The following is a 72,089-nucleotide window of genomic DNA, read 5'->3' on the forward strand; positions in this document are numbered from 1 at the left end:
AAGCTGCACAGCAAAGGTATCGCCACACGTAGAGCGATTCGTTGTAATTTTTAATCTCTGGAAGCCGCGAGAGGGAATGTTCTTCAATAAGTGGAATCGAACTACTGGCAATATTTATAAATCATTTATCTGCGCAACGTTCTAGAATATACTGAGGATATAAATGCGCGTTAATTAGAAACATTCCTAAATAGAAATTCTTTGACCGAACCTTGGATCCAAGAGAAAAATGGCGTTGTCTCTGACATAATTTCCTTTTAAGCGTTCAATTCAAGGACTTGTTCATGATTCATTTGATCGTGTTAAAGGTGCATTACTTCAGTCTGTAATACGAAATTATAAAACTTTCTGGTGAGTTGTTTTTAAAAATGTGTCCGAGATAAAGAGTGGCGTGCCGACGATTTTCGGCAAGGAGAGGGGTTACGCATACTATTTCTGGTGGTCAGTCCTCATTTTGCCATATTTTCCTGTTTTTGACGTTCTTTTTTTTTTTAAGGACTGTGTCAAATGGGGTAATGACCCCACCAACCCTCCCTTGGGCACGTCACTGGAGATACCTAAATGAGTAAGCATTTGATCATATTGGGAGAAGAAACATTAGATGTGTTGGGAACGGAAGGGTTTTCACTGTGCAATAATTGTTTCGTGATCCAGCTGTATTCTATAGAAGACTTCCTTCCACGGGGGAGAGGGGAAGGCTGCTGGAGCGTGGTACGGATTACATCACCTCCTAAATGGCCGAGATCTAGAATGTGTGGGTCCCTACACCTAAAACCTCTAAAATGTGCCTTCATGGTACGGTACTATATGCACGGGGAACTTAGAAATAAATTTGAGGCACGAAGGAGCATATAACACAGACTGCATTAATAACCCTATATATACACATATGTATAGTACGTATAATACATATACGTAAATATACACACACACCTAAGACTGCATATATACGTGAGTCGCTTCGGTGACTGAGGGCGCCGGGTTCTTGACTCGCGATATTGCCACGGAAGTTACCGGGTTCGAATCCTGAACTGGGTAAGAGTATTTGTGTTGGGCAATCAGCCCAAGTAGGCAGAAAAGCAACGTAAAATGTGATACGTGAAAGCACACAATACATGCACATATATATTATATGTATGTGTGTGTGTGTATGTATATATATATATATATATATATATATATATATATATATATATATATATATAAAGAGAGAGATATATATAAAAAATTGTTTATTTTGTTCTTCCGCCTGCAAGCCAATACCCATTCGTAACAAAATTCTTCTTTTTTAACAGGAAACCCAAAATACTTGATATTCGTCCTTTCGTCTTTTTGTAATGATTGCTACAGCCGTAAATAGCACAGTTAGGCATATTTTCTTTCGCAATGCACTTAGATTCTTCTCACTAGATGTGAAACGAAGACCACAAAAAAAGAAACCCAGTCCAATGGTCTACAGAAAAGAACAAACCCGGAAACTCCACTTGTCACCCTCTGAAAAGCACCCCCTCTCCTGGCTGTGGCCACTATGTTGACGTCAGAGCTGTGACGTATGGCTGAGAGCCATGCGCGTGCATCCACCTGTTTGTCATTCCACCATGCCACCGGCCCTATACGTAGGCCGAATAAATTCCGACCAGAGCCGGATTCGAACCTACGCCGTCCCGCAGCGAACGATCTCAAGACGAGTTTATTAATAATAGGAATAACCTATACGAAATGTATATGTGTGTACGTCGTTGAAATTAACAAATGTTAATATTTTATACATATTTTGAAAGCTCCTTTAATTATCTTTTTGATCGCATAGTTACATTGTAAAAATGTTTCTTGTGTCAAAGGAACGATACCTGTTTTTGTTGAGAATCGTAGTCCAGAGGCGAGTTCCCGCCTTGGACCACCTTGGGAACAGGTTACACTCGCCTCTGGAAATTAAAATACGTTTTATTATTAAATATTACCTAATAATGTTAAATTTGCACAGACTCGTGAATTACTCAATATTACTAATATGTTGGGTTTATATGTTAAATACTTGATATTTTTTTTTCGGAAGTGTCTCTTTTATTTATTTCGAAGACAATAATTAGTTACTGTGCATAATGTATGTCACCAATCAAAAGTGTGAGACAAACAATTTCTCTAATAAAATATAAAAAAATGAATTAACATGAATAAATATGTTTTCTGGAGCACAAGCAACATTTTCTACGAAACTATAATCAGTTGGCCTTCTTGGGAACAGTTGTAACGGTTTTGTCATTTTATTTTTTTGAAAAAAGTTATACGCAATTTTACAAAATATTTATATGGTACGTAGATGTTGTTAATTGCCCTCAATTCTTGAAGTTCTTGACAGGACCTTTGACTGTCGCCAACGAACCATTTCCGAAATTTCTCTCCTTTCAAAAAATCGCTATGATATTCCAAATTCTGAAAAAAATGCATGTGTGTAGAATTACTTCTAGAGCATTCACGTGAATTTTCGTGTGGCTTGCTTTCGCTGTTGTCTAGATATTTGCAATGGTTTAATAGGTCTAAGTAGCCGAAACTATTGCGAATATGTAGACAACACCGAAAGCAAACTACACCAAGATTCACGTGAATGCTCTAGAAGGAATTCTAAGCAAATGTCATTTTTCGAATTTGGAAGATCTCTTGTGACGTCCATTCCTATGGTTCCATATTTGTCATAAAGAGACCCCGGATTTTTATGTACGTAATATCAAAGTGCAAAATATGTACATAAATATCAGATATCGAAAATATAGGAAAAAAGATCAAGATAGTAAAAAGTTACCGAAATATGTTTTTTTTAAGTAAATTAGCAAATATGTAAAAATATATAACATAAAACTCATGCAAAGTCATGCCATCAGTGACATAATTCGTTGACATTTTCCTGTTCAAGGTATGTCTAGAAAGGACTAGAATATGTAATTACATACAAATCCGGGCTCTAATCATAAACTAGACGGTTTATCCTACTCACTACCTGTCGTCACCTTCTCTCGAGAGCATTCAAAATCATTCAGCTTTGTCCTTCAGTTTTGTTGAAGAATTTCCAAAATATTAATCAAATAACTATGAACTAAATAAGGTAAACCTGCATAATATCGGATACCCGCCCAATATCGGACACCCTCGTTTCTCGGATCGTGGGTGCTGCCATCTGCAGCAACTTACTGAACTACGTCCTTCGATTGCCGCCATTGCTACAATGTGAGTGGGAAGGCTGTTGAGCACACTGCGCCTGCACGAACGACGAAAACCGAAATTTTCAGTTTCTGAGTTTTTGGAAGCATTTCATCATCAAAAGTTTTCACATTGAAGGGAAGGAGAAACTACAGCTTACATATATTTCATAGAAAGATGGAATATTAGAGTATGTTGATATGCTAGTCCTGTTCCGGTAAATGTATTTGTTTGATATTAAGGTTATATTTCCCACGAGGTCGCGTTCGGCCTAATATCGGATAGGGTGTTTTGTACTAATAATACTTTTGTTATTCTTGTTATTTTTGAACATTTGCAAACCTCCAGCAAAATAAATAATAGGTTGCTTCTATCATGAGATGTAATTTCATTTCAAATATAATGTTAATATATATATTATATAATGTTAAATTCCTATCCGATATTAGGCATACCCACTATCCGATATTAGGACGGCTTATTTCGATTCCTCAAATTTGCATTGTTTTAAATTTTGTACCGTACAACAAAGAATTGAACAATAAGGGAGATAAACACATCAAAGGCAAAAGGTAAGGTACCAATAGTTTATATTACTAAAAATTACGCACTTCTGTTTATATTCGTTGGTTAATTATGGTGATTTCAAAAAGTATCCGATATTATGCAGCTTTACCTTACTACTTTCTCCCTTAAGTAATCCCTTATCCTGTTCCTTTCCGAGAGACTGTGCATACTGTGATCACAATTTTCGTTCCTCTGTCCCATGTCACATGAACCCATGTGCATTTGCACACTAACAGTTTTTAGCGTATCAACTTGATTGATTGATTTAGTTTATTTTACTTCGCGTTTTGTTCCTCTTTGCTAATTTGCGAAGATGGGGATGAGTGATGAAATGATGAAATTGATGAATGGACATTCACAAACAACCAAGCCCGAGCGGGATTCGAACCCGGGACTAACCACTCGGCAACAGGGCCCGGCCGTATCGACTTGAACCCTGTCATTTAGTCATCAATTTGAATATAAAGAGACAAAAAATACCAGTTTCTAAATATTTTTCATTTATTTTTCATACTAATGTATTTTGTACATAATTGAAATAAGACATACACACACAAACATATTAGATTTTGCATTTATGAATATTACTTGCCAAATTAAGCATTAGTTCTTTGGTTCTATAAAATTTACACTTAGAAATATCTCACAATATTTCATTATAAAGATTGACATATACAATAAAGCAGTACTTTTAAATCCCTAGTTCTTGAAATCAAGTAGCTGTATGAATGAGTTATATTTATCATATCGCTTTAAAAAAATCATAACAAGTTGCTAACACAGAACATTATATCTAGAAATAGAAACGGAAAATATACCCTTGCATATAAGACATATTGGCATCCTTTCATACTACCTTATGTTTGTACAAAAGTAGGGGCGAGGCTACCATTTGTGGTAAAAATTTCATCAAAAATGCTTATTTCAAAAAAGTGTTCTCCAAAATTACATTTTACACCAAATATACTGACTACAAAATTGTCTACCACTAAAAATTATTCTTTCCTCGTGTACTTCAGAAAACAGGATATGTTGAACCAAAAAAGGCACCAGTTTGGTCTCAAATTTGATTTGATTTTTTTTCTTCAAAAAACACACTAAATTCTAGTCTTATAAACAACGTATACTATATGCTTGAAATAACCTTTCTTTGATATTGATGTAATCTGAGCATGATGCACACTATTATTTACATCTATTTTTTTACAAGAACATTATATTTCTAGTAGATTCTTTTATACTTTCCACTTTAATTCATGCTTTACACTAAAACATTAGCTGACAAACCATGTGGGAATGAAAACTAAGAATATGTGAGATAATGTGGGAAGTGCACAAGTAGACAAGAGAAGTTTATTTTGTACAGAAGCAAATCGACAATGCAGAAAGCCAACAAAGAAAACTGTATATCACCAACAATACATTTTAATATGAAACTCTAATGGATGTGTAATGGTATCACTACATAATAGCATAGATCCTCTAATAACAGGACAACAATGCTTGATAACATCTCTTTATTGGAAGAAACAAGAATTTGGCATATGCAGGGTAGGTTAGGTACTTACATCCAGCCATTCCTCGCCTAAAAAACATTAAATTTACAATATACATAACACTGACATTCATGTAAATGTGATACAAATATGTGTAAAACAGTACAAACAGTGTCTACGTGTTGTTTTGCAAATAGTTATTAGCTCGCTTCATCACGTGTTTGTATTTGAGCTTCTTGGAAGACACTAGTTGAGGTTTTTATCAGTCATTTCCTGATGTTAATCTATTTTCTAGTGAGCTAATATTAGATTTAGAATGTTTATTCAAATAGCCAGGTGGCATAAAACTTGTGCCCGTTTTCATCATTATTACAGCTATGCTTGTAAGGACGTAAAAAACAGTCTTTTAAAATTGGTGTGCAGTTACAAAATTCACATTTATTTCATGAAGAAAGTACAGACTAGCTGACTTGCAACAATTACAAATGTCAACATTACTACATGTTCCCATAAAGTAAAGTATTGTATCAAAATTTAAGTAAACGTTTCTTCTAAAAAATCTTGGAAAAGACCAAGAGAGGAGCATTTATTGCCTCCAAGGTTAGATTATTATTCGCTTTATTCAGTACATAAATTGAACATGTATAAAAAGGCACCAGTTTTGCTTGGCCTCTTACATAAATAGTTATAATATTACAGCACACTATTCAGTCTTTTCGAAAAATCCTTGAATTGACCATAAATTTTGTTGAGAAAACGACAGCAGCTTTTGCAACTCTTGTTCACCTTTTATACTGGATCGCTATTGAATTATCTAACTAGTGTACGTGCATTTTTACATTTTCCACATTCTGAAGGCAACTAAGAATAAAACATTTTAGTTTTGTTGTTTCTACGTTCGCAATGTGACAAGAAATATTACTTGCAGACCTATTTCTTAGAAGCAATGTTCGTAGTTTGTAGTAGTTTGTTCAATGGTTTATATTGAAACTGATGACAGGAACCTCACGGAAAGTCTTTCAACTGGATAACTCTGCAGGTAGTGTTTGAAAACATGATTTTATGCCTAGTCTGGAGCCTCACTCCTACCTAACTACTCATGTTTTTATTTTCCTTGTGAAAAAGAACGTCCCGCTATTACAGCTGAGGAGGTTAGGTAGTTCAGGTTTTGTTTACTTATGCCTTGACTTTGTCACGTGCTGTATCTCTAGGCGGTGCTTGAGATCCATGCTTACATCTTTTCGGCCCCGGAGGGTGCATAAAATTAAATTTTCAAACATCGGTTTCAGAACTGTCCAGTGGATAACTTTACCCGGCAGACTTGTATTTATTATTACTACTACATTCAGCAAACGAACAGGGGTGTATTCCCTCTTATTTTTTAAGACTGGCAAACTGTAACCATAACGTTACTATAGGCTATTTTAAAACACAAATATAAGATATTACTGACAACAAACTGTACAAATATTGCAATACCCTGCAATCAGCATTGGGGAAATGTCAGAATCTATCTAATAAAAAGTGAAGAAAATTGGAAAAATTGTGACAAAATTAAAACATTCAAATTCGCAAGATGAATATGTATAACTTACCCCAAAAAACAATGGAATGCTTATTTCGAATATTTTTTTAAAACTAAATATTCACGCTCTGTGATTCAGATATTCTCACACATGCATATGCACACACTCCCATACACACATACGTTCACACACACGCACATGTTCTTCCTGGAATCTGATTGACAACCTCCTTCCTCAATGTGATGTATGGTGTTACGACTAGGCACTCAAATGAGGAGTTCTTCTTGACTTAAAAATACAGGAAACGACGCTCATGTAAATCTTCATATCGCTCGGCTGAGATCTGTGGAATAGAAGAAATCATGAAATTAGCATTTTCTGTTTTTGAACTGTGATCGAAGTTCAGTATTTATTATTCAACAGGTTTAAATTAAGTCCACTCAGAATTTATTAAAAGTTCTTATTGTTCCTGGCCAGAACTTGTGTTGGGAAGTGCACATGAAAGTTTTGTAGGGGCAAGTGCCCTCCTGCCCCCACCCCCTTTGACGATGTTCCTGCACATTGCAGAAAATTTACGATTTGCAAGGTGTTTTCAAATTAACTTGATCGAAATATGTTGAAATTCGATGGAAAAACTTTAAAAATGACGTAAAATTAAAAAATTTGCATTCTTTCAGATTCATTATCGAATTTAAAATCTATAAAGAGCAGCTTTTTTTGATAAGATAGAAGAAACCACATTTCAACATGGAGATAAATACTATATTTACTTAAGTTTCAATTTCACTGCATCTTTCACCTCACGATCCATATTTGAAGGCCCACTACCAGAGGCAAATTACGTACTTCGAGCACTTTTGCCTGTTCGAGCGGTATTTGCTCGAACGAAGCAGCTCTCGATTCCGTACGCTATCTGACGTCTTCCGTGCGAACTATTTGGCCCTCGAGCGAAATCTTCTCTCACCCTACGCTCTAGTCCCTACAATACCGCAGTTTCCCATTCCCATACTTTTTTTCTTTCCACAGCGGAATTCTTCCATCCACCATATCTGACTCGCATTTGAGCCTGCGGTGTGACCTGTTCTCATTGCAATACGTGATAACGCGCTAATATCTTAAGAACTGGTTTCTGAACCCCGTATCGAACTCCTTCATAGACTTTCAAATGTCGGGCATACGACAACCAAACGGATAATATTTGTTTTTCACGTTCTCAGAGATTTCCAAGTTTTCCCCTGTGCCATGAAAGCAATTTAGGGAAATCGGAGGTGGGCCATAATGGAGGTGATGTGATCAGCATCATTCTTCGGCCAGCTCTACCCCCTGGTACCAATTCATGAGAGGCTTAGTGAGCCACAGGGCCGCTGTTATAACTTACCGTAAAATTTACGGCATTCTACCGTTAAAATTTAACAGCCTGCCTGGTGATTTATAAAAATAGGATTCGACCGTTTTTTAATTTCATTTCAAATATTTTATCATGCGTCAAGATAGAGAGATTATAAATTACAGTTTCGTGCATGATAATAATATTAATAGCACAACTAATTTATAACATTACATGTGACGTTTCTAAATAACAGCATTTCATCATTTTTTTTCGCTCATGGATTTGGAATCCCTACCTTGGACACGCTTGGTGTGGGTAGTGATTGACATTCTTGTTAATTCGCAATTTATTGTAGAGCGATCGCCTGGCCAGACGAAAAGAGAAAACTATCTTTCATTTACTCTTATCATAGTAATCTCGACTTATTGTTAGTTTATAGATATATTTTATCTTCAATAAATAAAGTTACCCTAATATTTATTAAAAACTCGAAATGCATGTAGCCTACAAGTGATTACAGGCCCGTTACCAGAATTTAATTTCGGGGGGGGGGGCTCATCCCTTATCAGCACGGGCGTCGCCAGAAATATTTGTAGAGGGGGCTTAGACCTTAGATAAAACTTGATTAGTACCAATAATAATAACAATAACAATTATTGTTATTTTACAATAATAACTATTATAAGTTATTATAAATATACCAATTTCAATTCAAATTTATTGTTATTATTACATAAATTGAGAGAGTTTGCTACTCAATTCACCGTATTAGTGAAAATCCAACACAAATTGTGTCCATTATTTTTCTTATATTTTGTACAGTTAGTGTACTGAAAATCATAATTATTGTATTTTGTTATTAACTTTTACACAATCGTTCAAATAAAGGCTTTAACAGTTAGTGGTAAATTCATAAAGTTTATATTCTGTGACCTCTCACAAAGAAAACTATATGTTTTGGGAGCTGTGGATCCATTTATTCTTGAAATTAAATGGTAGAATATAAAAATATAACCTCGTTCTTCTTTTATACACTAAACGTTTTTCGATGTAATGCAGTTTTTACTGTGGTTATAACTTTATTTCTGTTATTAATAATAAAAATAATATTTAATATTTCTGGGGGGGCTTCAGTCCCCTTAGCTCTCCTCCTGGCTACGTGCTTGAGTGATTATATATACATTAGAGATGAGCCGATACCGATACCAGTAATGTCGGAATCGGAAAGCATAGGTTAGAATTTATTTACCGATACCGGCCTATACTTTCTTATATTTTGGTCTTTCACAAGCTGCGCAAAAATGCCTCGCGATAATTTCGTGGTACCTAATTATCCTGGAAATTATACAAAATTCGAAGTGTGTCTTCATTTTGCACGAGTTTTGTGGGGAAAAAACTGAATTTTGTGATAATCGACATCGGCTCAGCCCTAATATATAAATATTCATGTACATTTCGTATTTGCAAAGAATCTTAATGTTATTAATAAATATCAAGCTATGAAATACTCACTCAGTAGGTTATATCAAAAAGTATGGAAGCAGAGAGGTAAGAGAAATCGTCATGTTTATCGGAGCGTGTCCTCGCCTCTGTTTTCTGAGAGCCATGCATTTGCCGACAATTAAAAACCAATAATTTAATTTATAGATTGAGGGGAGTTTATTTGACCCATATTACTGGCTTAATTCGAGGTTTAATCGTGCCTTAAACAAAGCATTAAATTGATAAACCTCAATTTCAGAAAGAAATTAACACAATTAGTTTACCGTGCTTTAAATCAAATTGACCGAGCTACATTCCAAACATGTCGGTACATGAATAACAATAGGCTTAATTGAACATTAAGTTATGGAATTTCATATGTTGCCCGTGTTTTAGTAAGCTTGTATTCATTTATTAATGGAACGCTGATAATATTATATCGGTACGAAGCGTGCACACAAAGTCTCGTTAAACCAAGCTGAACGAAGTTGATACAATTATTTAAATATTGTTTAAAGTGACAGTTATTTCTCTCATTTATGATGTTTAATTTTGCGAATGTGGTGCGCGAATTTCTCTATTACCGCAAGGATGATGGAGGATTTAGCGGGAGGGGTCTCCCCAAAAGGAAAGAAAATTGTTATTGAAAGTAACCTAATGATATCCTTATATCCCATGTTCGTACATTTGATAGAATCGTTCAATAATTTCATTCGGTTATTTACTCGTATATCCTTTTCCAGTCAACCAAAGAGTAAAACTAAGTTTATCGCAAATAAACGAATTGAAACTCTATTTGCTGGATACTGAAATGTGCACTACTGGAAATAGAATCTATGATGTCTTGATTACGTACAGGTCAGGGGCGTCGGGAGGGGTCGAACGGGTCGGTGGACCCCCCCTCCTGGAAATTGAAATCGTTCATTTAAAGATACAAGAAAGCCGAAAGTTTCTTACTCTTATTGTTAAGAACAGAAATAAAGTTCATTTAGTTAACATTCGAACAGAAAAATCAAAGTAAAAATGCACTGTATCGAAAACATACAGGAACTAGGTTATATTCTACCATTTCATCCAAAGAAGAAATGGTTCCACAGTTTTCAAAATTCTAATAATTACTGTTGTAGGTGAAAGGTCATACAACAGACTTTATGAAAAAAATCCCCTTAACATTTAAAGCCTCTACTTGAACGACACGTGCAAATGGTAATATCAAAATGCATTTCAGATACTAACTGCATAAAATGCAAAAGAAATAATGGAAAATAGTTATACTGGTATTCACTCGTTTGGTGGATCGAGTCTCCCCATTTATATAATTATTATTATTATTATTATTATTTCGAATAAAATTTATATTGGCTAGTTTATAATACGTATGTATTATTGTATAATAACATTTATAACCGTGGTAATAGTACTTATTTTTTTCTACTATTCAACTTTTATCATTTGCCCGATTCCTCCTGGAAAATTTTCTGGCGATGCACATGGTATATAGGTCACGTTAATACTACACTACTCTGGAAAATATATTGACACGAATGGAGATAAAGCTGAAGTATGTAAATCTCTATCTCCCCCCTTTCTCTTTCACACACTTTTTCATTAGTAAGTCGCCTTGTAATCAAGACGTCCCAGCTTCGATTCCCAGTGAAGGTGCATGGCACAGTGGATTGAATCCCACTGTAAACTGTAGGGCAGTGATTTATCCGCACAGTTCCAACACACTCCCTAAATTTCCACGAAACCTCTCTAAAAAATTTCACAAAGGCATAATTTATGGTAATTTTTGCTCTAAATTTTGTACTTGAACCCTCCTAAATACGAACTTACACCTCCCTGATGGAAATTTCTGTATAAAATCCTGCTGTAGGTCCAGTCTCGATTAGTTTACCTGAACGCAATATGAACCTGAAACAAACTTAGCGAAACTTTCTTTCACAAGAACTTGTGGTATAGCATAGTAAAAAAGTTGCATCTAACATGTAGAAAATGCGACACCTTGTACTTCCAAATTTACATCCTACGACATGCTTGCTCTGGGTTTCTGCATATTCTGTGTGTCCCTCCAAAAAAAATATTTCTGAATCTGCCAATGGCTGTGGAGGACAAATTACATGGTCTGCACGGTGTCCAGACCTTGTACCATGTGATTTTTTTTTTATGTGGGGCATTTGTGAGAGACGCCGTCTAAGTTCCTCCCCTACAACGGACAACAGAATAAATTAAAATCCAGAATTTCAGATGCAATCATGCAGGTCAACAGGGGCACCCTGGAGTCGTTCTCCGTGGCAGAGTGGTTAGCACAGGGGTCCAGTCTTCGAATCGAGGCCAGAGCCTTGAGAACGTTCCTTGCACTCGTCGTCATCGTCGCGATAAGCCAAAAGTGGCAGAAAAGCGGCGTAAAATAACCTAATTCAACCAATCCATCAAGGGTCATGTGGACCAATCGATTTGCAGGGTTGGCAAGATAATTTACTCGTTACGTTTCTTTACATAAATTACGCATAATTTGCTAGTAATTTACTTCGCGTAGAAAACCAGTCTTTTACGCAGATGTAAAAAAAATAAATTCTTTCGTAAATTAATAATATAAAAACCACTTTAATTACATAACATTTTAAACTTTAATTTTCTTACATATTTCGGCACAAAATCATTATATTCTGAAGATTGTTTATACAGTAACCTCACGCTCCCACCCATACTAACAGATTTTTGAAAATAGAGCTGTTCTTTCACGTATTTTTAAAAATTGAGAAACCTGTTGATATTTGCATAGGCAAATTATGATGTGAATGTGAACATGGCAGTTTGTAGGTATAATTCCAATACATGAGCACATACAAATTCGGAAGAATTTTTTTTTAAAGCCTTTCTTTGTTTCCTACCACTGCCAACTGACAATAATCATCGCAAAAACCATGTTTTCTTTTAATTTTTAAGTTTGATTCTAGTTTATTACGTAGTTTACGTTTTATACGTATTATACGCGTTCATTACTTGTAATTTACGTGTCATGTAGAAAACCTTTATTTTATTCGTAATTACACAACCCTGCAGGTAGAATGTTTACCGTGTTGACACATAGAAGACCTGCGACTTTTCCATGAAAGTTGGACAGATACTGAAATAGTTGTTACAAGCTACATATCCGTGTACATGGAGGGGGAAGGGGCACGGCCAATTCCCCTTGTAAAATTATATTTTAATTATATTTTACATATAAAATTATTAATTAATCAGACGTAGATGTTAATATTTTAAGAGTATTGCAGGAACATAACTTCAAACTGAAGAAGGGTTCTTAGGGCAGCACTATTATGGGAGGAAAAAATGCCTCATTTGCCCTCCACCGGAAGAAAAAACCTTGCTTGCCCCTCCCTGAAAACAATTCTGCAGACGTCCAAGTCTGTTATATCATCTGATAACCAGGAAGCTTATTTGTTCAATGTTGACAATACTACTGTATCAACCAGGCACATATCTAGAAATTATATTTCGGGGGATCCGAACCAAGTGTGTCAGAATCAGTGGCGTAAATACCCCCCCCCCCCGCGGAGCGGGGGTGGGGGTGCGCACGGGCTTCCGGGGCCCAGTAAGAATGATAAATTAAGAAAGAACGATAGTTCGCAAAAGTTTTCCTTTCTGCGTTAAATTACATTTTCAACCAAACATATTTTATTTCTATGTCCTTACAACTGCAAACAGAAAATGTTAATCACTAGAAAAGTAGAAAGTGAAATACCAGATTAAAAGAAAACCTTCATTAGCTAAATAGTTCTTCATTGATTGCGTTGCCAAAGGGTAGACGACAGGCAAGAAAATACGTTTCTCTACTGCGTTTAGAAGTTGAAGTAAATCAAGTAAACAATAGATTTCAGAGTATGGAACAAATCAAAGAAAGCTTCACCTTTTTAAGCCCCACCACCCTAATGGATCACACAGAGACAGTTAGTGTAATATGCTATTTTCTGGGAGAAATATGAAGACAATGTATTTTGCACTGTAGCTACAGACATTGTTTGTTTTCGGAATTTAGTGTCAAAACTGAAATAATAATAAAAATTTTAAAAAAACGCAGAACATCAGCGAAGTTTTAGAATTCCTCTTGACAGAAAACAAAACTCTGGCTAGTAGCATTCCTGACGTATGCACTGCTTATACAAGTATAGCCTATGTTGTATTTGACCATACCTGTGACTGTGACGTCTTCATCAACTGAGACACTGGCGTATGCAGAATTTTATTTCGGAAGGGGCTGAAATTGTAAAGACGGATAGTGCATAGCTGCTTTCTATGGGGGTGGTATACACAATAAGATATTTCGAAAATGTATTACTTTCCACTTTCAAAAATGGCAATTAATGGTCATTTCATGATCAGGGGTTACATTTACAACTGTTTTTTTTTCCTGAGTTCTTCACAGCTTTTATTTGTAATTGTTGATTTTCTCAAAAGTTCGGAGGGGGCTGTAGCCCCTTCAGTCCCACTCTACGTACGCCTGTGAACTGAGAGGTCGTTTTCGAAGCTAAAATTGATCAAAACTTACTTGAAGAGCACAATGACAAGAGAGATTGAGTCGACTGGCGCTGTTTAGTATCGAAAACGATCCGGCTTGAAAACTGGACTTCACCAAACTAGCAAAAGAATTTGCTTCCATCAAAGAACGCAGAGGACTGGTAATGGGCATTTCACAATATCCTAATTTTTGTAGTAACAGTGTATTGTCATATCTAATTATATAAAAAAAGTTTCCAGTTTGTCTCTTGTCTTAACCTTTCGTACCAGTTCTTATATTGATTCAAATTACTTGTATGCATTTTCATATTTGTATATTTCTAAATGTAAGCGTGAAATAATAATTTAGAAAGAAAAGATAGAAAAAATGAAACGAGTAGGGGCGCAAAACTGAAAGTTGCGGGGGGGAGCAGAGCGTGTTAGTTACGCTACTGCTCAGAATAATAATATAAATGTTTAAATTAAAATAATTAAATTATAATTAAATAAAATATTAATTAAACATTTAAAATTATTAATATTGCATTTTTATTATTATATGAATACGTAAAAAGATGGTATAAGAATATAGATATAACAGCACATATTTATTATCTAGCTTGCGCGATCGCCAAAAAGTGGAAAACAAGGAGATTAATGTCAATAGATAAACAATTGAATATTTATTGAATAATAAAAAGGGGATAAAGTTTTCGAAAAGTAGAGCTCCTGATTAATATTTTACGCACATTATAGCAAGTAATAGTGTGCGTAAATCTTCTTTGGTACTGTCTTTCAAAAAGTACTAAAATTAAAAAAAATGCAAATATACTCGTTTAGCATTTGTTGTGTAATCGATGCTTACTAATTTCCTCTGAACTTATTGGAAGGCAAGCATTTAGGATGATACGGCTTTGAAGGACATTACAAAGATTTATGTACACTACTGCTCATAATAATATGCATAAAATATTAACCAGAAACGTTACTTTTCTCCAACTGCATCTAACATCATTTTTATTATTCAATAAATATTCAATTCTTTATCTATTTGACATTAATTTCATTGTCAGGGCACTTGTTTTTATACAAATTATTCCGATCTTTACTACAGTTAATCCACATAATTAATATGCGCTGTTATTTATCTATCGTTTTATTGTCTATTTACCTATTCATGTAATAATAATGTAATATTAATTTGATTTAATATAATTATTTTAATTTAAACATTGTTGTTACCACTAGCGAACTCTCTAGCCTTCTTAAACCCGAAGGTTCATGGCTGCAGCATGGCTGTCCCTATATACTCTTTTCCATCCCTACCGATTTCCTTTAGGTCCATCACAACGTTGTCCCTCCATCTTCGTCTTGGCCTTCCTACAAGTCTCTTACCATTAGGTTTCCCAACAAGAATCCTGTGAACTCTTCTTTCCTCTCCCATTCGTGCCACAAGGCCTGCCCACCTAAGTCATCTCGATTTAATTATTCTAATAATATCTGGACATGAATACAAATTATGTACTTCTAAATTATGTAATCTTCTCCACTCACCCATCTCCTCATCCCTTTTATGTCCAAATATTTTTCTAAGGATCTTATTTTCAAATACTCTTAATTTATGTTCGTCTTCCAATGTAAGGGACTAAGTTTCGCATCCATATAACACTACAAGCAAAATTACTGATTTGTATATTTTAACTTTTAGTTTCTTAGATATTAAACGAGAAGATAATATTTTATGGAGATAAACGTAACATACATTTCCTGAATTAAGCCTGCTTTTTATTTCCTCTTTTGCGTTAATCCTTACTTGAATTTGGAAACTGGTTGAAACGAGTTGTTATCAATAGTTAGATTTTTATTATTATCTAACAATTGATTTCGGCCTGTAAGCATGCATTTAGTTTTCTCTTTGCTAAACATTGTTGTTGTTATTATTATTATTTCTGAGACACTTGGTTCGGACCCCACGAAACATTTCTAGAAACGTGCCCCCCCCCCTATCCCTCCCTAAATACGTCCTTGTGCAAGGTGACTGAAAAGAACACGGCTAGAAAGACTAGAGTGAGCAAGGTCTATCCGTGTATCTCGTACTCCACCTTCTGGGCCAGAGGAACGCTCTTCCACGCGCCTAATCTGACACAAATCTCGCTCGTTAAATGACTTTGAATTGTTCAATGCCCTCACGATCTCACCCACCTCCATGCAGGCGAAGGCTTCTGTCTTGAAGGCCCTAAAATACATCGAACCGCACCCAAACACCTGAAGCTCGGGCTGTGCAGCGTGTGGTCTTGGGCCTTGCTCGAGTTACATCAATCAAAGACAGCGTGTGGCACCCAGGTCATGGACGCCAGCCGGTTAATGAAACGCATTGAGATATCAAGAAATGTAAGTCAAAACTTTGTTTTAAGCGTCCTTTATGAAACTGACCAGGACTTTGTGTGTGCTGTTACACTCTAAGAAACGTTTGCCTGTCGGTCCACCACGAGCTCTCGAAACATCTTTATCTTCTTTAACCTGCCCTGAATGTATGCAACGACGCAGCACACATTCCCGGTTGCCATGGACATGTTATTATTCTGTTGTGCTGTTTGTTTGAGTTCGTGTTTTAAGTCCACTTTATGCACGGAAAGGCTAATCGGGAGTAGACCTACAGTTTAAAGTGGGATCCGAACCACTATGAACCTCCACCGGGTATCGAACCCGGGATCCCTTGACAACAAGGCGACAACTTTACTATTCTGCTAATTGTTATACTATTGATTGATACTGTGATAACCCCTCCGCCACAGAGGTCGGCTAAAAGTTATACTCCCTCTGTCCCATAATTATTGTCCGGTACACTTTTGTTTGTTGTCACAAAATACTTGTCCGATATTCAAACTGTGACATTTGTGTATACAGAAGAAGAAAATGAAACACGGGAATGAGTCATACAACGTTATTACTCAAGGATCAGTACAAATTGGCCGATCAAGTAACCAAAAGAACATAAATAAAAAGTTACAATTTTGGCATACCGGACTATAATTATAGGACAGAGGGAGTAGTACTCTACAGATAGGTTGTGTAACCAGTTAGGTAAGTACCGCCACATACAGATACCGAAGTGTATTTCTTGCAAAGCTAAATCTACGCAGAATGTTGTTTTAATTGGCACAAACTGATGAAGAGACACTCACAAAGAACAACCATGCCCAGACCGAGTTTCGAACCCGGGACCTCTTGCGTCGTATCTTACTTGCTTTCTTAACATCATTGATTTGTCGTTGAATTTTCATTAACAGTAACGGCGGCTTGCTAACTTTTACTTTAGTGTACAGGCTACTACAAAGCACGATTAAACCTTGCTGTACTCTTAACTGGGGATCACCAATAGATCTAGCTAGGGAACGCTACATAAACAAGGGCAGTCGCAAGGTGGGGGGGGGGAGCAAGAGAGGGCACTTACCCTCCCCCCTGAGGTATCTGGAAAAAAGTTCATGTACAGTAACTTGAACAATGAAATTGTAGAGATATTTTGTTACAAATAATTTTGCTTTCTTAAAGTTACAGCAATCAACCGGCATGTTCAATAAAATAACGAGAAAACGTTTTCACCAGAGTCAGTTTTGGCCAGGACTGTTTGGGAAGGGGAATTTGAAATCCTGACGTTCGGGAGTACGTCGGAAAATTTTGGGACGGGAAATTTTCGAAATTTGACAACGCGGTGGAGATTCCGAATTCTACACCCCCCCCCCCCGCCTCAAGTGCTTGTTTTCGCACTTCTGGAATAAAAACTGTTCATTTCAAGAAATTTTAGACAGTTATAGTGTAGAAAATACCAAGATTTAAACACTTTTAAATACAATCCTTTGGAATTTCTCGACTCTTCGGGATTCCAAAATATCGGGAAGTCATTCACGTGCCGTCATTTTGAATTAAGTTTTTTTACAGTACCCTTCGGGTCGTAAAAACATGGAGCAGAGGTTCCATGAAAGAAAGCAGATTAAGTGGTATATTTTAGTTTGATATCTGTGCATTGTGAAAAAGTACAAAAAAAAAACAAAAAAAACCCCAGAGAACTAACCATTCCTGTTTATGGAAAGGAAGCAAGGCGAATCCAGTTCCTATTTAAATAGTGGACTCAAGTCTAAACTTGTCAACAACGACAATGTATTTTCGATTCAATTTCAAATTTATGATTTGTAAGATGATGATGATTATGATAATAATAATAATAATAATAGTTTATTTAAAGTACTGAGAACAGTTTAAAAAAGCCTTATAGCACTATGTCACAAAGAGTAATATCACAGGATTAACTCATAATGGTTTTTACAGTAAATTACATCGTATACCTAAATAAAATATTTTAAGGGAAGTCATAATTGAAACCATTGATTAATATTTTTATAAATTCACCACCATTTTTCAATTTTACTGATAATAATGAATTTTTACTTGTTTTACATTTTGGAACGTTATAAACTATTGAATTTATAAAGTATTCACTATCAATTCTATTTGACAAAATGTTTTGTATCAATACTTGATACAAATACTTGATACATACAATGATGATGATGATAATAATAATAAGTATAAGTTTCTATGGCTGAAGGATAAGATGCGAAATCTTACTCTTCCCCCCTCCCCCCGAGGAAATCCTGCGGGCGCTCTTGTACAGTGGGATCTATAAGTATTGGTCAGCAAGTTGTCCATGTCTATTTTCATTGGTTTTAACTTTATCCTACGTATTCTTATGGACTGTATTATTACATGTACTGGTTCAGAGATTGTAAGCAGATTGTTGGTTTTTTTTCTGTCAGTTCTTGAAGCTCTCATTGCATAAAACAAAGGGAGTAAACAATTTGCTTGATAATACTTATGGAACCCACTGTACGTAAAATGCACATAAAGTACAAGATTAATAACAAAAAATCCTTCCAGCATTTCTGTTACTGGTATATTTGACACGGACGGATAAGTTTCGAGAACGCACGCTTAACAGTTGCATACTGCTTCCCGGGAAGTACAGAATGGCATTAAAGCGTAACTTTCTGTTCGGGCAGCACGTTCCACTCTTCCTGCCTATTAAAGTGCCTATTCCCTGCATCGCCCGCCGCACTTTCAGAGTTGCACGTATATTGGGTGAAATCATCCACATATTTAGACGCAATCGCCACCAAGACCGATCAGATGTGCCAACCTCTGCTATCCCCTTCCTCGGCGAAAATTGGAAAGAGTTGCTATCACAAAGTGACAAAAAATTAGCTAAACCGTGTCTACAGAAGTGGACTCCAAAGGCATAATTTCTAGGACAGTGAAACTCTTACCATTTCAAGCTACCGTCACCTCATTAACACAGAATATTGATTTTGGCCACAGTTGTCACTTCACTATGCATAAGAATACATTACATTTGAAATCTCACGTTATGTAAAAGAAATGAAAGATTTAAAGGACAAGAAAAATATTTTTGGTTCCAACTGATGAAAGTGAAATCCATGATTGTTATTTGTAATAAAAATAAGACATTATCACTATTGTTATTATAATTATGAATTTTATTGAACAGGAGGCGATAGGTGGCGCTACAGGTACAGTCACGAACACTTCTGGGTTGTAACTAACCCAATGACTTTCAATAGAATCATTTCAACCCAGAAGTGTCCGTAGTGTAGCGCCACCTACCGCCTCCTGTTCTATAAAATGCATAATTATAATAACAATAGTGATCTTATTTTTATTACAAATAATCATGGATTTCACTTTCATCAGTTGGAACTAAAAATATTTTTCTTGTCCTTTAAATCTTTCATTTCTTTTACAGAACGTGAGATTTCAAATGTAATGTATTCTTATGCATGGTGAAGTGACAACTGTGGCCAAACGCAATATTCTGTGCATGAAGTTTGTTTACATACATTATTTATGTATTTATTTCTAATAACCTTGTGTATATCAATACTGGTTAATAATTTAGTACTATATGTTTTACTATGAAGTTTCATTCTTGATATGGGTGTTTCATTTTTATATCACAAGGATAATGGATGTAACAATTTATTTATTTATATTGACATTAATCTCTTTGATAGAACAAGTGATATTTATACACGTTGTAGTGGTGGCACAGAGAAAACTAATTAATTTGAATTAACAAAGCACGTTTGGTTAAGATTTTAAACAAATATAAACAAAAAAATTAGTAGCAAATTTGTAACTTTGACCACATGTCTTGGTAATTCTAAACAAATGTTCACTATTAGTAACAGGGTTATATTCTTGTAAACTGTCATTTATTTCTCGCCAATTAAAACCAAAAAGCGTTCCATAAGTTGTTCGCGCCCATTTGAATAAATCGTCCACTGAGAATGTAAATGTTCTATGTCCAATTTTCCATTTTTTCAGGGGAGCTATTTAATGTTTGGCAAGATATATTTATTGGACCTTTGTGACTATTGCGCTGAAAGTTTGTATCATTGCAAAGGCTGATACATTGAAGCCTCTCTAAAAATATGTAGTTGTTTGGTTAGGTATTTATGCTGTAATTAATTATTGAAATTTCAGATTGAACAATTGCACGCAACACCAGCTATAATTTCAGAGTGCAGTGTTCTATCTACCAGATATAACATTGTATTCTGGAAATGAGATGGAAATGAAACAATTTCATTATAAATTTGTCATTTGGTAGCAAAGTAAAGTAAATAATTCATATTTTGGGAAATCAATCAACTACTTTAATTCCACTACTATTCCAAATTTTTGTCTCTTAACAACAAAAGTAAGAACCGAAGACCACTACTATTGTTAGCCAGCTCCCAGAAATGACTGAGGTTAGAATGCAAGTGGTTTATCTCATACTCGGATTGCGCTTGTGATTGGTTGAGGAAATTGTCTTAAGGTTTCATTGGCTCTTGTGGCTTCTTCCAAATTCTGCACACGGACCAAAAAGACTCTCAATATATCAATACTGGTTGTATGTAGGCATCAGACGATTCCAGAGATGAAACAATTACATCCTAAATAGACCATAGCCAAAACATCTCTATTTGTTTATAATTTGTAGATAGAACATTTGCATTCTCAATGGACGAAATGTTTCTTTGCCAGAAACTAATTGTTGGTTATTCCAAACATTTATCTCTGTATGATAAGAAATGAGCTAGATAGTGAATGTATATCTCTATTTTACACCAACGTTTATCTATTCATCTAATAATTTTATTATCATCATAATTATTGCATGTGAGGCATTTGGTTAGTATTCCAAATCCACCACAAAACATATTCCTAGATACATGCGTGACAGCATGGGTCATCTATTTTGTTTATTCTTCCACCTGCTTCATCTAATCATCACTATCCTCATCGTCGGTTAACCTAAAGGTGTGGAGAAGCAACATTAAACAACTGAAACTCGAGCAAGGAAGTAATAATAATAATAATCCATGACAGCTAATGAAATTTGAGCCGGGGCTTATTCCCAAAGGAATCAATCAACCGAGAGAGCTTCCCTTCCCAGGCTTAGCCCTGTGAGCCCTTTGAGGGCCCCTTATCGATCCTTCTCGACTGCGCATGCGCGGTGGAAACGAGGTAACACCTGATGTGATAAGTTTTCATTGGCCATTTTTGTTCCAATATTGACACTCGCAGCTCGGAATTGGAAATACATTAGGGTTGTTTAGTGTATTTTGCGACAGGGGAGTGTTCCATGTGAAAACAATAAAAGCGCCTCTAGATGGGCTGAATCGAGTACTCAAATCAGGAACTGTCCACATTTAGATAGGTCAACGGCAATCTTCATTAATTCTATAGCTTTGCGATTAGATCCGTGGATTATTTAGCGTGATTTACAGATTAACACAGTGGTGGCGTTGTTAGATGGGGGACGAGGGGGCGTTCTGGCCCAGTGTGAAATAGTTTCAGACCTTCCTAATGATAATTTTCGAAATCATTTCTCTCCCTCTCTGTCTCTCTCTCTCACACACACAGCAGGACTGAGATAGGGAAAGAATGGAACAGAACTAGGAAAGAGATAGAGTAAAAGAGACAATGGAAGGGAGGATCGCATCCCGTTTTTTTCTAATCCCGTTTCGCCCAATGACTTATGAGCACCCGTCAATCAGATCTGACAGCTGTCCACCATTTTAGGCGAAATGGAATATCCCGTCTCGCCAAATCCAATTTAGCCTAAACTAGTTAGAAGGGAAATATTGCAAGTGAGGAAAATTTTGACTGTGATTAAAATAAACACCAAACAATTCCGAACATGTCCCGATGCTAATTGCGAGCAGTCACATGAGCCAAATAGTCAGCAATATAACTGGCAATAGCCTTAGTCGTATGCTAAGCGCTAATTAAAGTAAGGTTCGGTTATGTTGGGTTATTGTAGGTCATATCCTAATTAAGGATGGATTAACATAAATCAGAGCACGCATCTCTCTGTTGAGAGACTGTTAAATTTCCCTCATTTGAAATATTTAACTTTCAACCAGTTTGGGTGAAACGGGATATGGCGAAAGGGGATATCCTTTTTCGTCTAAAATGGTAGCCAGGTCATAAATCGCATTATATTATGCTGATAAGCAATTAGACGAAAGGGGATTATGCGAAACGGGACTACACGGAAGAAATAAATAGAGAGAGAGAGTTACGAAGGCACAAAGATTTAGAGAGAAAAGAGATACAGACGCAGGATGAAAGAAAGCGAAAGAAGGAAGATAGGAAAATAAAAAGAAGAGACGGAAAATCAGGAAGAGAGGATGAGCAAGAGAAAGATGCAGAGAGACAGAAGAATGAGTTGCAGAGACAGAAAGAAAAGACAGAGAAAAAGAAACAAGGAGAAAGAAAGCAGAAATGAAATGAAGATAGAAGAAGAGAGGAGTTAGAGAGAGAGAGAGAGAGAGAGAGAGAGAGAGAGAGAGAGAGAGAGAGAGAGAGAGAGAGAGTCCATCTGAAAATGAAAGTCTGGCGATGCCACTGTTCATAGCCATAAGTTAATGAGGAGGTCATGGGGGGGGGGGGCGTTCGCCCCCAAAAAAGGTTTATTCAAATTTACAAGTTAAGGGGGACCTGGAACCTGAGGAGCAAAGTAATAAAGAATTGTTTTTTGTTATTCTGAAAATGGGACAGTCAATAATCAAAATAGCCCTGGGCACTATGTTTATGTCCCCCCGAAGTTACGCCCATGTCATTGGTTACGGTATCACAGCATTTCCGTTTCATACTAAATTAAAATTCAATAACTGTGATTAAAGCAGAAAATTCCTCCATTCATATTTTATCAGTCAGTAATGAGGTTAATATGCCACACCTGGTCTGACAAGTCACGCTGCTGTGATTTGAAAGTAACCGTGACAATTACGAATTACGAAAGGAATGGAACAGAGGAATGCTTACAAAATGTTAAGTCAATGACCACGATGTATAAATACCTACATGAACAATGAGAATGCTCCCCATACAGCACAGTTCGTCTATTTCCTGTTTATGAAACATTATAATCATCCGCTGCATTCCACATAGATAGGTGTGACTGGCTATAAGATAATCCAACTCGTGCTATAAGCCACAACCAGAGTTCGAATTTAGTGGGTTTTAAATTTAGCGTCTAGGAAGACGCTAACCGAAACGTTCTCATGCTTTAAACAGAGAAAATATGGAATATTTATTGATTCCAGATAAATATTTGGATATCTGCAATTTCGTTTTAATTTACTTTGTCAAATAACAATACTGCACTTGTATTCGCGGGGTTTAAAGATGGACCTTCAAACCTCAACCTCAGTTCCTCGTAGTACACACCGGTAAATTATTTTTTGCAGGCCAACGAGACTCTGGCGACACGAACCACGGCCAATATAACCCTCTGTAGGGTCATGTTGTCCTGTGTTTGTCCTTATGTGTGCTGAGTGCCCCTTTATAGCCTCTAGCCTATGGAGCTCAGAGACCCTATTTATGTCTTTAGTTTATAGTAGTCTACAGTATTAGTTCTATCGATTGTTGAACAAATTTTTAACATATTGTAGAGATATGTTGATTAAAAGTACGAGAAAACCTCGTCAAGAGATTATTTTATGCTTGTTGATTCACTGGAATTGTCCGACCGCCGAGGAATCTCAAGAATGTGCATGCTTCGATACCTTTTCTCCTTAGGGTCCTGTCTTCCATTTTCTATTGGTTAAAGGGCTTATCCCCATATTGCGTTACGGGCACAAATAGCCTATGTTCTGACTTGTCCATAATTTTAAAATCAATCAATCAATCTTGTATTCGCCTCTAAGAGCAGAAACGGATACAACTGGTTTCTGTTTCGCCTCATACATTAGCTTTGAAACTTATTTTTTCTACTGAATCGAATTTTAGTGACTATTTTCCAGTTTAGGCGCCTAAAAAGTGGCGGCGATTGGGTTCCACAACTGGGGGGAGGGGGCAAGGGATCAAAATTGGGGGGGACAAGGTCAGTTTATTTTCCCTTGGTATATAAGGTTTAGCATAGTGCGGGGGCAAAAGTGGCAGAAAGTGGAGGGGCAACTGCCCCCAAAGCCCAAACGTAGCGTCGCCACTGTGCCTAAATATTAGTATACATAAGCCGTCAAATGACACATAAATGTCGCAGTTTAATCTCGAACCCTGGATACAAACAATGAAGTTTCCAAAATAACCTTTGTTTCCACTAAGATTGTATTCTAAATTCTAAAAGATTAGATCTATTTAGAATTCCTTCTAGAGCATTCAAGATAATCGTGTAACTTTCATTCGCTCATGGTCTAGATATTTATAAGTATTCCGTGGTGCCGTAAACCTATTTTCTGTCACATAAATCAAGGCATTCAGACAGCATAAAGATTAACGTTAGGAATCCAAACAGAATTTGTAATATCAGGCTTTCGAAACTACAGGTATTGTCGAAAGTGTTCAAGGTCCAGTCATTTTTTTTCTAGGCTCTCTGAATGGAAAGTGTCAACAAAATCATTTGCATGTTATTTTATTACTTATAAATCGGCTGTGGTTGAGCGCAATTCAATAGTATTATGGTTCCTACAGCATGTTTATTCCGCTCCCTGTATTTTGGAATCCAGGCGATATATTTTTAATTGGTTTTTAGCCTTGCCATCTTATGTCATACTCTCCTTAATTTCTTATGATTTATCAAGGAATTGCAGTGATAATTTTGCAAATGGTATGTGAAACGTTTGTGAAAAGTTATACAAAATTGTATTTTTCATAATATGTAGTGCCTACAGTGCACTTTTTTAACCATGACACAATTGAATGGCTTCTATTAGGTAGTTCATAACACTTAAATTTCATTTTCGAAATATTAAAAGATAAATTTCTACAGCTCCCTCCCGACCTATACATTTTGTTCAATTCGAATACAGAATGTTGTGTCAAAGAAGTTCTGGATGATAGTGCATAGAGAGTGAAGTATGACGAACATTTTTTGTATGTTATTTCAAGAATTCTATTAACATTTCTTGGTACTGAACTGTCGCAAGAATTCCTATATGAGTAATTTTAAATAATAATGATCGTATATTTGAATTTATGTCATTGAAAACCCTTGAATCTTTCCTATTTGGGGGGGGGGGGAGGGAAGGGCAGTGAGCTAACCACACAACTGATTATTTTCCTGATAGCAGATTAGATATGCACTCAGATTTTACTACGAACAAGCATTTTCAAGTTATGTCAATAGCTTACGTTGGAGCCAAGTGTCCCGAATAATGTGTTCTATCAATAAAAAATCCCGGGTTCGATATCTCGTGGAGACACATACTAGTTCGGATCCCACTTTAAACTGTAGGTACAGTCCCAATTAACCTTACTGTGCATAAAGTGGACTTGAAACTAAAATGTGTCCTCTTTGCTTTGCATAGATCCAAATACACATTGGCTCGTCACAGTATTTTGTATTATCATATTATTATTTTTGTTATGAATAGATGAAGTGGTACACACACGTCCATACCTCACTCAGTATTCGAACCTAAATAGATTGACAATTGAAATAATTTAAAGAGCATTCCCTTACCTGCAAGTATCAGTTTAGGGAAGCCCAGATGATGGTTGCTATGGAGACGGCTACAACTGACGGCAATACAGTTCCAGACGATGCGGGCGTCGATTCCGTTGTAGGTCCCACTTGGGGGGAAGTCACTGGAGGCTGGACAGTCGAGGTGGTGTTGGTGCTGCTATGCGTCGTCGTCGGCGTTGCTGTTGATGATGCTGTCGACGTTGCAGAGGTCGATGAGGATGGTGAGTGGGTGCTTTCGGCGCCGTTGGTGACCCCCATGGTGGTTGTTGGTACGGTGGTCTCAGTGGTTTGGGTGTCATCGTAAGTGGTGCCTTCAGTTTCGGCACCGGTGTACGTGGTGTCTTCAACCGTACCAGTTGTGTCCGTGTTTCCTGAAGTGGTGCTGTCCGTGCTCATGGAAGTCGTGTTGTCGACGCTGTTCATTGTGGTGCCGCTGGTGGAAGGCGTGTATGTCGAGCTGGTTGTGGAGTTGTCCAAACTATTTCTAGAACTGCCCGTAGAGTTTTCGGTTCCGTTGACATTGGATAGGTCCTCAACATTGTCGACTGTTGTGGGTGCTTCCTTGAAAGAGGCGGTTGAGCTTGGAGCATATGGGCTTGAGCTTGGAACATATGGGCTCGAGCTTGGAGCATATGGGCTTGAGCTGGTGGCGTTGAGATCCCCAGAAGTGGACACTGAACTCATCGGCATCTCAGTTGTGGAGTTACTCACTGTAGCATTCTCTTCCCTCGCCATCTCAGACGTGCTAGGAACCTTCTGACTCGTGGAGAACACGCTAGAGGTCGTGGGTTCGACTCCCGCCGGCGAGGACAACAAAGACGCCGGCTCTCTGGAAGGAAACTCCCCATCCTCGCTATAAGACGGTCTGCTGTTGATAAGGACCCCGGAGTTCGGCCTTCCGGCACCGGTAAAGCTGTGCGAGTTCGTTTCCTGCCTGGGTCCGAAGAAACTTTCCCACAGGGTTCGAATATCAGGGTCTTCCGTCGCGGGACCCTGTCCGTTGACATCGTAGCGGACCTGCTGGGCTTCGCACAGGGCCATGACAGCGAGCACAAGTATCACAGACGACATTTTATACGAGAAACCTGCGACGAACACCATCGGAATACACAACACAAGAGTTCACTCGCTCAGAGACTGCAATAGGTGGTTAAGTAACGAAATTATTCAGCGTTCGTCCAGACGATTATCCTGGGGATTTCGACAGATGGGAAGAACCTTTTGGCACACAATGGGACACGATCCTGACTGTGGGGGTCCGGGCGATCAATAGCCGACCGAATCCAGGGGGCGCACGCGGATGTGGAATATCGCACAGCTCAGGTCTTTCCTACCTCGACGCTAGGTACGGCAACCAGACATATCACAACTCGCGAGCTACTTTAGGAGACGTCCACGTACGGAATGTATCGCTTCTTTTGCATCGGCCGGGTACTAAGCCTTCACTCCCCTCCCCCTACAAACGCCCCCTGCTGACCGACGAGGAGGTTTTCTGTGACGTCATCACTTTCTATCGCCCGACGACAACAAACGGGTAAACCCGGCGCAAATAAGGGCGAAGGTCGGCTGCCACGGAGTGCGGAGCGCTCTGCGGAACGGTAAGCCACACGGATCAGGGTTGGCAGGCATTATAATTTACCAGTATTTTCTCTTTGTTTATTCGGTGATGTTTGATTGATTTAGTTATTTTATTACTCTTTACTGCCGCTTTTGGCCAATCGCGAAGATGAGGATGAATAATGATGAGTTGATGAGGAGACGAAACAACACAAGTGCCAGTCGCCAGAGCTTCGTTTGCCTGCAAAATGAAGTCCAGGGTGTACTACATGGAAGAGAGGTTGATTGATTGATTGATTTGCTTTATTTTAATTCGCTTTTGTGCCACTTTTGACTAATTTGCGAAGATGAGTGATGATCATAGGCGCCGACTCCATGGGGCTTGGGGGGACTCGAGCGCCCCCAATGTTAACGATGTGGGGGCAGAGCCCTCAAATAATTTTGCTTTAGAGGATTTAATGTATGATTTTGCTTCTCTTGTAAAGTTTACTCTGAAGTACACATTTGAAATGTTCTAGACCATCAATTTGGGGGGCTGAGACCGCTAATCATCAACTTTTTGGGGGGGGGGCTATGACCAGAGACAGCAAAACACATCACTTATTGCTATATACTAAGTATGTAATTATGAGTATTGTTAAAATTTTTACTAAAAAGAGTATGAGTGGATGAGACTTTTGGGCTACAAATGGCTCTAACATGACATTCAGAACGATATTATTAATCTGTTTTGCGCTCCGTGGTAGCAGATATTAAAAGTCGGGAATGTTTTGCTATTATGGCTGACGAAACTTGTGACATATCCATCCGTGGACAATTAATATTCTGCATTAGAACTGTGAATAAAATTTTGATATTTTTGAGGAATTCATGGCCTTTTACGAGACTCCGAACACTGAGGCCAAAACTTAAAAATGGGAGAGAGTGAGTCATTCATTAATTTATTTCAGTGATCAGAGCCCCCCTCCAATAATTTTGACAAGTCGGCGCCCCTGGTGATGATATGATGAAATTGAATAGACACCCACAAACATCCATGCTCAGGCCAGGATTCGAACCCGAGACCCCTGGCGTCGTACCGCAATGTGCTAACCACTCCGACACGGGAAAGAGAGTTTGATGTTTGGGTATCTATAGCAAGATCCACGCCTTATACCCCTTTTTGATGTTTCTCTAGCCTAGGTGGGTAATATTTTCCAGGGTTGTTAAAGGTCCAGGAATTGTAAATAAATTCAATTCCGGTCCGGGAGAGAAAATCCCAAAGCGCAAATGGATTCTGGACCGTAAAGTTTAAAATTTAAAGTTTTTCAATTCGGTTCCGAGGCACAGTGGTAGCGTCGTCGCCTCGTAATCAAGAGGTCCCGGGTTCGATACCCGGTTGAGGCACATAGTGTTCGGATCCCACTTTAAACTGTAGGTCCAGTCCCGATTAGCCTTACTGTGCATAAAGTGGACTTAAAACACCAAATCAACCAACCAATTCGGTCCCGGGAGCTTTTTACGAATCAATTTAAATACGGTCCAAGATCGGTATTGAAATGAAACAATGCGCAACTTGGACCGAATTTAAATTGTGTGAGAAAAAAGGTTCCGGTCCTGCTATGGGACCCAATAGAACAGAACCCATTGGAATTTATGGGTTGCTGGACCTTTTACAACACGTATCAGAACACACACACATAGATGTAGGAGTCACTATGTTCATTCGGTAAGGCGTCTGACTACCAAGCTAGAGATCCGGGTTCGATTCCCGGGGTGGGTGATTTTAGGTGGGAATCGTGTTTCGGCCTCGCGGGCCGCTCTTACAACAATTTTCATTTCAGCAATGTCCTTGAATAGACCGGCTCTATGGCTCACTCAGCCTCTAAAGCATAAGTACCTGATCCCATCACCTCCGGAAATGACCAAGTTTGTGAATGTATGCGCCCAAACCTCGACATGCTCTCAAGGGATGTTGCAATGTGCAGAGGTTAGCTACCCCAACCCCCACACACAGACAGGGTGGTGCTTAAAGGGTGATAAAAGGGAATCCGTCCTGGTTACTGCACCCACTCTCAGGTTGCTAATTTTTGCCTCTTGAGGTAAACACATATACAATTTTTAAAATTCTGACCCTCGGTGCAAGAAAATGGCAACCCACAAGACGGTACTTTTGAGAAAGAGGCGATTGAATATTTGGAAACTTCATTAATTTCACAGATATATTTTGAATGTCTTGAAACTATGATTTAGATATAAAATAGACTTTCAATGATCACATAACACATATGTAGTCTGTGTATTACAGTAAGAAAATATTTTTACAATAAAATAATTTTGGAGACAAGTCGTGGAAAAAAATGGATGTGGCAAACCATTGTATTGCACCCAACTGTTGTTTGCTATTGTTTTCTGCAACTTTTATTAGAATAATTATGCATGATCATGTGAAATTCAGTACACACAAATGAATAATTTAGGTTTTATTTCAAAAATGCTTAATACAACACAAATGCTTTATCTTACAATTTAAGGAATTAGTGTAAATCAGTCTCATACAGGCTTTGTCGTTTTCTAGGTGATTCCATGAAAATTAAACTTGAGATCTGATGTAGAAGTAACTTTATCATCCGAGGTCATGGGAGAAGTCGCTAATGGTAAAACCGAAACATTTTTCAGAGAATTTAGGAGCAAGATAATGGTATTCAACACTGGTGCAATATAATGGTACACAACACAATGAAAACGAAAGAGACAAATACTTACACTTTCATTACTATCTGAGGAATTTCCACTGCTTGATTATTATTACGATGAATCACTACTTCAAAATCAATTATATCTCCAACAAGTTCACTTTCCAATTGACCTGATGAACATGCATGTTTCCCCAACACGACGGCCATCTTGACTTGTGATATACCACTATGTTGCTACGAATATGTGGTGATGATGTAATTTCGTTCACGCCAGACAACATAGATGGCAGTATTACTTGCGAACTCTGACTCAATTTCGGTCAACCTGTGGTTACCACTACCTTGTACCGAGGGGCAGAATTGGCCAAAAGCTTTAAGAGTAGTTTTTTTATTGCATTAATAAACACTATGCGGGCAAGCTTCTTATCGATCCATAACAATGTATGCAAAGCTCTCTTGAATGCATATTATGACATGCAGTGATGCATTTGAAACATTTGCAGTGGGGGAGGAATGTGAGAATCAAAGGGAAGAACATGAAGAAATGAGCAAGAAATTATGATAGAAAAGATGAAAGAGAGAAATAAATATATTTAGACTTATTTCTCATTCGCATGTGCGAGCCATCGGCCATGTGCACTACATCAACTTTAGTACATCATTGTATTTTCTCCCCTTCGCAGCATAGTATACACTTCCCCACACATTTCGTACAGCTGTTATCATAGTAGTTCTGGTTTGTTCTTTCTGTTATCACTTAAGTTATCACTTTGCCCTCTCCATGTTTCCGCCTCCATACACCACCCCTTTTCTCCCTGACTATTTGTAAGAACACACCCACTTTTTGCAATATTTCCATGTTTCTTTGTCCTCCAATCGTGTCGACCATTCTTCCTTGCTTGTTTTTTACTGCCAATCCCTCACAAAGAAATAGAGAAACAAAGTAATAGAGATAGAAAAAGAGAAAGTAAAAAATAAAGAGAGTACTCTTCATCACTAAACCAGAGTTCACTTGAAAACATTTTGTCCAGTGATCTATTCACACACACTCAAACACCCTCCAAATTTCCTCAACATCCCCTAAACTTTTTCACAAAGGCCCAATTTATGGTGTTTTTTTGCTCTAAATTTACACTCATACCAATCTAAATACGAACTTACATCTCCCGGATGAAAAATTCTGGATGAACCCTTCATTTTGTCCATCCTTGAGACCACCACGGTTAAGTGGCCAGTCAGTTCTTATCCTTGGTAAGTGTTTTTCATGCATAAACCCAGTGGCGTGCCCAGGATTTTCTAAAGGGGTGTTACGTATACTTCGTTTAGCAATCAGTCCTCATTTTGCCATCCTTTTCCGCCTTTGACGTTTTTTTTTTCTGGACCAAAGAGGAGGGCATGGCCCCTGCCAACCCCCTTTGGGCACGCCACTGCATAAACCTCTCTATTTCAGCCGGTAATCTTCAGATTATACACTGTGATCTCATCATTAACAGTAAAAAGATGCAATGCTTAATAACCAAAAAGTTGTAACCTCTTTCAAGCACGATTATATTGATGTTTCTCAAGTCCCTGTGAAGACGGAAGAAGTTGGGGACCTTCTGGTCTCTAGCCTTCCTTCCTGGCTTCAATTTTCATCGCTTCATATTGATGCTTATTTAATGTGACTTTGGGGGGGAAGCTTCCACATTCCCGTATCGATCCTCCAGAAACCGGGAGCAATGTGGATGGGATGTGGCGTACAGGAAGCGAAGATGTCCCTGTTTACGACCGGGGAACGTTGGCTCAGCATGGCGTCAAATTACATTCAACTTCGCATATACAACCAGCGCCACAAGTGGTTATAGTTCGGGATCGGGACTCTTAGAGCAATGTCTGTACGAACAGGCCCGTAGCCGGACAGGGGCCAGGGGGGGCTCGCTCCCCCCTGACAGAGTTGCCAGCCCCCTTGACATTAGGTAAAACTATTTTGTGTTCTAATTTGTTTGAGGTGAAGAGTGAAAATTTAGACAGAATATATTATTTTGTTCACAACTTCGTTCGTTCATCTTGTTTATGAGTAGAAGTCTAAGCAGGTGTAAGTGTTTAGAAGATTCTCTATACTTTAGAAAGTTCTATCATAGGGAGCCTTCTTTATCTGTACCTTCCCTGCCCCTGTTGCAGCCTCACGTTTGACAGAAATCTGTGACTTTGATGTCATTATCCACATTCCTTCCGCATCTGCGTCAAATGTCAACAGATCCTAAATTTTATTGCTTTGGCCAGGGGTGGAATGTACGGTAGGCACTATAATTGAAGTGAGTATTGCACATGTTAATATGTATGATATAAATATCTTTATCATCAAAAATAGTATGGATTCTGTATTAAGGGATGGTGTCAGTAGCAGTCATTAGCTCTTCAAGAGGTGTTTTAGAAGATATAGGAAAAACTGTAGTATTTGTATGATATTTCTAAATTTTATATTTAAAATTAACTTAATGACTCCCAACCCACATAATTTACCTTCATTTAATACTATTAAAATTTTGAAAAATGGACTTGGTTTAGAAAGCCCCCCCACCCCCCCTGGAGGTCAGTTCTAGCTACGGGCCTGTGTACGAACCTCTACCCAGCGGATCGGATTACATGCTGTAGTACATGTTCGTTTCCTTTATTGTGTACACGACCTGGGCATGTGTGTTCTTTGTGAGTTTTGATCATTTTATCTCTCATCCCCATCTTCGCGATTAAACAAAAGTGGCAGAAAGGCGAACTAAAATAAACTAAATCAATTCAAACCACATGATGGAAGGGCATAGCAGATGTTTATCGAGAATTTTCCATCTAAGTTGTGCAAGTTCGTATTTCTTGGGGGTCAAATGACCATAAATTGGGCCTTTGTGAAAACATTTATGGAGATATTGAGAATATTTTGGGTTTGTGTGGGGTGTTTGGGGGCCTGTATGGGAAATAGGAAGTATATCTCCAGTAGGGATGTCAAAATCCTGATAAAATTTTAGCCAGATATCGGATAATTTTCTATCCGGATTTAAAAAATACGGATATGGGATATTCTATTATCCGGATATACGGATTATCCGAATATCCAAATTATCCGGATTTCCGAAATGTCAGGATGCCCATGTGTGCAGTTTTTTTTATCGTTTTTCCTTTTTACGGGCTCTCCACATATTCTTTTATTCGTCATTTTCGTATTTCACTGAGCGGATTCTCTAAAAATCCTTCATCAAATCTGTTCGGATTATCCGTATTTCCGAATATTTGGATTATCCATGTATTCGAATTATCCGGACTTTGTGGCCATCCCTAACATCCACATGAAGGAACTCTCTTGTCTAAGCATAAGCAACAGATGAAAAGAATTAACATTCACTTCAATGAAATTCTAAGGAATGACACCTGAGAAAATACTAACTAAATTTGTTATGGTAATATCAGGCAAGATTTTCGCAATAAATACCCTCAAAATTCATACGCAGAATACCTCAGTATAGAAAATCATTCATTGTAACTGAAATACAGCCGACCTTCCAAGCTACAACGCCAGGGGACCCAGGTTCGAATCCCGGCCTGAGCATAGGTATTGTATGTGAGTGTCCTTTCATTAATATCATCTCATCACTCATCCTCATAGTCGCGATTAGCCAAAAGTGGAAGAAAAACGACACTAAATAACAAAAATCGAACTCAAATAAAATAAAATCTCTTAAATACAGAATGAGAACCAACTGACTACACCATTAATTAACATTACTCGAACATAGAATCACCCCATCAAGAATAACTATTAACGGAGTAACACAACCGCGAAACGTAACACAGGATTAAACGCGAAAGGAATAAGAGCGAAACGAAACAACCGCGAACGGAATAAACGCGAAGGAATAAGCGCGAAATGGAATAAGAGCAGGAACAACCGCTAAACGGATTAATCGCGAAACCAAAATTCAACACCGGAATAAGCGCGAAAGGAACAACCGCGAAACAGATTAAGCGCAAAACCAAAATTCAAAACAAGAATAAGCGCGAAACGGATATTAATCGCGAAACCAAAATCAAAAACAGGATTAAGCGCGAAAGGAACTACCGCGAAACGGATTAAGCGCGACACCAAAATTGAACACCGCAATAAGCGCGAAAGCAACAACCGCGAAACGGATTAACCGCGAAAATTTCACTTTCGCGCTTAATCCATTTCGCGGAAGTTCTGGCGACCCCTATTAACTATTAAGAAAATAATTGTAACTACATGTGAATTTTATCTATTATGAAAGTAATCGAATGATTCTTTATTAAATAAAATCTGTAGCTTATATTATTTACCATATGCGGATGATAATTAATTATTCAATCAGAAGGTGTCGGTATAGAATACGTATATGCCAACCAATTGATAGACATATACGACTGACTAGTATGACTGACTGATTTGTTGTATTTTACCTCGCTTTTCTGACACTTTTCGCTAATCGCAAAAATGATGGATGGAATTGGTGGAAGAACAATCACAAACCTACAATGGACAGGACACAACAAAAGTTTCACAGAGGATTTTACTCGCTGTGAGTCCAGACGCCAGGGCCTCGATAGTCTGCAAATCTGCAGTTCAGGTGTAATCCGTGGAAAAGAGGTTGACATTTGCGTCCTTCTCTTTTGTAAACCGTCCATACTACTAGTAAATGTCGTACAGTTGTGAAGAAAAATCTTCAAACAATTGAAACAAAATACTGTTATAACAGTGCTAAGTAACACACGTCCTGAAGAAAAGGATATGAGTTTTTTGTTGATTGCAAGAAAACTATAACATAAAATTATTTTATCCAAGATAAAAATAACACGGGTTATATTTTAACTTTCGTGTATATGTTGGAACAAGAAAATAGATGACAATTGGAGAACAGTAAAAATGCTTAACATGAAAATAAAATGGAAGTGGGAACATAAAGAAGAAAAGTAATATTTGGGACCAAAAATAAGTCATAAGATTGATGGAATTATTTGATTTATTTTACTTCACTTTTCTGCCACTTTTGGCTAATCGCGAAGATGGCGATATATTATGACTTGATGAAATTTTTTGAAGAGACACTCACAATGAAAACCAATACCACCGATAAACAACCCATATCCAGGCAGGAACTCGAACCCAGCGCACTATGCCACGTAGGTCGGCAAATTATGCCATAAGAGTCAAGTGGCCATTTCAAAGTGGCCGCGGTGGCTCAGTCGGTGTCGACCTCCGTGGCGAAGTGGTTAGCAGGGCGCGCTACAACGCCTGGGGTTCCGGGTTCGAGTCCCGGGTAAGGCATGGGTATTTGTGTTCGTCCAGTTGATAAGAATGTAAGAATTGAAAAGTGTAAAAGTGAGAAAAAGAGTGAATGGTGGGGGATACCTCCGTGTAGGGGGTATTTCCTTTTTTTAAAAAAAAAGTCGGTAACGCGTCTGACTACCATGCTCAAGGTCCCGGTTTCGATCCCCGGCCGGTTCAAATCCGGGAACTTTTCTAATGTTGGAAGCGGCCCCGGCGCCCACCCAGCGTCAAATGACATGGGTACCTGGGGGAAACCCCGGGGGGTAAAGGCGGTCAGGGGCGTGATGCTGATCACATCACCCCCATTCATGACCGTATCAAGAGAGTGTGGGGCGTTACCCCCACATCCCCTATACGCCTTCATGGCGTGGTGCTAAGCACAGGGGAGCACTTTACTTTTTTTTACGACCATTTCAAAGTCAAACATTGGTTTTATGTAATTTTCTTATTTTATGTCGCTTTTTGCCACTTTTGCTTAATTGCAACGATGCAGACGAATGATGTTAGATGAAATTGCTGAAAGGACACTCGGAAATATCACGCATGACCTTGTGTGGAGTCGAAACCGAAAACTTAATGCACTCGATCTGTGTTTAAAGTATTCGATGGGCATGGGTGTTAATTTGGGCGTCCCTTCATCAATTTCATCATATCATCATCACTCATGCCAAAAGTGGAAGAAAAGCGAAGTATTATAAAGAAAATCAATCAATCGTAGTGAATCATATTTCGAAGATTATTTGTAGCTGGAAGTTCAGTTGCTGCTAAGAACTGTGTGGATTTTAAGATTTTGTGGGCTTTAGCAAATGAGTTAATCGTCTCCAAATTACTTCCTTGCCTCGTTTTGTCAACGCAAGCTGGTGGTGACAATTTGCCAACCCTTATCTTTATGATGCTTCCCCAATACGAAATTCCCCATGTGCAGACCAGATGCGGACCATTCATCGAGAGGAGGTGATTCAGCGGGGCCTTCCAGGAAATCTTCTCGTGAAGGAACAAATCCCATCCAAAGAGGAATCAGATGCGCCACGCACTTTACGACTTCCCAACGGTTCTTTTGTACCACCCTCCGAAGCCCAAACGCGGGAACAATGCACTGTTGTTGGACGTGCATCGACAGAGACGACGAAAGGGGAGGGGGTGAGTATATTGCGGTTCATTTTCACGTTGTGGAGAAGATAAATGTTTGGAGCACACTTGGGCCACCCTCTAAGAGAAAGAGAGTTTTATGTTACAGAAAAGAGAGAACGCGAGAGAGAAGGACAACACTCACTGAGAAAGAAAAAGTAAGAAAGACAAAGAGATATATAGAATAGAATAGAACAAAAGAGAAAAATAAGAGATGAAAAGAAAGATGAAAAACGATAGAGAGAGATGAGAAGAGAGAAAGTTAGAGAAAGAGGGAGATGATGGAGAAATGAACAGAATGGAAATTAAAAAGAAAAGGGAGAAAGATGAACAACACACACAGTGAGAGACAAAGAGAAAATGACAAGAGAGAAACAGCGTGAGGGAGAGAGAGAGAGAATCGCGCGAAAGAGTGAAATAGAGAAGGGGAAAGCTGAAAAGAAAGATAAACAATAGTAGAGGAAGGAGAGAAGAAGATAGAGCAGAACGACAGGGAAAGGTAGAAAGAAGGAAATAGTGAGAAAGAGGTAAGAAAAGAGAGAGAGAAATAGAGATAAAAGGACAGAGAAAGAAACAATACAAATAAAACAGACGAGATCTCGAGGGAAAAAGGGAGAGAGAGAATTGCCAGATTTCATTCTGACGTACTTGTTCAGATTCCTAGAAGATCGACATTTTTCCAGATTAATATCTAGTTTCTTTTCTGTCTTCATGTTCGTTTCATTATGTGCAAAAGTTACACAAAATGGATATTTGGAGGGTGCAAAAGGGATCCACGCCTTCTCTGGAATAATGAATGTCAGCCTAAAATTATATATTTGACACATTTCGGTCACAATACTTTGCGTTAATTATTATAAGAGACTTATAATTACAAGTCAGGGTGATATATATCGTCGCTGGAACGCAATAACTTCAAACTGAAGCAGGTTAAACCGTCAGAAGTAAAGACTGATGGCCGCGTGCACCAACGCCGATTATTTCGAAGTTCAGATGAACGAGATCAATTTTAATCCACTCTAAATTAACTTGGTTTAAAGATTTGCATTGCACCAACGAAAAACGACGTTCACGAGATTCCGTTCAACTGATATACCTGATTGGTTGGCTAAAACAAATGACAATCAAGAACCCCACAGAGTAGTGTGATGTGTTAAAGTATCAACATGTAGGACAAGAAAGTAATTTGGCCAGCAAACTTATCTGAATTTGAGAAATGTACTGATCAACCTTGTCGACAAGTACAAGGATGTAGTAGGGTGTAAAGAAATAATAATCTTAAAAAAAGAACTGACGGCACAAGACAAAAGGATAAGGAGAAAGCATGGAACCTTCTTCTACGGTACTTTAATGCCTCACGAAATGCATTCGATTTTGAGAGAACAGCGTACGCTGAACCTCACCCGCTCAATAAAGATATATTATTATTATTATTGTACTGTGGTAAGTATTTGAAATTTTCATTTCTTAATTCTTATATATTTATATTGTCGTGTCGTGTAAATAGCCAGTAACATGTATTTTCGTAAATTTATACAATCATATTTCCAACACCATGTAGCAATATCGTAACATTGCTCTATTCTAATTTACCTTGCACTTGCACATAATATATGACATTTATATATGTTTTGTGTTCTGGGATAGAAAGTACAGTATTTATTTAGAAACATTACGACTTTGCACCACAGAACCACAAATTATTATTATTATTTTGACAGTTTTTAGTTTACTTTACACATTTGTCTAATGATCAACATTGTACATCCAACATCTCCAGCGTTTTCACGCCCTCGATATCACTTTCCGCTCTTTTTATATTCAAAAACAACTGCCTGCAGTCGAAGCGTCAGTATCGTGAACGAGGATCAGCCACCAAAACGGTGGCGAATGGCCGATCAGAAGATAATCTCGTTTTGATGTTCCTAGATCGCGATCAAGTGTTGAACCGTCTTCGTGCAATGGAATTATCCAGTGATCCTTTCCCGATCCGAGTTTAAAATTTGATCTTCGTTCGTGCACACGGCCATTATTCGCATTTAATTTTCTCTAAACCACTGTTAAATGCATGATTATTTAAAGAGAAACGCTGATTTTTGAAACATGCACCGCGCATCCCTGATTAACTCTCAACAGCAAGATAAATCCAGATATGATTGTCCAAAAAATCTTGTGTGTTGCCAGTAAAATGTTAGTTTCATCACTTATAATTTCATTCAATTCAATTACTTTAATTCTCTACTTTACTGTGTTTATTATTCCTATTGTTTTGTAGATTCCACCCGTGGGAGGGAGCGTCAATAAACTTCGTTAAAGGAAGCATCACAGTCACGGAAAGAGTCTGCCAGTATGACAGCCAGCGGGCATTTGAAGCTCCCATACGCAATAAAACCTTTAACCACTCACTCAAATATGTTTCCTTATCAGCCTTTAAAACTATTTAAAAGGATACCATGAAAAAGAAACAAATAATTCCTTTCGTTTTTCTAAGTTTCGTGCACTGCCAACACTGCTCTCGGTTTTTCTGGGTCGTGGCTACAGTCATGCACCATAGCGCAAGCCGAAGCAGGTGCAATACTAAATTAGTGTGGTCTTTTCACTTTTGAAAAAAATGTGCGTTCTTGTATAATATGACAAACTTTTTAAAGATTCTGTGGCAGCCAGTAACATTTCCGAGTGCAATTTTGTTCGTTGGGGCAGCGGCCATGCGCTTATCAATAATTCATGCATCGCGCTTTGCCCCGATCGAAAAACCATAATCTGGTGTGGTTCGTGGCTTACGTAACAATGCAGTTTCCTAACTTTCACCAATTATCTCGCTTCCTTCCAAACCCTTCTGGTTCCTTAGCATTGTGTCTGCATCTTGGGGTGCCTTCCGACCCCATTTTCCGATGAGTAATTTGAGCATTGTTTACTATTATGTTGAAAAACCTCATCATTCTATGACTTACCGTTTTGGAGAATCAGTATGAATGTCGATTTCTAAATTCAAATCAATTTTCAGTCCTAAGGCGACAAGATTTTGTGGAGGGAGAGCGGTTTCTTTCTTTCAATTTGCGTCTGCAAAATTTTCATTCATTTAATTTAGGTCTGAACCGATCAATTTTTTTAAATAGGATAGTTTTATATACGTCTAGTTTACTCTTTACTATTTAACTAGTATATTCTATGTTTACCCTACATTTATAGGGTTCATGCCTTACACATTTTATTATTGTTTCGCAGTGGCGTGCCCAGGATTTTCGAAAGGATGGGGTTACGTATACTTCTCTTTAGTAGTCAGCCCTAATTTTGCCATCTTTTCTTGCCTTTGATTTCTTTTTGGAAATACTGGGTCAAAGGGGAGTTATGACCCCCACCAACCCCCCTCGGGGACGCCACTGTTGTTTCCTTTAAATATTAAATGCTGTTACATCCCAACGATATATTGTGTATTGTGTCTCTATGCTTCTGGTTAACAGTGTTTACATGAAAGGCTAAGGTTATGTTCTAGGAATTATTATACTATGTATGTGCATAAGGATAAATATGTTCCATGTGTACAGATATGTATACTTACTTTATTATATTATGTAGATACAGTAAAAGCTCGTTAATCCGGATCCCGATAAGCCGGACTTCGCTTAATCCGGACAAGCAAAAGGAGGAAAAAAAGCAGAATCCAAGATTTTAAATGTGGCTAGAAGTCAACAAGAGAACTTCCCAAAGAAAAGGCAGTCAACCACTGATGACATTCTGTTTCCCGCAGACTTTGTACTGTAGTGTATAGTGTATTTAGGCCTATACCCTTTAAATACACCATAATGAACGTGTTTTGTTTCTATAAACGGAGTTTTAATGCACTTTCTACTGTTCTTTTAGGTTATATCCGTTAATCCGAACTTTCGTTAAACCGGTCAACTTATCCCCCTATTAGTCCGGATTAACGAGATTTTACTGTATATATTTGTGCGTGTGCGTGTGCCTGTGTATGACTATGTGTATTGTTATATGTTCATTATTAAAATACAAAAGTGTACAGGGCTGTGTAAGCTTTCCTGTAAATGGAGATATTTTCTCTGTTGGAGAAATTAATAAATCAATAAATACCACTTCTAATCGATACCCATGCAGATAAGATGATGATTAATATTAGTGTAATTATTCCACTACAATTATAAGCATCAATTTACAAAAAAAAAATTGCTTCAAAATATTCCAAAATTACATCGCAATATAAAATTACCTGTTAAGTAAGATACATTTTTTTCACATAATATTACTGCAAATTCAATGGAAATTTCGGATTTTTCACAACTTTCAGAATAATTAGATTCCGCTGAAATGTTACATGGCATTCTTGCGAACCCCGCGAACGATCAAAATGCCGGGAAAATATCGGTCGGTATCTGTAAAAGAAATCTAACGGATACTGTCTGATACCGATGCCACTGGTATCGGCCGATGCCGACACATAGGCTCAGCTCTAATTTAATCTCATATTCTTGAGAAAATCAAAATTGAGGGATTGATAATTGTGTGAGTTCAATTGCCTTTATTGTTGGGCCAGGAACAACCTATGCTGATTTATCACTTACCTCCCCACCCAAAGCAAAGCTTACGAGTTACGTAAGTAATGCGTTCCGTAAACCTTTACGTAATTTGAATTTCACGTACGTCGAAATTGTAAATTGCTTAAGTGTAACTTCGTATGAAACTGCAATATTTATTATTATTATTATTATTATTATATATGTATAAATATTATTTAAACAGTATTATTTTATAAAGTACTCCTCCGTGGCCGTGCGGCCTAAGGCACCTTGCTTTGGACGGCGGCTGCGGGTCGGCATGGATTCGATCCCGGGTTCAGTCTCCGGGAATTTTCGGCCTGTGTATAGGGCCGGTGGCAACCCACCATCGTGAGGAAATTGGGGAGCTCCGAGTGAGTGAGCGTAATCCGGTCGCGAAGTCCTACAACGGCTGGGGGTCGGTCGGGCCGACCACCCGTCCCCCTAGTCTGGCTGCAGATCTCCCCCCACCTGGTGGCCCGCGTGGGAGGGAGGCCAGCAGTCGCTAGGTAAAAAAGGGCCCAATATTGGGCAGTAGCGCTATAGGATTACTATTATTTTATAAATGAAACATCATGCAGCAGTATTTACTCGGACATAAACTATAAAAGTATTAAAAATATATAAAAGAATATAAAAACAAACTGAAATCACACTTTTCAAATAGAAAAATGTTTTGGGACAGCTATGTACAGTTATTACGTAACTGAGAATTTAGGTAACACGCATATTACGTAAGTCGGGGGTTACTGTATAATCAAGTGCTTATCTAGGAGTTTGAGTCATTGTTTTAAGTCCACTCTTATGCACAGATAGGCTAATTGGGACTGAACCTACAGTTTAAAGTGAGATCCGAACCACTATGCGCCTCCACCGGGTATCGGACCCCGGGGCTTACCTAGGAGGGTGGGATTTCGACTCCCCCCCCCCCCCGAAGTACGGTCGAAATAAAGTATACAAATATACAGTTCGAAGTGGAATCCGAACAAGTGTGCAATCGGGTCTCGATCGAAGGACCCTTATATTACAAAGCGACAGTGTTAGCACTACATGATCGGGAAGACCCAAATCGCAAAGGTGGGTTTTCTTCATACAAGTACACACACACACACACACACACACACACACACACACACACACACACACACACACACACATACCAAGTGTGTGTCAAATCTGAGATCCTTAGGTCCAGTTATAATTCAATATTGGAATTCCCTAATTGGAAACAACCACTGCAGAAACCACTATTACGATGATATCAGCCAGAGTTTTCTGTGGCAGGTCCTTGTTAGACAGAGGGTATTTCAATCAAAGTGAATCTGTTGTGTACGTACATATACACTATGTGATCAAAAGTATCCGGACACACCGCGAAACGTGTGTTTATCATAGAGGGCGACACAGTACTGCCATCTACCGCATGGAACACATAGTCAGCGAACTCAGTAGTCTGCAGACAGTGTGAGACAGCAGTATGGGGTGGTCTGAGGAACTCACAGACTTTCAACGTGGTCAGTTGGAGATGTGCCACTTGTGTAGGAAGTCTGTGTGTGAGATTTCCACCCTTCTAAACATCCCTCTGTCCACTGTTTCCAATGTTATAGTGAAGGGATATGTACAGTCTTGGACACAGCTGGCTTGTAACGACCCTATTGAAGAAGCAGTGAAGCAAGCCATGCATGTCTGACCACCAAGCGCCTTGTGACTAGACAACCCAAACAGCATTGCAATTTTGCGGCTTGTATACCAGTCACGGGTATACATCTCTGTAAATTGAGTAGTGATGCCAAAGAGAAATACGAGATGAAGATTGTCGATCGTAATGTCTCGTGTTCTCGACATGGAATAATACACGGTCCACGTTACGTTCCATTATTTAATGTTGTTTGGGAATGAACCTGACGGACTAGGTTTATATTTTCAATCCTTGCATTACAGTAAATTCCATATTTTACAATTATATTAATGCTTTGAACGAAAATAATGCCCAGAAAAACATCGAACACACGTTCACACCATTCTTCTCACACACATGCACGTGAAAACAAACACACAAAGCTAAGTTTTAACTTCCAAGTGAATGTCCAAATAACAGTAAATGGAGAAGCACGATGTGCGAAACATGGGATTTTTCACAGAAAGAATGCGTCTATTTGTGACATACGTGGTTTCTATTAATAAACAATGAAACAATTATGAGAGAAATTAACATGCATTTTCGTCTTCAGGTGCTGAGGAGGAAACAGACTGACTGGAAAAAAGAAAGCATGGTGCTATTGATAGGCTGTTGGTTAGCGTACAGAGCTTTCATCAGTGAGGTGTAGGTTCGATCAACACCAAGGACATTTATTTTTATTCTTTTCTATTAGTGAAGAAGTATGTAATGTTGTTTTCTAGGCTTTTTGACGAAAGGATACGCGTCAAATTTGTTCGTTTAATATGTATTTTCATTCTTCTAATAAGTTCTCTTTCGCAATGGGATATAGAGATTCTCTATCTAGACGATGGATATCTTCTCAATGGTTACGTAGCTGCGATTCTCCAGTCCCTTACACCCACTTGTCTTATTTATTTACTTCATTTCATATCTAACGAAAACACACAGATATAGTTAGAACAAGAAACACACCTCGCGTCGAAGGTTCCAGACTCGAGTTCTGGCTTTTTTTTGCGAGGGTGATTATTTTTGTGTGTTTGTTTATCATCTTTGTCAAAAAAATATTCCTCATTCTTGCCGTGATTAACCTAGGGAGAGACCAAAGCGACTGAAATAACAAAAGTACAGAAAATGCAAGACACATCTGCCTAGGCATGTTATACCTTGGGAATTAGCAATCTGAAAATTAACTTGCGTTTCAGTCCACTACTTGCGAAAGAGTTTCGTGTTGTCTCGTTTGGAGTGTTGGTTATCGTGTCGGACCAGCATGCGGGCAACCCGAGTTCGAGCCCAGCGGATGGCAAGTTTTTTTTTTTTGTCTAATTTCATCCAAACTTATTTATAAAACTGAAGTTTCTGCAAAACCTTTTGAATTGCATGCCACTTCGTATGTTGGTAATCTGAAAGCATCAAAGATGAAAATTTGATGTTTCGAAGCGACGATGTATTTGTGCATGTGTTGAAAAAACGCAGTTATTTATTAACGAAAAACATGCAGCCACGTGATCATTGAGAACGCTTCCTAGTTGTCAGTGCTAATATGGCAGTAACTACAGTCTGTCAACACACATCAACTTTCACGTTTCCCGTAAAATGATTACCTTTCCACGTTTCAAAATCATGAGTGCTGTCTAAAGCAATACTTTGATACTTGCGTTTGCATGTTCGAATCTAAAGTAATACGAAACTTTTTTCCCAACAAATGACATTCAAACCATTAATAACATAACCCACAGCGCTACAGCCCTTGAAGGGCCTTGGCTTACCTACCGACTGCTGGTCTCCCTCCCACACTGTTCCTCCGTCACCTAGTATCGCGTGGAGGTCTTAGACCAGTATTGGGGTGATCAGCCCGACGAACCCCCAGCCGTTGTTGTAGGTCTTCTCGACCGGGTTACGCTCACTCACTCGGAGCTTCCCAATTTCCTCACGATGGTGGGTTGCCACCGGCCCTATACGTAGGCCGAATAAATTCCGACCAGAGCCGGATTCGAACCTACGCCGTCCCAGCGAACGATCTCAAGACGAGTGAACGCCTTAACCCGCCGCTCGACTACGGAGGAGGACTTCAAACCATTAATAACTGTTTGAAATGTGATACTGATATCATATATAGAAAGAATAAAAATGGAGAATTTCGCTTAATACAACTTATAAATAGGGACCGGAAGTTGATGAAATGTCATTTTTTTTCTGACATCTCGGACGCGATGCCCATTAAATATACACAATATTACACTTCATCTAGAACCCAAAAAAGGTAATTTTAAAGTGCATTTTTTTGCATTTGTTGCCATTTGTCAGGTTTTAGGTCATTTTCCCGGATTTTCGGCATTTACCCGTCATTTTTTGCAATATTCGGTATATTGTTTCATCATATTTTGTCACTTCTTTAATTTTGGTAATATTCTTGAATCTTTTCACCAAGGTATATATATCTCGCAGGGTTGCAATTTACGAGCATAAGAAATGCTGAACTGGTGACAGTCTTTGTTGTGTCGGGGGAAACCACTAACTTCCGCTCCCTACTTATAAATATATTAAATTATGTGGATACCTGATGTGAAACGTACGATGCACGATCAGAGAGCCTGAATGTTGCATTGAAAACTGCAGAGAACAATGACTGACTTATGAACAGTGAAAGGTTTTTCCATGCTCCAATGGGATTTTATTTATAACTATAAATAAACAAGAGAGAAGGACACAGGTGGGTATGATGAACTAAATTGTAATCTAAAAGTTTTAATTGAAGAAACAAAACACGTTCGCGGTTAAAAATAGGGCATTCAATTTCAGGCACATTACACTAACTGAAAGACTATTTTCAAAATTAATAATATTTGGATAAGCGGCAAATCCAAACTTGATGTTAACCACGTAATGCACTTGATAATCAAAGAAACATAATTTTTCTTGAGCATGCCCTTTATTTTGTGTCTTGATTGTTGAAATAATACGTTGAAACGAACAGTAGTATGTTTTAGAGTGTGTTTAGAATCTCTTGTGTACTTCATGTAAATACTGAAGTCATGTTAGTTTCCTAATCAAATAACAATTATTCAGTGTAATCCTTTAAAAGGAAAGCCTTTGTTTCTTTGCAGCTGTTCATGACAGAAATTCAATTGCAAGACAAGTTACCAAATTAGCAATAGTTCTCTTACATATTTGTGGTATGTGCTTGTCTGCCTTATACCGGATGATGAAGGAAGCAGATATAAAAGATAGACAATTACTGTTCTTGTGTAGCTCGTCCTGCTTTTGTCAGAAAACCTGATCAGCATACTGAAGCAAGCCATCACACGAGATACGACTTCAATAATATAATCCCGTTTCTGTGGCCAAATACCTCAAAAAAAAAAAGGCAATAAAATTGTCAGTGTGAGGAGACGGAGAAATAATTTCCTTTTATCTTACATTATACTCTGTCTGTATGCCTAGTGTGGTTTGTCTGTCCCAAAGCTGAAGACAAACCTCTGTGTGTTGTAACGCGTGGCATGTTTTCTTCCAGTTTACAAATCACGTAAAATACCTTCGTTCACTTCAGTGTGCTGGTTCTGCAGGCTCAAGGCCATGTCGACTGATAACGAGATAGACCACGTGACTCCGGGGCCAACTGTCAGCACCGAAGACAAGCTTCAGCAACTTTTGCGAGGTTCCTTCTAGTCCTTGACAGAGCGCATGCTCCGTAATTATGTGCAGAAAACCCATGTTTTCTGTGTATAAAATTTACGTATGTTTGGATTGTGTGCTCAAATGTTGCAGTAAACATAACTCCGTGACACACAACAACAATTACAAGTGCTTCAAAGATTAGAAACTTAGCAAGCGTTACTCATAAGACGATTAGATTGTCCGACTGACAGAAGACCAGGTGGTGGGTTGGTAGCGTGTAAGTTTGACACGCAGGAGATACTGGGTTCGATTCCCCTTTGATTGCCTCCAATTTTTTTTCTTAACTCGAGCGACTGTATATTTGAATTTATTTATTGCGAACATTCTTATTTTATTTGCTGTGCGAATTGTTGAATTTTGTTTTCCAAACGATTACGATAATTTCTTGTGAATAATATTATATGTATTTCTGGATCATTTTCTCGAAATAAATGTATACTTTTCGCCAGGCATAACATTTTGTTGAGTATGTTTGTAAAATGATGAGATATGTGGAAAAAACTATCGCAAAAAATAATTTTCACAAATAAAATTTAAAACAGTAAAGTAAAGATTTCCACCCAAAAATAAAGTAAAAATGTATTTAACTTTTACTCAAATAAATTATTAAATAAAATGCAATAATTAGTTGCTCGAGTTATATAAAAAAACATAGGGCAATAGAACGGGAATCGAACTCAAAGCCTTCTGTACGTGAAACTTATCCGCTACCACGGGGCCACGTGACCACTTGAAAATCATGTAATAGCTTCGCCTCATAAAGGCACTTGGAACTCATCAAAACCTTCAAGAGCTTTTCCTCGATTTTTTCCTTCTTTTTAAGTCCACTTTATGCACAGTAAGAAAACTGGATCTATAATTTAAAGTGGGATTTTAACCACTTGGAACCACTAAACCGCGTATCAAACTTTTCCTCTGGAATTGTTGGCTAGCGTGCGATATTACCAATACTCGGTTCGGGCATGGATGTGGGTGTTTGTCCCAATGAGAATACAGATAATATAGAGGAAATTGACATGTGTCACAACTGAGAAAAAGGTGAAGAACGAGGATACTATTAATTTTGAAAATACTCTTTCAGTTAGTGTAATGTGTCTGAAATTGAATGCTCTATTTTTAACCGCGAACGTGTTTTGTTTCTTCAATTAAAACTTTTAGATTACAATTTAGTTCATCATACCCACCTGTGTCCTTCTCTCTTGTTTATTTATAGTTATAAATAAAATCCCATTGGAGCATGGAAAAACCTTTCACTGTTCATAAGTCAGTCATTGTTCTCTGCAGTTTTCAATGCAACATTCAGGCTCTCTGATCGTGCATCGTACGTTTCACATCAGGTATCCACATAATTTAATATATTTATAAGTAGGGAGCGGAAGTTGATGACCTAAAAAATATAGGTATATGACCTATAGAATATCCTAAAAATGGGGAAAAAATGACGTAAAATGCAAGAAATGACCATCAAATTTGTTAGTTTCAGTTTAAAAATTGAAATGAAAATGAAATTAAACAAAATGCAATCTTGCTTTAAAAAAAAGGGCACCAAATGATAGCACATGCACATTCAATTAAAATATACAACGAGGATTTTCAGTGCAAACGGGGTCTAGCTATGGTATTTCAAGCCTCTCCTTTTCTGATCTTAAATCTGAGTTTGCCCCAGACGGGCACCTGGTGGTTTCCCCCGACACAACAAAGACTGTCACCAGTTCAGCATTTCTTATGCTCGTAAATTGCAACCCTGCGAGATATATATACCTTGGTGAAAAGATTCAAGAATATTACCAAAATTAAAGAAGTGACAAAATATGATGAAACAATATACCGAATATTGCAAAAAATGACGGGTAAATGCCGAAAATCCGGGAAAATGACCTAAAACCTGACAAATGGCAACAAATGCAAAAAAATGCACTTTAAAATTACCTTTTTTGGGTTCTAGATGAAGTGTAATATTGTGTATATTTAATGGGCATCGCGTCCGAGATGTCAGAAAAAAAATGACATTTCATCAACTTCCGGTCCCTATTTATAAGTTGTATTAAGCGAAATTCTCCATTTTTATTCTTTCTATATATGATATCAGTATCACATTTCAAACAGTTATTAATGGTTTGAAGTCCTCCTCCGTAGTCGAGCGGCGGGTTAAGGCGTTCACTCGTCTTGAGATCGTTCGCTGGGACGGCGTAGGTTCGAATCCGGCTCTGGTCGGAATTTATTCGGCCTACGTATAGGGCCGGTGGCAACCCACCATCGTGAGGAAATTGGGAAGCTCCGAGTGAGTGAGCGTAACCCGGTCGAGAAGACCTACAACAACGGCTGGGGGTTCGTCGGGCTGATCACCCCAATACTGGTCTAAGACCTCCACGCGATACTAGGTGACGGAGGAACAGTGTGGGAGGGAGACCAGCAGTCGGTAGGTAAGCCAAGGCCCTTCAAGGGCTGTAGCGCTGTGGGTTATGTTATTAATGGTTTGAATGTCATTTGTTGGGAAAAAAGTTTCGTATTACTTTAGATTCGAACATGCAAACGCAAGTATCAAAGTATTGCTTTAGACAGCACTCATGATTTTGAAACGTGGAAAGGTAATCATTTTACGGGAAACGTGAAAGTTGATGTGTGTTGACAGACTGTAGTTACTGCCATATTAGCACTGACAACTAGGAAGCGTTCTCAATGATCACGTGGCTGCATGTTTTTCGTTAATAAATAACTGCGTTTTTTCAACACATGCACAAATACATCGTCGCTTCGAAACATCAAATTTTCATCTTTGATGCTTTCAGATTACCAACATACGAAGTGGCATGCAATTCAAAAGGTTTTGCAGAAACTTCAGTTTTATAAATAAGTTTGGATGAAATTAGACAAAAAAAAAAAACTTGCCATCCGCTGGGCTCGAACTCGGGTTGCCCGCATGCTGGTCCGACACGATAACCAACACTCCAAACGAGACAACACGAAACTCTTTCGCAAGTAGTGGACTGAAACGCAAGTTAATTTTCAGATTGCTAATTCCCAAGGTATAACATGCCTAGGCAGATGTGTCTTGCATTTTCTGTACTTTTGTTATTTCAGTCGCTTTGGTCTCTCCCTAGGTTAATCACGGCAAGAATGAGGAATATTTTTTTGACAAAGATGATAAACAAACACACAAAAATAATCACCCTCGCAAAAAAAAGCCAGAACTCGAGTCTGGAACCTTCGACGCGAGGTGTGTTTCTTGTTCTAACTATATCTGTGTGTTTTCGTTAGATATGAAATGAAGTAAATAAATAAGACAAGTGGGTGTAAGGGACTGGAGAATCGCAGCTACGTAACCATTGAGAAGATATCCATCGTCTAGATAGAGAATCTCTATATCCCATTGCGAAAGAGAACTTATTAGAAGAATGAAAATACATATTAAACGAACAAATTTGACGCGTATCCTTTCGTCAAAAAGCCTAGAAAACAACATTACATACTTCTTCACTAATAGAAAAGAATAAAAATAAATGTCCTTGGTGTTGATCGAACCTACACCTCACTGATGAAAGCTCTGTACGCTAACCAACAGCCTATCAATAGCACCATGCTTTCTTTTTTCCAGTCAGTCTGTTTCCTCCTCAGCACCTGAAGACGAAAATGCATGTTAATTTCTCTCATAATTGTTTCATTGTTTATTAATAGAAACCACGTATGTCACAAATAGACGCATTCTTTCTGTGAAAAATCCCATGTTTCGCACATCGTGCTTCTCCATTTACTGTTATTTGGACATTCACTTGGAAGTTAAAACTTAGCTTTGTGTGTTTGTTTTCACGTGCATGTGTGTGAGAAGAATGGTGTGAACGTGTGTTCGATGTTTTTCTGGGCATTATTTTCGTTCAAAGCATTAATATAATTGTAAAATATGGAATTTACTGTAATGCAAGGATTGAAAATATAAACCTAGTCCGTCAGGTTCATTCCCAAACAACATTAAATAATGGAACGTAACGTGGACCGTGTATTATTCCATGTCGAGAACACGAGACATTACGATCGACAATCTTCATCTCGTATTTCTCTTTGGCATCACTACTCAATTTACAGAGATGTATACCCGTGACTGGTATACAAGCCGCAAAATTGCAATGCTGTTTGGGTTGTCTAGTCACAAGGCGCTTGGTGGTCAGACATGCATGGCTTGCTTCACTGCTTCTTCAATAGGGTCGTTACAAGCCAGCTGTGTCCAAGACTGTACAACCCAAAAGCGTGCAGGCCAACCTCCCATGTTCACCTCCAGAGACCATCGAGTGTTGAAGAGGGTCGTACAGCATTATCGTCAATCATACATCGCCACCATCACACAGGAATTCCGAACTGCATCAGGATCTACTCCAAGCACCATTACTGTTTGGCGCAAGGTGCGGCAACTTGGTTTCCATGGCCGAAAAGCTGCCCATAAGTCAAACATCACACAGACAAATGCCAAACGCTGCCTCGTGTGGTGCAAGGAGCGTCGAAACTGGACCATAGAACAGTGGAAAACCGTTATGTGGAGTGATGAACCGCAGTACACAATGTGGCGATCCGATGGTAGGGTGTGGGTGTGGCGAATGCCTGGTGAACGACATGTATCAGCCTTTATAGTGCCGAAAGTGAAATTCGAAGGTGGTAGGGTTACAGTGTGGTCATGTTTCTCCTGGAGGGGGCTTGGCCCCCTTGTTGCTTTACATGGCAATGTCACGGCACAAGCTTACGTTGACATTTTAACAACTTTCATGCTGCCTACCGTCGAAGACCAGTTCGGGGGTGACCATTGTGTCTTTCAACACCACCGAGCACCCGTCCATACTGCAGGGCTTGTGGGGGAGTGGTTTGACGACAACAACGTCCCACTAATGGACTAGCCTGCGCAGAGTCCTCATTTGAATCACATAGAACATCTCTCTGATGTTTTGGAATGCCGACTTCGTGCTAGACTACACCGATCCACATCAATACCTCTTCTCATTTTGGCGCTCTGCGAGGAATGGGCTGCCATTCCTCAGGAAACCTTCCGGCACCTGATTCAAACTATGCCTGTGAGAGTGAACGCTGTCATCAAGGCTGAGGGTGGGCCAACACCGTATTGTTTGCCAGTGTTCCCGATGGAGGGTTGCCCAAACTTGTACTTTATTTTCAGGTGGGTGTCCGGATACTTCTGACCACATAGTGTAGTTTTATCTCATATATTCTCTATCCAGAGCATATTATACAGGGGTGCCCACCCGACACAAGATCAAATCTGCCTCCCCGCCTCGCAATTCTTAATTTTCTTCATATCACGCAGTGGCGACGATTGGGTTTCAAAACTGGGGATGGGGGGGGGGGGGGCAAAGTGCCAAAACTAGGGGCAAGAACAGTTTACTTTCCATTGGTATATAAGGTTTAACATAATACAGGGGCAAAAGTGGCAAAGAGTTTGGGGGGGGGGAATTACAAAGGAAATACATATTCTGACCCCCCCTTGCCTCATTGCACATATTGTAACATGATGTCAAGGCGTAAATTTCTTTACACATATGCATTTTGAATTTTATACTATTTCAAGGAGAAACTCCGCGCCATTACCCCCTACCTGTGAGCACCCCTAATACTATATACATAAGCAGTGGCGTGCCTAGGATTTTCGAAAGAGGGGTACCTATACTTTTGTTTATCAGTCAGCCCTGTTTTCCTGCCTTGGACGTTCTTTTTAGGAATAAGGGGCCAAAGGGGGTGTTATTCCTCCTTTGGGACGCTACTGTATATAAGGCTTTAAAGAAATCTTTTCTTAACCCACTTCTACTGACCATAAAAGTTTACTGGGTGTAGGCTTACTTCAATACTTCACTCCCTTGTGTACTTGTACGTACACAAGGGGTTGTCATGTACAGAGAAAAGCACAGAACGTCAACGTGCTTGCCGATTGCATTGTACCAAAGTGAGATAAGAATCGCAGCCTCTGAGGACAAAAGAAAAATCGTATCCTGGTAACTCGGAAGGTCAATGTGTAATTCCCTAGCTTCCTCTATCGCAGGAGGAAAGACGAAAATATGAGTCAATTATCGTCTCAGGGTTCTTAGAGTACGTGAATGTCGTGCAATAACACTCTCTGAGCCTTGTTCGAAGGCTGTTTTTATAGCAGCTCGTGCACAGTGATAATTGATTTCTACAGAACAAAACATCTCTACAGTCAACGAAGCAAAGTATATTTCCCAAAATCCAAGTTTAAAATACGCGATGTTGAAATGCAATTAAGCATTATTTTTTAAAAACTGATGTTATTAATGAATATCGAGAATATGGCTTATGTCTTTTAATGCAGCTATTGAATGAAACTTCACATTCATCTCAGTAAAGCGCCAAACACGCATTCTCGCAACACAAGATTGCGAACAAAGCGAAAAGTTTCTTTGCAGTCTTTCAAGAATATTAATTTAATGGGGTGTAAATACTTTCTTAGGATCTCGAGATATTTAGTATTTTCCAGCTTCTGTTTTCGCACGTTCGGGGTCGAAAACGTGTGAATACCATATTGCTAAATACAGTCTCCAAAATTTAATGTTCGAACTCTCTCTCCACTACAGAAATCCTTTTGCAATCTAAGATCTACCACCAGCTTTCTATCTCCCCTTTAAATTTAATACTCAATCCTAGCACCAAAATTTGCATGCCAATTTTAGACTTACTGTTGATATTGAAGAGTGGATATTGCCTCCTCCGAAAAATTAATTCTCAGTCTCCACACCAGAATTTCCGCAACCGTCTAAAGATGGATACTTCTCTCCCCCTCCCTTCGAAAATACCCTTAAACACTTTATTTTCTTAATCTAATGGATTAAATAATGTACATTTAAGGTGTAAAATTTTTACATATATTTTGGAAAATATATATATAAATGTTCAATTTTATATTATTTGCAGGGAAAAAATCCCCCCAAAAATCTCGATGACGCAGCCTGCGCCGTAATCCCCGCTGTGGGCACAGCTGATGGGCACGACGAACCTCCAGTCGCTGTTGCAGGTTTCCATGACCGGTTACGCTACTCATTCGTAGCTCCCCAATTTCCTAATGATGGTGGGTGGCCACCAGTCTCATACACTTGCCGAAATCTCAGGAGAAAAGTTCTTACGCTTCCCCAAGGAGACTCGAACCAGGACACGATCGCACGGCCGAATCAATAAATATGGGTGCTAGATCCTGAGGGGGCAGGGCGATTTACCCCCACCAAAAACTTCATGGGCGATAGTTTTTGTTACAACAACAGAGATAAGTAGGGAAGGGATTTTAAGGTGCGGCACCTTTCCAAAAAAATATAGCTGTTTTCATACTAATCGTTTGAGATTTGTATTTTAGGATATGAAATCAAAATGAACACACTTTGTTGTACCTTTTTGCACCTTTTTTGGGAGATTAGCATATTTATCACACTTTCCCCTCTTCTTTGGCGTTTCAGCAACTTTTCTCTTCCTTTTCTTTCATGTCTTGTTAAAAAAAATTGGACAGAGAAATAAATGATTTTCACTCTTCTTGACCAGCTACACAAAATCCTATAGTCTCACTAGGATATCTTCAGGATATTCTGAAAAATATACAATAATGTTTCAAGATTCTCCTCCCAGATGAACAGACAGATGAGCCAATATGGACAGTGTGCTTTGACGCATTTTCATTTTGTCATTACTAGGGCTCGGAAGTTGAAGACCTATAAATTGCCAAAAAAAAGACCTATAAAAGACCTAAAAATATAAAAAAAAGGACCTAAAAACGGAAGAAAGGACGTATAAATATGATCCAAATTAAATAATAGCTTCAGTTTTAATTAGGCTACACATTTAATGAATAAAAAAATAAAAAAAATTCTGGTGGTATGGAACACACAGTGCGTGAAAACTATATGAATGAAATGCATCTTCTTTCAAACATTATATATTTTTTAGATTAACATAATTTGAAAAATCATATTTGAATAATCATATTTGGCCTAACCAAATATATTTCTTTCTTTCTTTTTTTATTTTCTTTACTACAGAAAGGATGTTTAAGAGGTGACGAACTGATGACGATTCGAATTGAGAATGGGAAGTAAAAACGTAGTCGAAAGAAGGTGAAGTTGCAAAAAAAAAGCCGTTAAGACCTAAAAAAAGACTCGAAAAGGACTAATAAGTCAAAAACCGCCGAAAAAGAATAAAAAGGACAAATAAAACCCACATCTTTCTGGCCAACAATGACCCAAAATGAACATATATTATGTTGGGCCTCGTCTTCGGACACTAGGAAAGAAAAGGATTTTTCCTCAACTTCCTAGCCCTAGTCATTATTTATTATAATCATAGTACCTGAGTGAAATAAGACAATGCGAACCAACATGTTGCAGGTATCAACTTGTTCTTTAGCCCAGTAGTGTGCCTAGAAATTTCTATAGTGAGCGAGAGGTATTGTTACACTTTAATTTACATGTTATAATTTCTCGATTTACGAATGCAGATTTTCTATATTGCAGATTTCGTGAAGAAATGGTGCTGTAAAAACCCTGTGGCTCCTTGACAGACTGTCCAGTAAGTACTATTACATACATTTACATTCAAGACGTGAAGTAAGACATTCTTCTATAATCATAACAATTGATATTATTATTATTATCATTATTATTGATATAATACTCTATTAAACTTAAACAGTCACGAATGTCATTGTTACGGATTTATTAAAGAACATGCTGAAATTCCCACAACTTAGAATGAAATACAACCTTTCTGTTGATTTTTAACATAATCTGGCTTGTGTACACAAAAGAATACAACTTTGTATTGTAACAAATTGTTTTGATGATTCCATAACAATGGTCATTTTCCTTCTGACTGTACTAATAATAAAAACTGAACTCATATTGTTCAAACCAAAAATCAAACACTGCTTTAATAACACAGTTAAAACGTAGTCTTAAATATTATAACACCAATTTTCGATTCCAGTATTGCTTTCACCAGGTAGACAATTTCATATCAATAATCCTATTTATTTCATATCGTCTTCTTTTTACGTTAAACGTAGGCCTCAAATATTTTATTCAGGAGTTCGATATTCAATGCCTATCAACATGTATCAGCAGAAATAACTTTATTATTATTTTGTAATATCTGATACCAATTTTCAAAATGAGAGCGTAATTGGACACTGCGTTACTTAGCTTCAAAACTGGACAAATTATTATACGAGGAACCCCTCGATTTTTTAAAATTCCAACACTACAGAATGCGTTCGATAGCCCAGATCATGCACTCAGCATACGCCACTGGTGGATAATTTGAAGTGTACTTATTTTGCAAAATAAGATGTTTAAGTTTAGTCAGCACGGTTTTTCAGGATAGTTGTTGAAGACCTGTTTGTATTCTGAAGTGTTTCGCAAAAGAAGCTGTTGAAATCACTTGTCCAGCATTATTGTGGAAGAAGTGACTAGTTCGGTAAACAAATTGAAGATAGATAAGTACAAGCAGCAAATACGATAGTTGCTGTAAGTGAGTAAGTAAGTATTTATTGCTTATCTCATGTGCGAGCCATCGGCTGTGCGCACTACATCTATTTGTATTACACAACTATGATTTTTCCTTACAGACTACACTTTCCATTACATTCCGTATAGATGTTAAATAGCAGTTCTGGTAGTTTTAACTGTTCTCACTTAAACTAACACTATTCTTCTTCCTTATCCCGTCTCTGTGCAACACTTCTTTCCCCCCTAACTGTTTGTAAATATACCCCCACTTTTTCCAATAGTTCCATGTTTCTTTGCACTACGATTGATTTGAACATAGTTTCTAAGCTGATGTTGCGTAGCTTCTCCTCCTGCAGAACGCGCGTGTCCTGACATAGGAATAAATGTTCTGTCCCATCATCACCATTGCATAATACGCATTTATATATCCCTTCCTCATTTTTTACTGTGTTGTGTCTCCATCCCCCTAGCCTCATCCATGCCAACCCCTTTCTTGCCACCATGCTCACCTTCTTGATGTACGGTACTTGAGTTGAGTGTTCGAGTCGTGACGGTTCCTAGCTTCGTGTTCCGTGTTAGTTCTGTCATCTATTGCTTCCAATCACCATTCATTTTCATCCTGACGCCATATAATTGTTTATGAATTGCAAACTATTCTATCAGAAGAAGAGTTAATATTATTATTTTTTTTAAAAATGAATAGTCGAAGGAAAGGGTAACATAGCATGAACAATATTGAATTTTGTTTTTAAGTGCACTTTATGCACAGATAGGCTAATCGGGACTGGGTTTACAGTTTGAAGTAGGATCCGAACCCCTGTGCTTCCACCGCGTATCGAACTCGGGACCCCTTTATTACAAGCACTGCCTTACAATATTGCCATTTGCTAATAAAGCACTGCTTAAATAAATAAAAGAAATGTTATTTGAAAACGTTTCATGCAAAACCAAAACTTATCAAGATTTTACGCTATTCCTGTTTGTCACTTTACTCCTAAAAATTCCGAATCTACTTGAGATATGTCCGTGAGGTCGCGATTTGGGTTGAACAGGTAAATATTATTATTTTTTAAGAATGAATGGATAGTCGAAGGAAAGGGTAATTTCCCCTCGGAAATTACATTAATGCACTTCAAGTTAATAAAGGCTTATTATTATTAAACCGTCGATAACAGAAAATAAGCGCAGTTAATAGATATTTCAGACATGTAACCAAAAATTATTATTAACCGGGAGAATTTAGTGTCAAATTCACAAATCGGGTCAGAAATTCATGTATTCGAATTTTACCACTGAATCCAAAGAATAAAGTGTTCTATGAGTTTTCAAAATTCCAAAAATGAGATTTTTATGCAAGAGGTGACGTAACATAAATTTCATGACTAATACTTCAAAAACCTAGAACTTGGACAAGGTGTGTAAAGGTTAATACAGAACAGAATAACCATGCATTTTAGTGATATCAATGGCATGATAAACAGATAATTTGCCAATAACAAAGTTTACTGTTATTAGTGCATAATGGGAATTTTACTATTCAATTTATATCTACGGACTGACTCCGTACAAAGATTTAGTGATATTTCTCCTCTAGTTTTCTGGAGTATTCGTGTACAAAACCCTATACATTTCTGACTGTTTGAACCAAGGTGGTATGTGGAGGCGGCATGGGGGGGGGAGCTATTCCCCTTCTGATTTCCGCATCCTCCCTGCTTGCTAATACTTGCTTGTCACTTGGGGAAGCAGGGGAACTTTTCATATAATTTATATAATATACCAATGCCTCAAGAGTAGTCACTGGAATTATTATTTTTATTTATTATTTGAAGTAGGGTTTCACTTAAGATTACAGTTCATTTACACAGATTATATTATTATAAAAAACAGCATTTTGCCCTACAAGAATTAATTTGTTAAGGTATACAATTAAGCTAAATGTTTATAAATGTACAAAATATGGAATATTACAAGTGTACCTATATAATTGAAAAACACAAGAAATAAAAATTAAGTAAATATATGTGAAGGAGGCAATGAGGTAAATGAGGCACGGTGTCAGTATCCATAGATTAACATCTTAATTTGTTGGTTAAATTTGGCCAAATTTTTCTCCTTTCTCCAGGTTACAGGCAGTTGGTTCCACGCCTTACTTACCAGCGATGACAGGGATTTTGATCCGTATCTTGCCTTATTACATTTTGGTACTCGGATGCCATTGGTGTTATTAGATCGCAGATTGGGATAATGCATGTTAGATATAATTACTTTGCCGCTTAGTAAGTTGTTGAGTGTGTGAATTGCCTGACAAATTTTGAGTAGGAACGCATATTTTCGCCTATATTCAAGCGTGGGTAGTTGCAGTTCCTCTCTGCTCGTTCGTGAAGTCGTGTGTGTGCTGTATTTTGTATACTACGAATGGACCAATTTTGCATTTTTTCTAATTTATTGGTGTTATTTCTGTTAATCCCGTAGAATACAGAGGAGCAAAGTATATTCAGTTGTCGATAGTGTTATGTTACTGAAGGTCAATTTGCAGCTATTCCACAATCTTCATCAATGTCTACATTCCTCTTCCTGGTCAAGAATAGGTTCAAATTTTTAATTCTCATCAAAACTTCAGAATGTGTTGGTATTCAGTGCTAAAGCAGGAAGAGAAAGTTTGTGTTTGAGGAAGCAAGCTGAACCAACTACACTCGCCCAAGGAATTTCCCCATTGGTGTCTGCAATAGCTTCCCGATCGACGGAGATTCCATATTTACGGGAATCCATCGGCACCAAAATAGATCGCGATTCACGAATCCATTGCGAGCGCGACAATAAGGGGAAATTTTTACATATATATATATATTTTTCGACAATAACGATTCCCACAATGTGGCAACACACGGTTTGGTTCTTCGAGGAACCATGAAAATAGCGTCAGTACCTTATCTCAATAGGCTATCCCTTAGAAACGCTAAGGAAACAGTATCAGGTAGAGTGCTAATTTTTTTCTTCAGTATAGCGTACCATGTAGAAGCAATGCATTCTTGGTTCTCTTAATATTTCTGGATCTGTTTCCCCCAACGCACAATGCCACCGCACACCACTGCTATCCACAACAGGGTTGCAAGTCGAGCGAACTTCATCACGCATGTAATGCTTATCGATAACATCTTGCTGAAGTTGCGGCATTAACACCTCTCCCACCTACTTATTTGTCATGTCATTTATGAACAATTCGATGGAACTTTCGTGTACGTATAAATCATATCGGGTACACATATTCTTCATTACATTACATGCATTCATTAAACACCTCACTTTCACTGTGTACTGTGTAATACACCAATTCTGCAGACTAACGAGGCTGTGGCGTCTGAACCTACTGCCAGTATATTCTGTAAGGCTGTGTGTTGTCATATGAGCTTCTTACCCCTTTACAGCCTTAGTCTTTATCTAGGTAAGGATATTTTATTTCTCAGAGACATGTATTCATTGTGTTTACGGTAAGGGGGTGAACTCCGGAATAATGTGACGGGTGCAAATAACCTAAGTGCTGAAGCACCCAAAATTTTTATTTATTCACTCATTGAAACAAATATCTCCAAGACTCATTACTAGGGCTAAGATTTTGATGACCTAAAAATTGCCAAAAAATGACCTTTAAAAAATGCATTTATGACCTAATACATGCAAGAAAATGCCCTATAAATTTAGAAAAATGACCTAAAAATTCTGAAAGATTTGTAAAACAAATTTATAAACTACCAAGGGAAATTAAAGTTACAAATTAAAGTTACAGTATCTATCATATGTTCATTGCGTATGGTAGTACAAGTGAGAAAGTTCACTTTTTGTCATCTTCTACACTTTAAGTACTGAGTTGCAGTACACAACGAAAATCATAAGAACAATTTCAAAAGTGAATGATTGTCGGTTTTCGGACAAGAGAGCCTTGTGCACGGAAAAATTTCTCTCGACTTCCACCGACATAAGAGCAGCGTACTTGAAATGAACAATAGCACTTGCTGTTAAGTCACTTTCAATTCCATAGAGTGCAAATTGCTTCCCTGACAAAATGTCCGATACTGAGCACAAAACTTTGTACCCTTTGATCTTTAACAATAATCCGTCTGGCGACAATATATTTACTGATAGATGGGGAAATTACATTGTATGAGCTGAATTGTTACACAACAGCTTGTGTCAACAATACTGCACAGAATTTATTTGTTTCTTCAAACACAATCGTTCAGAACTGCGCTGAAGGCAATGAGACGAGAGTCGGGATCCTCTCTCCTTCAAAGGGTTATATTTACATGTAAAATGCCCCTTCTTTCACCAAAATGTAGAAAAATGCATAAAATGACTTTTAAATAGCCGAAAAAATGACTTACACGGTTTAAAAAGTATAAAAAATGACCTTTACTTCAAAAAGGGTCAAAAATGCAAAAAAAAAATGCCCCAACAAAGGCATCCCAATTAATTAACTTACGTGTAAAACACATTTCTATCTACTTATGCAATGTTTCTGCCTTACCAAAAAAAATATGCATTTGCATCAAAATCCTAGCCCTACTCATTACTGTTCCTTGGCCATTGTTTGGAAATTGCCATCCGTAAATACAATACTATTATAGGATATTCGACAATTGTTGATTGATTGATTTGCTTTATTTTACTTCGCTTTTCGTGCCACTTTTGGCTAATTTGGGAAGATGGGGATGAGTGATTGATTGATTGAGTTGGTGTTTTAAGTTCACTTTGTGCACAATAAGGCTAATCAGGACTGGACCTACAGTTTTTTAAAGTGGGATCCGAACCACTATGTGCCTCCAGTGGGTGTCGAACCCGGTAGCAAAGATGGGGATGAGTGATGACATGACGAAATTGATGAATGGACACTCACAAACATCCATGCTCAGGCCAGGATTCGAAGCCGCAACCCCTGCCGTCAGAGCGAGATGTGCTAACCAATCCGCCACGGAGGTCCGCTCGACAATTGTACTCAAAGGCAAAGGAAATAGTGGGTGAACTGTGCATCGCCATTTTCCTCCAGTCTGTTTTCCACAATATGATTACCATGAATTGAAAGAAATGCGTGAGTAAGCAGAGGACAACAGAATTGCCGATCTCCGTAGTGTAGTTGTTAGCACAGCGCGCTACGACGCCTCCGGTGCCGGGTTCCCTTCGTCAATTTCAGCATATCATCACTCATTCTCATCGTCGCGATTAGCCAAAAGTGACGACGCTAAATAAAAATCATAGTATACACATAATTAATTTCAGGATGTAGAATTAAAAATTAATGAAAATAGCAATGGACAATTTGCCTAAAGTGCGCGTCAAATCTCCTGCATATGGCCTTGAACGGCTGAACAGCACCAGCGAATCACAGACGTGCGGCGTTGCCGTGCTCTCCTTGACAAGGCGTTTCGCTCAACCACGCTGTCTCTTTTCCGTGTGAGATTTCGACATGGCACCGCTGCAGTGCGCTGCTATTGGCTATCGCCATATGCAGGAGATTTGACGCGCACTCTAGTAGTATCGTTGCCGTTGGTTACACCATGTGTCATGTGCATGGCCCCTATTTATATGGATTTACATTTTTCCTTTGTCTGTAACCAAGAAGAAATTACAAATGTTGGCTATTTTCGGTGTGCGAACAATATGCAAGAATTTCATGTGACATATTCTTACACGCGTTTGGCGTATATTATATATTTTCCAACTAGAGTATACATTTTTACATGAATATAGAGGGAGATTATTTCCGTAACATCTTTGGCAGTTATGCATTTGAAGCTTCGGAACGAGTCACAACTCTCGAAGCAGCCAATTAACCAAGCGAGCCGCTGACGTCATCTCAACCCAGAACCTATCGCTAAGCCCCTTGCTCAGGTTCTACACGCCCACTAGGCTCGCTAGACAGACTCGCGCAGTCCGCTGGAGATATTCCGAAAGTAATTCGACTCTAAAAGCACATATCTGTGCGATTTCTCAGATTTTCATTAAGAAATGCAGATACATTTGGTGTACGAACATTTCTAAATATGATTTCTTTAAAAAATTCAGCAAATGTATAATTGATTGCATCGAAGCACAGTCAGCCCGATAATATCTCGCCCAACCTTGAGCCCCATCTTCTCCCGAACAAACTCTACTCGAACACTTTCAAACACCGACGTAACATTCTAGCAAAATAGTTTCACATTCGCTTTGACGTCGCCATGCACACGTTACATTAATCTGGATACCGCCTACATAGAGTTAAGTCTCATCACACCAGGGCACGAAACAACTCAAAACTGGAAGGTTCCTGTGGGAGAAATATAAGAGAAACGGACGATAAACTGAAAAAAGCAAAAAGGAAGACACGTTAATGCGTGGCCGAATTACCGATGCATGATGGGAAGATTTTGGAGGCGAGAGATGGCCGTTAAACTTAACCTTGCTCTGGGAAGCAAGCCCAGCCAAGGCCATTCCCAAGACAGTAGGGATAAATATTTAGTGTTTGTTACAATTGTTCGTATGATGTAATTCCCAAGAAACTCTTCCTTCATTTTTATTATTAATTGCTTATGGTAATTGGTTAATAGGTGTGAATTTCATGAAAGTAACGGTATGGCATGTGGAAATATACTTCCACGTGGCAATTTCAAAAATATTTATGGTTGTTGTTCTGTGCGGTTGCCCACGCTTAAGTTACGTCACTAAGTCGTTTAGTTCTACCTGCCTTATTTTAGCGTCTAGCGTAACGTACTTTATGTTTTGTAGCTTATGTAATGCTGTCTAAATATGAACTGACTTTTATCAATGAGTCACCGAAGTAGAAGTTCGTGCTGCTCAACAATGGCGCAGCTAGAATTTAAACTTCGATCTAAAATCGAGACGAGATCGTGAACGAGACGAAAGTCCAGTAACGGTCGCTGTTTAAAATTAGTAACTTAACTCAGTTAATTCCCTGAAGCAACTAATAATGAAATTACGAGTTACTTTTCTGAACGTTTTCTCATGAAGGAAATATTCTTGAGACAGATTTTTTACATTTTAAACCAAATGCTCACCTGAAAGAATATGCGAGTTGATGATTATTAACATTGTGTGGAAAAGTTATACTTTTATCACCACTGCACGTATCCCTGATGTATTTATTTAGCAACACCTAGGGCATGAGAGTAATTACACCTTCTAATAATATGACAATCAAGGACATGTCAGTTTCTTGGATCAGCAGTAATTATCAAAATTATGGTTGATTAAAGAAATAATGAAAATATGAATCTTCATTCTCTTGTGTAGACGTTTACTTTGAATTTTATTATCTCTATATTTTAAAAAATACAATCTTAATAGAAATTTAATGAAAATTAATGTTAACATTTTGATTGCAATCAGTAAAGAAAAGGAACACCATACTTGCAACACATTCCACGAGTTATCGATGTATCATTGTTATTTTATAGAATAACATAACTGTAAAATTAACTTAGTTACTTTTAAAAGTAACATGTAACTGAGTTACTTTCTTAAATAAGTAACTGTAAATATAACTGAGTTACGTTTAAAAAGTAAGTTTCGAAACATTGAAATATGTATGATTTGTTAAATTGTTACCTTACACCTTACGCAGCAAATGTTCATTTCTGAACGCGAAAATTCAGTTCATTCGCATCGAGACGGTGAAAAGAAAAAAAAGGAAGAGACGGAAAAGAGAATTAAGGAGAGAAAAGGAGGTAAAATAGGAGACGATAGATGAAGTGAAAGAGATAGAAAATTAGGTACGAAAAGGAATCAAGGAGGAAACGCAAGAAGAGAGAGTAAAAGACAGAGACGAAGGGAAGGAAAAAACCGAGAAAAGAGAGAGAGAGAGGACGGAAGAGAGAGAGAGAGAGGTCGGAAGAGAGAGAAAGGAGTGGAGCGAAATATATGGAGAAAGCAGGGTATAGACGAAAAATACAGAAGTAAGAAAAAAACATTTCGGTTGCCGAACGTGTTGAGTGCGGTGACTTAGGCGCTCCCAGCCGCAATATCTAGCAATAGTTCATGTCTTGCAACTAGCGTATCGAATTTATTAATAATGAAATAGAAATTACTACTGAATGCCCATTTATGTGTGATAACTAGAGATAGGATTTTAGGATTTTAAAGTGCAAAATTATGGTCGGGAAAGGGAAAAGAAAAGGTTCTGAAAATGTTTTCAAAAGGTGCAAAAAAAAAAAAAAAGTGCTGATAAAAATGCCTTTATTCAATGTTCTCTTTTTCTGGGCCTTCTGTATATAATTCGCGCGGACGGCATAGAGAACTGAGGTTCTGCCAAAAAGATTTTGTTGAAGTTTGTGTTTTCTCTCGCGGGTTTTGCTACATTATCTTGGGAACTATTGGGGCTGCAATGATTATACTATTATACCATTTTGTAGCTCTTGTTCTGCTCTACAAAATGAGACTACAGGATTTTATGTAGCTGCTCAAGAAGACTGAAAATTGTTTATTTTTCTGTCGAACTTTTTAACAAAACATGAAAGAAAAGGAAGAAAAAAGGTGCTATCAAAGAGGGAGTAAAAAGGGAATAAATGCAATAATCTCACAGAAAGGTGCAACAAAATGTGTTCCTTTGATTGATTTCGTGTCCTAAAATACATATCTCAAACGATCGGTATGAAAACAGCTATATTTTTGGAAAGGTACTGCATGTTAAAATCCGTTTCCTAGTGATAATTATTCCGAGAATTTGCCATAAAATGCTCCCCTTGGGCGCAGAAAATATAGGTTCTTCAGTTAAAAGCCGTTCAGACCCGTTCTGAGAGGATGCTTCAGTTTTATTGTGTCCATTTTAGCCTATTTTAGACACATGTGCCTATTTCGAAGATCATTGTCTCGGGTGTCTAATGATGAAAAATCAATAGAAAATCTGCATATTCTGATTGGATTTCGAGTATTGCTTCTTTCCTTTGACAATGTCCGAAAGTTTTTATCACTTTGTGCTATCGCGCGGTGTATCAATTCTGCATGTGTTGGTTACAGCCAACCAGAGTGCACTAAAGTTGAGGAAAATGTATCTGCAACAACTAATGAGATTGCATCACGTCAGTGCCTGCCCCTGTGGCGGAGTGGTTATCACATCGCGCTACGACGCCAGGGGTCCCGGGTTCGAATCCTGGCCTGGGCATGGATATTTGTGAGTGTACATTCATCAATTTCATCATATCATCACTCATCCCCATTTTCGCAAATTAGCCAAAAGTGACACAAAAAGCGAAGTAAAATAAATTAAATCAAATCACAATGCATCACGTCAGTCTACATATTTACTGAAGGGATATCCGGAGGGGGCCTTGGACAGTAGTTTGGGGATCCCACTTTAATCTGCAGGTCCAGTACCGATTAGCCTATTTGTGCATAAAGTGGACTTAAAACAATAACTCTAATTCTAGTCGAGTAACACCTTGTATGTTTTCCTTCTCCCCAAATTTCTCTCGCATATTTTTTGCTGTCTTAAAAAAAAGGTCTGTGCATGGCGCCCTAGGCTCAAACCCCCCCCCCCCCGCCCCCACCCAGCATACCCATCGCTACAGGCCTAGCAGCATATGTTGCTGGCTGTAGGGGTAATTAAGAATGAAAGAACAACCCACTTTGCCCCTAAAATGCCTTTTTTTTTGTTTCCCCAGAATATCGGTCTTCAGTCTAGTGATAACTCCTGAACCAAATGATCATATTTATTCTTTGTCAAGGAGACACATGTATTCTTTTTTAAAAAATACACTCTTTTAGTATTTACTTTAAAAATAAACTGTTGTTGCGTGAAATTTTGGCAGCTGGCGCCCTCTAGTCGCCCTTGCGTGGTCCATGGAAATACACTTATATTCTCATGGTTTAACATTGTGTTATGTAAAGACAAGATACCCAACTAACAATCTAAGCAGAATTATCTGGAGTTACCTGGAGCTTGAAGCAATGCTTTAAAGAATCCTTACCTGGCCTTCTGTGTCACTGCGTCGGTCTTCACGACCTTCGAAGAAATTGGAATCTGCTCATGATAAGAGACAGGTTGACATTTTACGCACGTAACGTTCCCCAGTACATATGACTCAGTTGAGTCAGTAACCACAAATCCGTAGTTTCAACCGGTTAAAGCAGAACAAAGGTTTCAGCCGTAAGATCTTTTTTTTTGATCCCTGAGAAGCTAACCACATCTGAAGTTTAAATTGTAGATCACATAGGAAATTTTATGTTATCGTATTTGTCCAAGGATTCCGTACCAGAATTAACCTTGGATTCCCTGAAATTGTTGTAATTCGCGTAATCTTTTCACGCCGGTCTATGTCTTCCACATACAGTGAATTACATACTTGGGCATTTCTGCGTTTTTCCTTCAACATGTATTCTTCACTCCTTACTAACGTAATCCTCGATAATCAACGATAGTTCGTGGTGGTCTCTTGACACTAAAAAAAGAGAGTCAACTTTATGCTTGATAGACTAATCGGGATTGGTCCTACAGTAGGCCCAGTCCCGATTAGCCTAGTTGTACATAAAGTGCACTTAAAACAATAATTCTAATATTCAGTAAAAGAAAGGACAAAGCTCTAACCCTTTATTAATTACTTCAGTACTTCCACCAGGAATTGAACCCGGGATCGTTTGATTACTAACACGCATGGTGTCGTGTTTACTCCGATCTTATTCCTATTTTGGGGCCTCCCCGGTGGCGCAGTGGTAGCGTCGTCGCTTTGTAATCAAGGGGTTCCTGGTTCGATACCCGGTGGAGGCACACAGTGGTTCGGTTTCCACTTTAAACTCTAGATCAGTCCCGATTAGCCTTACTGTGCATATTGTGGACTCAAAACATCAACTCAACCAACCAGTTATTCCTATTTTGAACATGCTCTTCTTCTTGACATCTATTCGCTTATATTCCGGTGTAGGTGTTGGTTTTGTTTCGCGTGATTGTACAGTTAATATCACTTTTCGCATTTATTTCTCGTGTATCCTGCTTAATATCACTTTTTTATGTTTATTGATCATTTCGAGCATTGTTGCAATCAGGGGAATGGGGCTAATAAACCCTTCCCCACTTAATTACGCGAGAGGGTGGTAAAATGTAGCGCTGACTAATTAAAAATAGCCCCTTTCATTAAATCCCTTGTCACAGCACTGTTTTTGCGGTATTCCTTTTCGTGTTTCTTCTGCCACACTAAAAATCTTGATATATCGTCAAATGTTCCCCGTTATTAGAGACAAAGGTCACGTTACTATATCCACGTTTCGAACCGGAAAGGGAGGTGATAATAGGTTTAAATTTTATCTTAAAGTTTTCTAGACAAGATCATTGTTTATTTAGTTATCGTATCTGTCAGAAAGGAACAAATACGGTAATGATAAACCATATTGAAATAAGCTGACCCCGGAAGCAAATAATGACATTTAATGAAATAAATCAACTACTAATCAATCGTTTATACCAGTCGTGAGTCAATTGTTTTTGGTGTAACATAACACACAAAAGAAGAACCTAACTAGGATCATAGTAGGTAGATATTTTACAATACTGAATGGCTGCAGAATGTTGGACAGAGAACAATGCGTATGAGTAACGCTTTATTTACTCGATGAAGAGTCATTGATAGCCACTGTTTGGCTATCACTTTTCTGTCACACCTGAAGTTATGTTTTGCAGTTTATTTTAATACATTACGCAAAAACTTATGTGGTTGTTTAATTTAATTTGTGTTGTAATCAATACTAAATTAAATATGCAGCACTCCCCCTCCCCCCGAAGTTGCTTAAAGGGGCAGAGTTGTAACGTTACCGCCTTGTAATCAAGGGTTACTGAGTTCGACCCACGGAATGGTTCGGAACCGGCTGTAGGTTCAATACTGATCCGTGCACTACACAAACCCCAAGTTTATATCGGCTATGGATCCAGGCACCAGACACCAGATGATGTGGAATGAATTTTGATTGTAGTCGAAAGTTGGCAAGGAAATTTGTTGGACAATTTTGATGAAGTTATGATATCTTCAGGAAACTGTACAAGGGCAAAAATCAACATTGAAAACGTTCGTTTTTTAGTTACTTATTATCGTAAATGTCAAATCATTTGCCAACTTCAGCATAAATTTAAAATGATACTATTATATCACTAGTTTATTGATTTAGCTATACATAATAAATACATAAACATGCATTGTAAAAACGTAAAGATGAAAATTTGCATGGTAAGTCGAAAGTAATGAGCAAGTAGTTATATTATGTACATGTGGGTAACTTTCTTTACTCTTTTCAAGAAAAAGACAGTATATATCCCTGATTTAAACGAGTATTCCTCGTAATAATTATAATATAATCAGTAATCACTCATCGAAATTTTGGTTTCACGCCAATTCTTCGTTATTCACAACCTTCAGCCAGGAGAAAGCAGTTTATTATACAGTGAGGGAAGATAGTTCGTCATAGTTGACAACCTTGGTAATTCTCTACGTTGCTTTCGGTGGTCATAAGCAACACGTGCGTCCTAGCAACTGACGACACTTATGTGTGAGTACATGGTCGGTTAGTCATACGATAAGTAATGGAGAAAAAAATACGTCGCAATTTCACCTATCAGGAAGGACAAAAGGTTTTCAGAGACATCACTAGTGACGCAAAAACGTTCGCGTAAGAGGAAACAAAGTTTTGTCTTCGGGCGTAGACATAACAGTCACACGAAATACTAAATTTGGTATAACCTTCAACGCATTACAAGGTTTGCTTGGTTAATTATATCGTTTCATTGAGTAGTGATTATACTATCCTTGCATTTCACTGTTCGGATTGAAAGATTCGTCCAACAATTGTACTCTTTCGACTATTTTCACCTTTGTCGTTAATCTAAAACCTAAGCAATTGTAGCATAAAGAGCATTTCCGATTTCTGTATCCATGGATATTATTGACTCAATTCTCTATTTAGTTTCTCTGTTACTCGTTTTCATAGAAACGGATATTAAAATCAATCCGACCATTTTTCGCAACATAAAATATTGCATTTTAGTGAACGTTCAGTGCACAAATATGCCTTTGCTGAAACAGCCATGAATCAACAAAGGAATATTTGTTCACCATAAATAAATGAATGACAAGCATCAGCGCTTAAGAAGAGGAATTATTTTTTTATATTGCAACTTGTATGAGTAAGTAATTAACACCTAATTGAAAATTAGTTATAATTGTTTGCCAATTACGAGTAATTAAGACCGTATCAATATCATTGTGAAATTTACTAAAGTCAACTTTCAATGCAAGTACGCTTATTGAAAGTTGACTTGAATATGAAAGTATGATATAAAAGTCGTGTGCCTCAATTGTGTATAAGCAGCGCGCTACGACACCAGGAGTCCCGGTTTCGAATCCCGACCTGGTCATGGGTGTTCCTTGTGAGTTTCCCTTCATTAATATCATCATATCATCATCTTGGCGTTTAGTCAAAAGTAGCAGACAAAGACAATGGAAGTAAAATAAACCAGATCAATCAATCAATTGAAAGAACCCTATGAACATTCTAAATTCTAATTCTCTGTTTAAAATTCTTTCACGAAATAGTGTTGCCGAAACGAGTTAGTACAAAAGAGCTCAACCACACCCGCCCAACTTACTGTTTTTGCAACGTTATTGAATGAAGGTAATCCTTTTTTCCCTATTTTGTCAACATTTGCATGCAAATTTCACTGCAAATAGTCATAATAGTTGCATTCTCTTTTATGTATTGACATGGCTTGGCTGTGTAATTCAAACACAATAATCTTGAAGAGCGTTAAACATAGAGGGTGCGTCACGGGAAACGGGCGGTTTTCAAATGGATCTGGAAGCAGGGAGAGAGGGTAAGTAGGGTGGAATTGAATTCGCTCGGCCATGCCATTTACGGCACGGTTCGGATCGGTTCGGCTGGGCTCGGCACGGGGTGACAGCAGTACACGCAATGTCAGTTGCACTCATCATAAGGATGGAGTCTTCATGTTGGCGAAAATGGCGAGCATGTTTCTGGCGAAGGCTGAACGTTGTGGATAATCTTATTCGGGTAACTTCTGCACGATCACAAGTTTTTACGGATGGAATTCCTACTCCTTGTGTAAGATTCGCCGTACTGTGCTTTCACTCAGCCTCAATACCGACAGAACGTCACCGAGCAGAAAGTTATTGTTCGTGTTATTGTTTCTGACGATTTAAACATAAAGAAACATAACAAGCAGCCTGATTTTTCCCGACGAAATTCCCTCTCGTTGAATGTTAACAAATGGACGCAACAGGCGGGTGGCAGCTCCCAAAAGTGGCGGTCGCCGAAAGCTATTTTGGCTTCAGCTGACGTAAGACACGATCCCTCTATTTCTTCTATACTGCTGCCACGCCGAGCAAAGCCTAGCCGAGCCGATCTGATCTGAACAGTGCCGAAAATGGCATGGCCGAGCGAATTCAATCCCACCCTACTTTCATCTCTATCCCCTCTCCCTGCTTCGAGATCGTCATTTGAAAACCACCCGTTTCCCGTGACGCACCCTGTATATGCGTATATGCTTTATCATTGTATACAAACGTTTAACAAAAAAGAATGTTGCATTTTGTAAGAACACAATAAGACTACGACAAGCTATCTACTCATCAACATCAGTACTGGTATTTTGAGTATAATGTTACACATGTTTACATCACATACAACACATAAATGCCAGCAAGAGAAATGAATAAAATTCCTGTTTCTTTATCTGCAAATCGTGACTGTAGGGCAGTATAGATGGCAACAAGTATGCCAATTCATGCATTTCCACATATTTTATGTAGGTATATGTTGGCCATTGTGATCGTACGTTGGAGTTAACTTACATAACTTCATTCATTTCCTCATGCATGTTTCACTGCACATTCGGATCCGTCCTGCAAAGATTTCTCATCCGGTATTTCGCTTCGTGAGCATTCCAGAGGTACCTGGAGCGTGAAATAGTTTTCATTGACCTTCGATTACGCGTGGCTGCAGTCAACAGTCTCTCACTCGTAGCTCTGCCAGAATCGGCCGGAAATTGAGTTGAATTCGTAGTCAGTTCTTTTCTTTATGCGAGGGATCAACATTTAATTCGTGCATCAGCCTTCGATGAATTTCTTTTATTATACTTCGCTTTTCTGCACTTTTGGCCAATCCTGATATTGATGACGATATGCTGAAATTGATGAATGTACCTCACAAAAGATAAGTCATGCCCAGCCGCGATTCGAACCGGGAACCATTGTGCTAACCACTTCGGCACATCAGTGTTCGAAACAAGGCTAGACTTCGATAGTTAAGCGCCATTTAGTGACTAATAAACAACGTGTAGGCGCCAATTGGCAACAAATGCGTATCGTGTAGGCGACATTTGACGACTAATGCAAAACATTTAGTTGCCAAGCTTTCAATTTAGTCGCCAAATGCGACTAATAGCAAAATGTTAGATTTCAAAATCAGTCTATACGCGGTTAGTTTATATTTGTGAATATTTTTATATCATAAATCTTGGTCCAAAACCATTAAACATTCACAATAACGTACAGTGTCTATCAAAAGTCATAGGACAACGACATTTTAAACTAGGCAACCCAATTTACACAAGCGCGACCCTGTGGCCGAGTGGTGTGGCCTCCCCGATGGCGCAGTTGTAGCATCCTTGCCTTGTAATCAAGGAGTTCCGGGTTCGATACCCGGTGGAGGCACAAGTGGTTCGGATCCCACTTTTCATTTTCAAAAAAAAAAAAAAAAGTGGTTAGCACATCGCGCTGCCACGCCAAGGGTCCCGGGTTCTAATCCTGGTCGGGCTTGGTTGTTTGTGAATGTCCATTCATCAATTTCATCATTTCATCACTCATCCCCATCTTCGCAAATTAGCCAAGAGGCACAAAACGCAAAGTAAAATAAACTAAA

General features: G+C 38.2%; 1 protein-coding gene across 1 annotated transcript; it reads right to left on the reverse strand.

Annotated features, from left to right (window-relative positions):
• Positions 1-4,252: 4,252 nt before the first annotated feature.
• On the reverse strand, positions 4,253-27,600 carry LOC145989882 (uncharacterized). The gene is made up of 2 exons (XM_083125358.1): positions 26,131-27,600; positions 4,253-7,127 (listed from the first exon to the last, which is right to left on the reverse strand). The coding sequence occupies exon 1, from the start codon at positions 27,232-27,234 to the stop codon at positions 26,140-26,142; it is 1,095 nt and encodes a 364-aa protein (XP_082981484.1). The 5' UTR covers positions 27,235-27,600; the 3' UTR covers positions 4,253-7,127; positions 26,131-26,139.
• Between the last annotated feature and the right edge of the window lie 44,489 nt (positions 27,601-72,089).

Source organism: Lepisma saccharinum, chromosome 7, assembly GCF_977018435.1.
Source record: "Lepisma saccharinum chromosome 7, izLepSacc3.1, whole genome shotgun sequence".
Lineage (NCBI taxonomy): Eukaryota > Metazoa > Arthropoda > Insecta > Zygentoma > Lepismatidae > Lepisma > Lepisma saccharinum.

Excerpts from the sequence above, each read along its gene's own strand:
- LOC145989882 (XM_083125358.1), bottom strand. The coding sequence starts at position 27,234 with ATGGTGTTCGTCGCAGGTTTCTCGTATAAAATGTCGTCTGTGATACTT.